The 70,455-nt window shown below is 50.6% G+C and overlaps 3 protein-coding genes across 3 annotated transcripts; all 3 read right to left on the reverse strand.

Moving 5' to 3' along the window:
* Positions 1–3,057: 3,057 nt before the first annotated feature.
* Positions 3,058–3,306, reverse strand: LOC116640584 (60S ribosomal protein L27-like). Its single transcript, XM_032417670.1, has one exon. It carries the CDS (start codon positions 3,304–3,306, stop codon positions 3,058–3,060), a length of 249 nt encoding a protein of 82 aa, XP_032273561.1.
* Positions 3,307–22,700: 19,394 nt separating this feature from the next.
* TINAGL1 (tubulointerstitial nephritis antigen like 1) lies at positions 22,701–39,577 on the reverse strand. Its single transcript, XM_032389332.1, has 14 exons — positions 37,762–39,577; positions 34,911–35,521; positions 32,304–32,511; positions 31,491–31,802; positions 30,468–30,531; positions 26,766–26,858; positions 26,453–26,567; positions 25,232–25,355; positions 24,995–25,145; positions 24,677–24,866; positions 24,522–24,567; positions 24,144–24,267; positions 23,309–23,354; positions 22,701–23,219 (listed from the first exon to the last, which is right to left on the reverse strand). The coding sequence occupies exons 4-14, from the start codon at positions 31,792–31,794 to the stop codon at positions 23,079–23,081; spliced, it is 1,398 nt and encodes a 465-aa protein (XP_032245223.1). The 5' UTR covers positions 31,795–31,802; positions 32,304–32,511; positions 34,911–35,521; positions 37,762–39,577; the 3' UTR covers positions 22,701–23,078.
* A 9,824-nt stretch (positions 39,578–49,401) lies between these two features.
* Positions 49,402–60,543, reverse strand: LOC116638804 (antizyme inhibitor 2-like). The gene is given in 11 exon segments (XM_032414921.1): positions 49,402–52,225; positions 53,122–53,183; positions 53,696–53,913; positions 54,760–54,802; positions 54,804–54,843; positions 56,608–56,755; positions 57,251–57,419; positions 58,348–58,482; positions 59,102–59,274; positions 59,765–59,938; positions 60,457–60,543. Coding segments are annotated over 9 exon segments (1,167 nt in total). The 3' UTR covers positions 49,402–52,225; positions 53,122–53,183; positions 53,696–53,715.
* Positions 60,544–70,455: the final 9,912 nt, after the last annotated feature.

The following is a 70,455-nucleotide window of genomic DNA, read 5'->3' on the forward strand; positions in this document are numbered from 1 at the left end:
GTGGCTCTGCAATCATCGGGAAGCCAGAATTCTGCCCGGGTAGGAGAGTATCACGGTCATGAGCACAGGTCCTAGTGCCAGACTGCCCAGGTTTAAATTATGGGTCTGCCACTTATGAGCAGCTGTGTGACCCTGGGCATGCTACTTAATTTCTTCGTGCTTGAGTTTCACCATCTGTAAAATGGGGCATAATACAGCACCCGAGGGAAGGAGCATAATGTTCCCCCAAAGATGTGCGTGCCCTAATCCCTAGGAATTGTGAATGTTATCTCATATGGCAAAGAAGACTTTGCGGAAGTGATTCAGCGAAGATCCTTGAGAGGGGGATATTATCCTGGACTGCTCCAGTGGGCCCGATGTAATCACAAGGGTCCTTAGAAGAAGGAGGCAGGAGGGGTGCCTGGGTGGCTCGGTCGATTAAGCAATTAAGCGTCTGATTCTTGGTTTCAGCTCAGGTCATGATCTCAGGGTCGTGAGATTGAGCCTGGCATTGGGCTCCTTGCTCAGTGCAGAGTCTGCTTGAGATTTTCTGTCTCTCCCTCTCCATCTGCCCCTCCCCCTGCTCACGTGTTCTCTAAATTAAATAAATAAATAAATAAATAAATAAATAAATAAATAAAATCTCTAAAAAAAAAAAAGAGGCCGGAACTCAAAATAGTAATCAGAGATGTGATGATGGAAGTGAGAGACTGTAGTGACATGGGAAAGGGACCATGAGCCAAGGAATGCAGGTGCCACTGGAAGCTGAAAATACAAGGAAATAAATTCTCTCCTGAGTCTCCAGAAAGAAACAGTCTAGCCGACACATTGATTTTAAACTTCTGAGCTCCAGAACTGTAAGAGAATACATTTGTGTCCTTCCGAGACGCTGAGTTTCTGGTATTTTGTTATAGCTGTCATAGGAAACGAATACACATCCTTGTTAGGTTAAAGGAGCTCATATATGCAAAGCACTTAGAGAATTGCCCGACACAGAGTTAACATATATATGTAAGTGTTAGCTATTATTGTTTATGGTAAAACTCTTGGCCTGGGTCAGAGATGGCCAAGCACGCCCGTATTCCAGCTCGTGGAGAGGCACGCCCGTTCTGTTTGCATCCAGTTGGCCTGAATGGGGTCACCTGATGCCATGTGGCTGCGAGGGAGCCTGGGGAATAGACTGTTTCTCTGGGTAGCCACGTGCCCAGTGAAATGCAAGGGTTCTAGGAATAAGGGAAGGAGGGCAGGTGGGTACTGAGCTAACAATGTCTGGTACCATGCCCAACTATGAAAGATGAGAAGTTTGGCAAAGGTACCATGCCTCCGGAATTTGGTTAGATACCCATTTTCAGCTCTTCTTTCTTGTGCCATCTAATTTTGACTCCTGCTGTGCAAGATGAGACATCCTTTATCACACTTGCCCTCCCTCCTCCTAAATCTTCTTGCTAAACCACTACATATGAATCTAGTTCTGTATCCAGAGTGAAAGTGTTCTGGTTTTGTGTGTTGTCCGTCTCTGAATTTCAAAAATTGAAAATCAATAGTGTTTTTTAAAAATATTATGATTATGTAAACATTAGTCTCTGAAGAGCTAACTAGCATCCAGGGACCCGTAGAGAAGGAACTATGGGGCGCCTGGGTGGCCCAGTCGTTAAGCGTCTGCCTTCGGCTCAGGTCGTGGTCCCAGAGTCCTGGGATCGAGCCCCGCATTGGGCTCCCTGCTCCGTGGGAGGCCTGCTTCTCCCTCTCCCACTCCCCCTGCTTGTGTTCCCTCTCTCGCTGTGTGTCTCTCTGTCAAATAAATAAATAAAATCTTTAAAAAAAAAAAAAAAGAGAAGGAACTATAGTCTTATGATTTAAATGCTGCCTGAAGGGAAATGCTCCAAGCTGCAAGTTCAAATGTATTTTCCCACGCTCCCTCAATATTCGAAGTCATGTTATATTTTAATTCCCTTCATATTTGGACCATGACTTTCTTATACGAGTTTTTGTTCTCCTGGAGTTTCTAATTGCTTTTCTCCCTTTTCTTCTTGAGAAAAGAAACATATGCCTTTTTAATCAGGTCATTAAAATCTCCCAGCTTCTTAATTACATTATTTGTTGAATGAAGCCCATTTTCTTCTTGAAGACACTTTTCTCCAAACCCTCTGACTTCCTGTTCTAATTTCGACTGATGGCTTTATGGACCTCTGGTATTTCTACTCATTACACTTGTGGGTCAGTTCTACTGCTGGGTGAATCTGGTCTCTCTTTCTTGGGGTTTGTCTCTGTTTTCCTGGAGTATATCTTCAAATAACATTTTTAAAGGGGGTGCATGGAAGGAAAGCCTTCCGAATCTTTGCATGTCTGAAAATGTTTTTAATTTGTCCTTACTCTTCCTGAGTGGGAAGATCAATCCGCAGGCTTCATTTTAGGGCATGCGGAAAGGGGGCAGACAGGCAAGAGGGCACCCAGGTTCCCACCCTGGGCCAACATAAGGAGAGATTTACTCTAGACACCAACGCTCTGAGTAGGAATTCTGGTCCTTTTGAAAAAGATCACTGAATTTCTTTAGAAAGTGGTTCTCTCTTACTTTTTTTTTTAATTAGAGAAGGGGAGGGGCAGAGGGAAAGGGAGAGAGAGAATCCCAAGCAGGCTCCACGCCCAGCACAGAGCATGACGTCGGCCTCAATCTCACAACCTTGAGATCATGACCTTGAGATCGTGACCTGAGCCGAAATCATGAGTCAGATGTTTAACTGACTAAGCCACCCAGGTGCCCCCTCTCACTTTTTAATCTCTCCCTTCTCTGTATGTTCCTAATGTGTAGTGGATTTTTTTGCAGGGGATTGTTAGTGGCCAGTGCTGGCTTGTTATTCATTAAACAGGCCTTTCCTTGAATTATTTCCTAACTTTGGTTAGTCTCATACCACCATCTCAATTTTTGCCATATCTTCTTACTACCTGTGTTAATATTTACTTTTTTTTTTTTTGTATTTTTAATGACTGAAACAAAATAGATCTAAAACCGCAGCTTCTGGAAGAATCATTTGTTCTCACCAGTTGGTACCTCTCTTCGAACTTGACCTTGGCCTCTTGTCAGGTCTTGCCTTTAAGAGCAGGGTCTCTGAAGACATCCTTATTGATGACAGTTTTGTCCAAGGGGATGTCCACAGAGTACCTTGTGGGCATGAAGTGACTGTGGTTATAAACTTTCACAAAAGACTTGATCTTTGACCTCCTGATGGTTTTCTTCTTGCCCATGGCAGCTGTCACTTTGTGGGGACAGCGGTCAATTCCAGCCACCAGAGCATGGCTGTAGGGATGGTCTGAGGTGTTATCATCCATGTTCTTTACGATGACCGGGAGTAGGGTCTGGCCAGGACCAGCACCACCTTCCCGGGTTTCATGAACTTGCCCACCTCAAACCTACAGCAGAAAGAATATTTACTTATGGTATTATTTTTATTTAAATTGACTATGCTAGTCCTACACCATCGCTAGCAAACTGCAAGTTTGATGTTATAGTTGTATCTCTTGTTGTTTGTAATTATACAGTTATATTTTCTAATCTATAGACATCATTCTTAAGATAACAGAGGCTTATTTATTTGCCACCAAATAGCATCCACAGCAATGGTGCTTGCGCCATACTTTGCAAAATATTTCTCTAGTTAATTACTGTGTTGATTACTGGCCAATCAATTGCCTGAGCTTTCTGCCACTTTGGGCTTCCAAGGAGGTCTCCTTTCAATAGTCCCTCTCCTCCTTGGCCTGATTCTGATATGCTGGGAATAAAGTAAAACAGTAATTATTATTGATGATGTAAAGTGAAGACTGCAAAGGCCTTGGCTTAGGGTGGGAGCTGCGGGACCTTCTAATTGAACCTCCCTCACTGCCTGCAGGAGCAGATGGTCGGGCCCTCCTCTCACAGGGAGCGGCTCACAGTCTCAGTCCTGCCTCTCCCATCCACTCGGGGTGGCGCGTGGTTATAACAATCAAGTACCTTGGGGCATCTGGGTGGCTCAGATGGTTAAGCGTCTGCCTTCAGCTTGGGTCATGATCCCAGGGTCCTGAAATCGAGCCCCACGTCCGGCTCTTTGCTCAGCGGGGAGCCTGCTTCTCCCTCTCCCTCTGCTTCTCCCCTGCTCATGCTCTCTCTCTCTGTATCTCTGTGTCTCGAATGAATAAATAAAATCTTTAAAAAAAAAACAATCAAGTACCTTGGGCTCAGGTACGTATTCAGAGAGCAAGCAGTCCATATCTTATCCAAATTGCTCCAAAAAGTAGAAAAAGAGGGACAACTACCCATTGCATTTTCTGCGGCTAGTAGAACCTTAATATTCAATTTAGACAAGGAAGTTTGAGACAAGATCTTAGGTCAAGGACACCTGGGTGGCTCAGTCGGTTAAGTGTCTGTCTTCAGCTCAGGTCATGATTCCAGGGTCCTGGGATCGAGTCCTGCATTGGGCTCCCTGATCAGTGGGGAGTCTGTTCCTCCCTCTCCCTCTGTCTGCTGTTCCCCCTGCTTGTGCTCGTGCTCTCTCTCTCTCTCTGTCAAATAAATAAATAAAATCTTAAAAAAAAAAAGAAGATCTTAGGTCAATCTCAATTATGAACATAGATTCAAACATCCTAAATAGAAAGCTACCAAACTAAATACAGCAACATATTTAAAAATGCATAATGACCAAGTTGGATTTATTCCATAAATGCAAGAATATTTCAACATTAGAAAATTATTGTTTTAAGTGTCGGCGCCTGGGTGGCTCAGTCAGTTAAGTGTCAGACTCTTGGTTTCTGCTCAGGTCATGATCTCAGGGTGATGAGGTCAAGCCCAGCGTGGGGCACTCAGTGTGGAGTCTGCTTGAGATTCTTTCCCCTTCTCCCTCTCCCTCCCCCTCTGTTCCTCTCCACTCACCCGTGTTCTCTCGATCTCAAATAAATAAATAAATAAAATCTTTTTTAAAAAAAGAAAATTATTATTATTTTTAAATATTTGTTTATTTTAGAGAAAGAGAAAGCAAGCAGGGGGGGAGGGGCAGAGGAAGAGGGAGACAGAGAATCTCAAGCAGACTCTATGCTGAGCACAGAGCCTGACGTGAGGCTCAATGCAGGGCTGATCCCCCGACCCTGAGAGCATGACCCCAGCAGAAACCAACAGCTGGACCAGCTGTCCAGGTGCCCTTATTATTATTATTTTTTAAAGATGTTATTTATTTATTTGAGAGAAAGAGAGCATGAGAGAGGGGAGGATCAGAGGGAGAAGCAGACTCCCTGCTGAGCAGGGAGCCCGATGTGGGACTCAATCCTGGGACTCCAGGATCATGACCTGAGCCAAAGGCAGTCGCTTAACCAACTGAGCCACCCAGGCGCCCTTCTTATTTTAAGTCTCAACATTAACAGATTAAAAGACACAAAAATCCTATGATCACATAAAACAGATGGAGAAAGTGCATTTGATAAAATTAAGCAGTTTATAAAAATTCTTGGCAAACTAGGACTAGGAGGGAACTTCCTTAATGTGATACTTTGGTAAAGGGTATCTTTCTAGAACCTGCAGTAAAAGTACCACTTAATGATGAAAACTTAAAAGAATTTACTTTAAAGTGAGAAACCTAAAAAGGATATTCACTATCTCTATTTCTGTTCAAAGCTACCCTGGATTCCTTGCCTGTGCAATAAGGGAAACAAAAGGAAATAAATGGTACAAACTTTTGGAAAGGAAGAAAGAAAATGGTCATCATATATTTGTAGATCATGTGATTGTCTACCTAGAAAATCAAAGAGATTCTACAAGCAAGCTGTTAAAATTATTGAGAGAATTCATGTTGAGAGACAATTTTCCATGGGTCAGTTGCATTTCTGGATGCTTTGCAAACAGAGACTCTAACTGACCTTTTGTTTGGGACTATCTTTTTTTTGGCGGGGGCGGGGGGATGGAGACAATCTCTTCAAGGATGTTTATATCAACCATCTTCAGAACATAGAGTAATTATCTCCCTCCGGAACAGAAAGCAGATTTGCTTATTGTCCAGTGTATTGAAGATAATGTCTTCCTCTGCAGCAAAGAGCTCAGTGTTCTTCAGTGAATATGCAAACCTGTTGATTGCATGTGCAGCACCCCTGTGGGACTTGGGGAGCCAGAGGAGTTGCTGGCCCAAACATGAGGCACATGCTTCTTGCTGAGCCATGAGCAATGATGTCCTTTGTCTCTGACCCAGAAGTCTCGTGTCTTCTGCAGCATCCCTGATACTGTGGTAGCTAAGAGTCTGACTGGGGTAAAATCCCAGACCCTTTACATTCTCGATGGTTCAGCCATCTCACTTTTAAATACCAACGACAGACAACACGTGCTATTTATAAAAGGCACAAAAACCCTTAAGTGCCCAAGAATAAATCTAAGAGATGTGCAAGATGTTTATAGAGAAAATTAGAAGGCTTGATTGATGGTCATTCAAGAGACACAGAGAAATAGAGAGGTATAACCTGCTTGTAGAAGGAGGGACTTGACTGTAAAGACATGAATTCTCCCCAAATTAATCTATAAATTTATTTCAATGTCAAAGGGTTAAATAAAGGGGCACCTGGCTGGCTCAGTCGTTGAGTGTCTGCCTTTGGCTCAGGTCATGATCCCAGGGTCACAGGATCGATCGAGCCCCGCATCGGGCTCCCTGCTCGGCAGGAAGCCTGCTTCTCCCTCTCCCACTCCCCCTGCTTGTGTTCCCTCTCTCGCTGAGTCTCTCTCTGTCAAATAAATAAAATCTTTAAAAAAAAAAAAGGTTAAATAAAGTGTTTTTTAAATTAATATTTTTGGAAACATTATCCTAAAGTCATATGAAGGAACAGCCAAGGGTAGCCAAGCAACCTTGAAGAAAATGAACACAGTGAGGAGAATCATCCTTCAGATGTCAGGACTTATCCAACTAAAGTAATTGAGACAGGGAGATATTGGCAGAGGGATGTACAAATAAATAAATGGGGCAGAATGGAGAGCTCAGAGACAGAGGTATGCAGACTGGAGGTTCAACGTAAGTCAGAAGGGGCATTTAAACCAGTTCCTTTATTTTAATCTTTATTTTTTATAAGTAGGCTCCACATCCAGCATGGAGCCCAACACAGGGCTCAAACTCATGGCCCTGAGATCAAGATCTGAGCTGACATCAAGAGTTGGATGCTTAACCAACTGAGTCACCCAGGCGCCCCTAAACCAGTTCCTTTTATGGGGCATCTGGCTGGCTCAGTCAGTAGAGCATACAACTCTTGATCTGAGGGTCATGAGTTCAAGTCCCATGTTGGGTGTAGAGATTACTTAAAAAAAAAAAAGTTAAACCAGTTCCTTCCAATAAATGGTGGTGTGAAAATTGGTTTTCCATGTGGAGAAAAGAGAATTGCACTCCTATATCTCTCTGATCACCAAAGTCAGTGCAGAGGGATACTACATATGAAAAAGAAAACTTTGAAATAAAAACCTTTTCTAGACCTCATGATTGAAGATTTCTTAACCAAGTTTAAGAAGCATAAACAATAAAGAAAATACTGATAGATTTGACCACATTAAAATTCCAAAGTATTGTATAACAAAAATATGATAAACAAAACCCAGGCCACAAGGCTGGGAGAAGATACACATATAATGAACACAATAGACAAAGCATTAGTATCCAGGCTTCATCACGAAGTTCTACAGATCTACAGATTACAAACAACTCAACAGAAAAACATGTATAAGATATAAATAAGTAAACAATACAAATATATGTGAAATGATGTTTAACCTTACTTGTAATTATTGGAATGCCAATTAAAACAACAACAAGATAGAATTTCAGACCTCAAGTTGGTAACACAAACAACATTTCCAGTCCGACTATATTAAGTGTTGAGGAATATGTGAAACAATGGGCCCTCTTGTAAATGCTAAAGAGAGTTTTAATTATAACCACTTTGAAAAGCAATCTGACAAAATCTAGTAAAGTCCAGCATGTGCGTACTCTCCAACCTAGCAATTCAATTCTGGAAATAAATCCCAGCTCTTGACAAGTACAAGAATGTTCATTACAACACCATGTAGAGTGGAAAATTGGAAACAACAGAATAATGTACAAGCCAATCTTGTTAGAGCTACAAAGTAGACAGTTAAGATGAACGCACTGGAGAGATATATATTGATTGATAGGCTGCCCCTAACATTTATGAGGCCCAGGGCGAGGGTAATCTGGCGGCTGAGGACCCTCTTCTATTCTCTTCCCACTCTGGCTCCATCCCACACAGTGAGGAACCTCACGCACACATGCTTGTGGACTCTTCAGTCTATTTGTCCCAACTCTGTCCACGAACCCCACCCCCCCACAACTGTCACCCTGGCCAGCCCTTAGAATTAGGGTGGGTTTGGCTGCGTGGTCACCTCAGGAAGAAAACTCTAGGGAAATTACTGCCCTGGCCTTGGAAAGAGGCTCTGGGCCTTGGGGGCAGAGGAAATCCAGGATTCAGGGTTTAGAAGAAGGAGAGAAGGATTGTGGGTGGGTCTTGACTCCTTAACCCATGGAGGAGGGCCGGGGGCGGGGGGGGGGGGGGGGGGGGGGCCCCCCCCCCCCGGGGGGGGGGGGGGGGGGGGGGGGGGGGGGGGGGTCCAGGGTCCCAGCTGCCCGAGTCTAAGAGAGGTGCTGTGTGTTAACACGGACGACCCTCATGATATTGCACAGAAAAGGCAGAGAGACGTGCAGCATATGATGCATCAGATGAAGATTTAAAACAGGCAAAACAGTACTGTCGACCGCTCAAGGATATGCACAAAAGGAGCAAAGTTATAAAAGCTTGCATGGGGGCGCCAGGGTGGCTCAGTCGGTTAAGCGTCTGCCTTGGGCTCAGGTCATGATGCCAGGGGCCTGGGATCGAGTCCCGCGTCGGGCTCCCCGCTCCGCGGGAAACCTGCTTCTCCGTCTCCCTGCCGCTCCTCCAGCTTGTGCAAGCTCTTTCTCTCTGTCAAATAAATAAATAGAATCTTTAAAACAAACAAAAACCTTAAAAAAAAACAACAACAACAAACAAAATCGTGAGCCGAACACCGAGCTAGGAGGGGTACACATTTCAAGCGGGCATTACCTCAGGCACATGTGGGTTCAGCACCACAACCAGGAGCTGATGCGGCCAGAGCAGGATGGGGAAACCACCGAGGTTCCTCCTTTGCACGGGGACCTTGCAAGGGAGTTCAAATGGTTTCAGGGCCGCCGCTCTCCCCAGCTCTTAGATACAGTAATCTCAAAATTAAAAAAAAATTTTTTTAAATCACCTCTAACAGACCTACATTAAAAGAACTTCCAAAGATGCACTTTGGAATGCAGAAAAATGATCAAAGAAGACCACTGAGAGATGAAGGAATGTTGAGAAAGAGCTGTGATAACTATGTAGGGAAGTCTAAACAAACATATGGCATTTTGAGCATGAAAGCAAATTTGTGGACTGAGAAAAGGACAGACAGAAATGAACGTTGGAAGGGGCAGGTGGAAGGGATGGATATCAGGGTTAGTGTTCCGAGGTGCTCGTACCGTTTGGCAGGACGGTGGGGATACTGAATATAAGCCGGGCTAAGGGTGCAAGGTGAAGTTTAAGGGAGCCACTCAAAGAATAGGAAGAGGATCAATGACTTCCAAACCAGCAGACAGAAAAAGTGGAATAAGAAAACAAACACCTGGGTGGCTCAGTTCGTTAAGCGCCTGCCTTCGGCTCAGGTCATAATCTCGGGGTCCTGGGATCGAGTCCCCCATCAGGCTCCCTGCTCAGCGGGGAGCCTGCTTCTCCCTCTCCCTCTGCCCCTCCCCCTGCTCATGCTCTCTCTCTCTCTCTGTCTCACTTGCTCTAAGTAAATAAATAAATATATATTTATATAAAATTAAAAAAAACAGTCTACTTTTAAAAAGGCAAGGAAGGAAAACGCAATGTAGAGCAAAGGTGAGACAAACAGAAAGCAAAAGGTAATGTGGTAGATACAAGCTATATTTTAGTAGTAATAATAAATTGACAATACACAGTTCTAAGTGGGATAGTTTAAAACACCTCTCTTTATTACTGAGTGCTGTTTCTAATCAGAAAAAAATTAGGAAAGGCATGGAAGGTTTGAACAGCACAGTAAACAAGCTCAACTTACTGACATAAAGAGAAGCCAATGCCCAGCACTCATTCTTCCCAAGCACACGTGGGCCATTTAACAAACACTGAGCCACATTCTAGGCCATAAAGCAAGTCTTACACACCAGTCCCACACACCATTATCTCTGACCAAAATGCTTTTAAGAATTGATAACAAGAAACTATTCCATCATGTTTGGAAATGTAAAAACACACTTCTGGAGACAACCCAAATGTTCATCAGCAGTCGAATGCATGAATAAGTTGTAGTATAAGTTCATACAATGGGATGCTACACCCCAAAACACATCATACACAAGCACATACACACAGCTATTGTAACAGGCGATGACACGGAGGAAGCTCACAGACGGAATGTTGAGTGAAAGAAGCCAGAAAGAGTAAATACTCCATAATTCTATTTGCATGAAACTTAAAAGCAGACAAAATTGGGGCGCCTGGGTGGCTCAGTCGTTAAGCGTCTGCCTTTGGCTCAGGTCTTGATCTCAGAGGCCTGGGATGGAGCCCCGCATCGCATCGGGCTCCCTGCTCAGCGGGGAGTGAGGTTCTCCCTCTGCCTCTCCCCCCAGCTCATGCTCACTCTCTCACTCGCTTGCTCTCTCTCTCTCAAATAAATAAATGAAATCTTTAAAAAAAATTTTTTTAAAAGCAGACAAAATTAATCTACAATGACAAAAGTCAGAATAGTGGTTTTCTCTGGGACAATGGGGGTGATGACTGACAGGGACGCTGAAAAAGTCTATACCTTAAATTAAAAAGAACCAGAGAATAAACCTGATGAAAGCAGGACAAAGAAATGATGAAGATGAGAGCAAAACTTAATAAAACAGAAAACAAAGATACAACTGAGAGGATTAATGAAGCCAAAAGTGAGTTCTTTGAAAAGATTAATAAAACAGTAAAACCTCCGAGGTTGATCTATATATGTATAAAAGGAAAGGCACAAATAAGTAAATACTAAGAATAAAAAGGATATGATCACTACAGATCCAGGAGAGATTTAAAAGAACAATCTGAACAACTATTTCTTTAGTATTATGTTTTATTTCTCATTTCCATTCCTTAAGTCAGTTTTGATTACTTATATTTTGTAGATATTTACCCACTGCATCTTCATTTTCCAATTTATTTGTACAAAGTTTTTCTTATGGTGAAAAAAAATCTTTCTCTAGCTAACTCCCTCTTTTCATTATTTATTTGGGCCTTTTCTCTTTTTTCTTAATCAGTCCTTCTACAAATATATCTTTTTATTAGTCATTTGCTTTATCGATCATCTGTGTTGGTTCTTTGTTTTCTGTTTTATTGATTTTTTTCTCTTATCTTTATTATTTCCTGCTACTGGGGGACGGCATTATTATGTTGTCTTTCTCTCGCGTCCTAAATTGAATGCTCAAGTCACTAATGTGCAGTCTTTATTAAGGCGCAATCTTTAATATAGGCATTTAAAAGGATGCACATCCCCTCAAAGATTGTTTTAGCTGCACTGAAATTTCAAAATGTAATTCTTTCGTTGTCAGCCAGTTCTTATATTTTGTATTTTTCTTTGTCCCATTAAGTATTTGGAGATTTGATTTTAATTTTTTTCTTAATTTTTTAATTTTTTAAAAAGATTTTTATTTATTTATTTGACAGAGAGAGAGAGAGGAAGCACAAGCAGGGGGAGTGGCAGGCAGAGGCAGAGGGAGAAGCAGGCTCCCCGCTGAGCAAGGAGCCCGATGCGGGGCTCGATCCTAGGACCCTGGGATCATGACCTGAGCCAAAGGCAGACACTTAGCAACTGAGCCACCCAGGCGCCTTTCAAACATAAGTTTACCTTTTTGTTACCGTTTTCTCATTTCAGTGGATTATGGTCGTAGAAAATGGTCTATGTGACATCAGTTCACTCCTTGGCAGACTTGCTTCATGACCTAGTATGGGAACAATTTCTGTAAATGTTCTCACACTGGATGAAAAGAATGCCAATTTTTCTGTTTGATCAAGCTTCTTAATTGTGTTATTCAAATATTCTACATATTTACTAATCTTATGGCCACTTGATTTAGTAACTATGGAGAAAGGAAAGATAAGATCCTCAGGAGGATTATGGATCCATCCATGTCTCTTTGAAATTGCCTCAAGTTTCACTTCCTATCAGGAGTCATCAAACTATGTGGTCTGTGAACCAAATTTGGCCCACTCCTTGTTTTTATAAATAAAGTTTTATTGGGCGCCTGGGTGGCTCAGTTGGTTAAGCGACTGCCTTCGGCTCAGGTCATGATCCTGGAGTCCCGGGATCGAGTCCCGCATCGGGCTCCCTGCTCGGCAGGGAGTCTGCTTCTCCCTCTGACCCTCCTCCCTCTCATGCTCTCTGTCTCTCATTCTCTCTCTCAAATAAATAAATAAAATCTTTAAAAAAAAAAAAAAAAAAAAAAGTTTTATTGGAATGCAGCCATGTTCATTTGTTTATGCATTCTCTGTGACTTTTTTCTTGCTACAATGGCAAAGTTGAGTAGTTGAACAGAGGCTGGATGGCCTACAATGTCTAAAATATTTACAATCTGTCCTTTTATAGGAGAAGTTTGCTGACTCTGCTTTATATATTTTTATTTTTTAAATTTTATTTAGATCTTATTTACTTATTTGAGAGAGAGAGAGCACAGAAGGAAAGGGAGAAGCAGACTCTCTGCTGAGCAGAGAGCCTGACGCGGGGCTTGATCCCAGGACCCTGGGATCATAACCTGAGCTGAAGGCAGATGCTTAACTGACTGAGCCACCCAGGTGCCCCAGACTCTGCTTTATATAATCTGTGGGCTAGGCTGTTAGGTTCAAAGAAGTTCAGAAAAATATCTCCCTGGTAACATTTTTCTTGTTAATCATTATGTAAGGACCCTCTTATCCATAATGATGCCTTTTGACTTAAAGTCCATTTCGTCTGCTATTTATAAAGCTACACCAGCTCCCTTTGGCTTGGTATTTGCCTGCTGTGCCTATTAGAAATGCTTTTAGTTGCAAGTAACAAAACCCAACTACAGAGCCTGAAATAAATTGGGCTATGTTTTCTTTAAGTAACAAAAATCCCGAAGTCAGGCCATTGTTGGCATTATCTTAGCTGCTTCATGATGCCATCAGGTACCCAGGCTTGCTCGGTGTCTCCTCTCCATCAGCATTAGCCTGCGGGCCTTGGTGCTCACGGTTATGTCAAGATTGCAAAAAGGGCTGCTGCATGTTGAGGCATTGTGTCCATGCACCAGGCAGAAGGAGAAAGGAAAAAAGCACTTCCCAGATTTCCCTTTACATCCCAGTTTCCAGAACAGGGGCACATGAGCATCTTTTCCCTAATCACCGAACGAAGAGAAAAGAGGTTCTACAATTGGCTTCAACCAAATCGTGATTCATCCTCTGCGGCTCGTACTTTGACATCACGAGAAAATTAACTGGGGCTGGGGGACAGACACTCCTCCTGGACCAACAGATTTCTGCCTAGTCCCTGAAAAGAACTGGGCATCCTCAGTAGCGAAGTGCAAAAGGTTTCAGGCACTTTGTTGGTCAGACAATGGATGGTGTCTTTTTTCATATCTTTGCTTTCAGTATTTCCATAGCTCTGTTTTAGATATGTCTCTCATGAACAGCAAGCATACAGCTCGATTATGGGTTTTCTTTCCCTCTGATAATCTAGCAACTGGTGAAACCAGTTCATTTACATTTGTTGTGATTACCGGCTTTTAAAATTTTATTTCTAAATCCTCTTTTGTGTTTTCCATTTACCACGTGTATCATTACCCCCAAACTGAGCATTTCAAAACAACAAACATTTATTATCTCACCTCATTTCTTAGGGTCAGGAATCTGGGAACCACGTAGCCAGGCGATTCTGGCTCAGGGTGTCTGGGAGGGTGCAGTCAAGCTGTCGGCTGGGCTATAGCCATCTGAAGGGTCTGTTGAGGATCTGCTTCCAAGTTCATTCCCATGGCTAGGGGCAGGAGGCTTCAGTTCCTCGCCCCTTGAACTTCTCCATGCTTGTGACATGGCTTGTGATATGGCCTCCCTTGAGTGAGCGATCCAAGAGATAACACACACACACAGAGCAACCAAAAATGAAAGCCATGGGTCTTTTCTATTAGGGCTGCCAGAGTTAGCCAATAAAAATACAGGATGCCCAGTTAAATTTAAACTTCAGATACTATTTCAATATTTGCACAGGATATATTTATACTAAAAAATTATTCATTGCTTATTCAAAATTTAAATTTAACTGGTCTTCCTGAATTTTATCTGGCAGCCCTATTTATAACCTGATCTTGGAAGCAAAACTGGCTACGTAATTTGTGGGGTCCCTTATTAAAAAATTATTAGGGGAGCATCTGGGTGGCTCAGTCGTTAAGCATCTGCCTTCTGCTCAGGTCATGATCCTGGGGTCCTGGGATTGAGCCCTGCATCGGGCTCCCTGCTCGGCAGGAAGCCTGCTTCTCCCTCTCCCCTACTAGTGTTCCCTCTCTCGCTGTGTCTCTCTCTGTCAAATAAATAAATAAAATCTTTAAAAAAAATAAAATAAAATAAAAAATGATTAGGAATTTCAAGTCAGCAAGAGCAGAGCACTAATCCAAGCATGGAGCCCTTCTGGGGACAGTGCCCTTTGTGAAAGCATGGGTTGTACTCCCAGAAAGCCAGCCCTGCTTGGAAGTGACATACCATCACTTCTGCCATATTCTATGGCACAGGAACAAGTCACTGAGTCCCACCCACACATTATGGGAGGAGACTTCACATGGGCATAGGTCCCAGAAGGCAGGGGTCACTGAGACCATCTTGGAAACTGGCAGCCACACCAAGTTTCTCCTTTGCTTCTTTTATTTATCACTTCCTGCCTGAAGGTAGACGGGTTGGACTGTCTTCAGTCCCTTTGTTTCCTCTCTGCGGGTTTAGAATACATTCTATTTCTGTTCTTTCATTAGTCATGCTCAGATTTTTAACATGCACACTTCAACTTAACAAAGTCTAACGTTAATCAATATCCTCCTCTAGAAAAATCAAGGGCCTTAGAATACTTTTGAACTCTGATCATAGCTTCCTGCCTATAATTTGATTGTTCCCTAGTTTTTAGTCTTACCTTGTTTATTTTATTCCTCAAATCAGTCTGTAAAATTGTTCTTATGAAGTCCATGCTCATTTGAATTTCCCATGCTTAATCTTTTTTTTTTTTTCTCTCCACTTCTTACAAGCTACTTCTTCCTTCTGGGTTCATTTCCTGGGTTTTTCTTATTATCTTCATTTGACATCCTGCCAGAACTGAAGATCCCCATGGTGTTTTTAAGTGATTTTTTAAAAAACCTTGTTTGCATCTCCAGTCCCATCCTTCCTTTTTTGTTCTCGATATTGTGTAGTATGTGTTAATAATTTGTTTATTTTATTGAGGCTTTGAAAAGAATTTACTAACCCTTTTTTAAAAGAGTTCAACTTTTTGTTGGTTTCGATAGCGGTCCTTCCTGCTTTATTATTTCCTTTTTTTGGCTCTCTTCGAGTTTTCTGATGGTCTTGTCCTAAAGTCTCGAGTTAGACACTTATTTCATTGTTGCCAATCCTTCCTGTTTTTATTTTTTATTTTTTTAAAGATTTTATTTATTTATTTGACAGAGAGAGAGAGATAGCAAAAGCAGGAACACAAGCAGGGGGAGTGGGAGAAGGAGAAGCAGTCTTTTCACTGAGCAGGGAGCCCGATGCGGGGCTCGGTCCCAGGACCCCGGGATCATGATCTGAGCCGAAGGCAGATGCTTAACAACTGAGCCACCCAGGCGCCCCAATCCTTCCTGTTTTTAATAAATGCATTTCAGGCTAGAATTTTCCCTCCAAGTTCCACTTTAGCTTTATTGTTATTCAGTTTTAAATATCTTGTAATTTCCATTATGAGGTTCTCCTTATCCGGTGAATTATGCAGAAATGAGCATTTAAGTTACAAAACGTATTGGATTTCCTTGACCAACTTCTTATTGTTGGTTTCTGATTTTATGATATTGGAATTAGAGAACAGGGCAGTGATACTGATTCTTTGAAAAAATCGTCAACTTTCCTTATGCCACCTATGTGGTATTTCTTTAAATGTTCCATTTGAGCCTGAAAACAATGGATATTCTGTGTGGGGGGCTGTGAAGTTTATGTTTACCTAGGAAGGAAGCTCCTTAATTATATTGTTCAAACTTCCGTGTCCTTACTAATGTTTTGCTACTTGAGCCATTGGTTTTACGAAAGTTTAATTAACGCTTCCCACTTTGTTTATCGGCTCATGACTTTCTCCTGACAATTCTGCCAGATTTGCTCTATATGGTTTTACCAAAATAAATATAAGTTCATGAGACACATAAATTCGCAATTATTATATCTTCTTGGCAGAAGTTTTCTTTTATGATTGTTTGGTTAGGGTTGGGCTGATCTTACAAAGACTCTAAAAATGGTGCTTTAAATAAGAGAGAAGTATATTTTTGTTCATTTAAAAGTCCACGGCTGGGGATCCTGTGGGGTTTTGGTAAATGGGGGCCCCAGCAGGGGATGAGACAGAGGGAAGGGGGGGAGTTGAGGTATTTATTCCCCAGCTCTCCCTGAGGGCATCTCTGCTCTGGAAGCTCTTTCCATCTGAGTCCTGGTCACCTCTGACCCTGAAGGTCTAGGGCTAAAAACTCTGCGGCTGCTCCCCCAGGATCTTCCCCTCTCTCCTGTGACTCCCCTACACCCTGCTTTGTCATTAGTCCCTTTGGAAATAAGCTCTGCCCCGATTTCCCTAATTAGAGCATGCCATCTGTTGCCTGTTGGGGCCCTGAGTGATGCAGGTTGGCATCGTGTTTTTAAGTCATCGATTGGGAATACCTTTAGGCAGGTGTGCACTCCCTGACACGTGCTGGCCACAGGCCCCACCTCTCCCTATTCTCCCACTCCTGGCTCACTCTTAGATCTGCCTACTCTCAAAGACGACTGAGGCTGAGACCCTGGGTTCATGGCCCCAGGTTAAGAGAGCCACCACATGCAGGTGTCCAGAGCATCGTCCTGCCGTGGGGAAAGGAACCACTCAAAGCCCATCGGTAACACCTACCTTGACCATTTCAATACATGCCCAGCGTGGCTACCGGTCCAATGGCCAGAGCTGCCTCTCCCTGGACACACTCAGTATCTTGGGGTCATGGGGACTCATGGGGACTCACTTTTGTCTGAGGATGCTTTACTACGTTAGATGGATCAATACTCTCACCTAATGCCCGTGAGCTGCGGCAGGACCGCGTCAGCCTGGCCCTTTAAGGTGACTTTGGACATCTCTGCTCTGATTCATGACATACCAATTTCTTCTGTCCAACCCTCAGTGGGCCCAGCTTGTTTCCCTCATTTCCTCATTCTTAGGGGAAGTCTCAATGTAGGGCTCACAGGGATAGCACAGATCACTGTTCCCATTTTACAGACTGGGAACCTGAGATTCAGAGTGGAAAGTGAACTTCAGGGAGTCCAGGGAAGCTGGAATTTGAGCCTGGGTGTGTCTGGCTCTAAGTTAGAGGCTTTCCAAGGGAGTGTGTGTTGCTGGGGGGAGACAGGACGGCCTGAGTGGAGGCAGGAGGGGAGGATGGTGCCGCAGGTGAGGGAAACCTCAGAGCCAAAGCCTCTCCTGGCCAGGCAGGGGCACAACATCTGGGGGAGAGGTGCGGAAGGCCAACAAGACTGAGATCCATTCCCAGGTCTGCCCCTTCCTTCTCTGTCCCCTTGGGCCAGTCTCCAGTCCTCACAGGGCAGTTATGAGGGAATGTATGTAAAATACACAACACACAACAGCTGCTCAGTTCTGGGAGTCCGCTTGGCTGCCTTCTCTTCATTCTCTCTCTGGGCTGTGGCAGGGCGACCTGTGGATTCGGCCACTAGGGGGCCCTGCTGCCAAGGGCGACCAGGGCCCTGGCCCTGCCCGTGTCCATCCATTCATTCACTGATTCCTCCTCTCTCCGGACCAACAGCTCCTGTGTCTCTTCCGTGCCCAGTAGTGGATGGGCGATACCGAGAGCACAGAGCAGCCTACAGTCAGGAAGGGGTACTGTGCTGGAGAAAGTAGGGTGGGGGTGGGAGCTCAGAGCACCGACCATGACGATGACGATACAGAGTCAGGAAGGCTTCTCAGAGGAGGAGGCTTTTGAACTTGGCTTTCCAGGATGAGCAGTGATTTGGCTCCCACTCTGCAGCCCTGACACCTCCCTGCAGCCCCAGGCCAAGCTGACCTGAGTGTTCATGACCCACTTCACTCCTCCTCCCTCCAGGTGCCCCCTGACCAGTAGCTTCTGTGAGCCCCAAACTTCAGGTCCCGGTCATGTGTCCGGAGCTGGAGGCCACAGAGCTGCTTGGGTACGAGATGAAGAGGGGCTGCGTGTGCACAAGGACAGAGCGTAGGGAAAACCCAGGCTTTGGGGTGTGACAACTGAAGTTCTCTACCACCTCCTAGCAATGTGTCCTTGGGGGAGACACTTCATTTTCCCTCCGCCCCTCCCCCCCCCAGCCTTGGTTTCCTCCCTGTAAATGGGGGTAATAGCAGTCCTTACCTATAGCATATGTCCAGTCTGGCTCACTTGGCACCCGTCTCTCTGATCTATAAAGTGACATATTCTGTTGACCATCTCATTGCGGTGAGATGTGAGCCACGCTGCGCCCCTTGGAACAGGAAGCAGGACTCTGCTCTCCAGGGGCTGCTGGAACTCAGCCTTGCTTCACTTTGGGAAGAGACTGCCTCCCAGGTTAGTGTCACAGAATTTTCATGAAGTGGGTGGAATTCTAGACGTTATCTCCTAGGGCTCAGCAGCGAGAAGCCGGGTGTGTGTGTGGGGGGTAGGAATCCCTCTTTGACTTACAAAGGCATCTCTCTAGCTGGATCTACAAATCCATTGGAAGGCAGTGTGGTCGGTATCCAGCTCACCCACTTCTCCACGGCATGACCTGACCAGTCACCCCCCTCCCTGAGCCTCGACTTCCTTGTCAATCAAATGGCAGTAACAGTAGTCCCTAGCTGTGGTGGACATTGTTCTGCCATCTGCTCGGCTTTGCTCCCTTCCCCTGGTACGGCAGCCCTCTCCTTTTTTGGGGATCTCCTCCTCCTCCAAACACTGTTTCAGCAAGGACAGTCCCTGCTCCTATGATCCTGTCCCCCAACCACAGGTGACTGGCCCACAGGTGGACACCTGCCTCCAGCCAGGCCAATCAGAAGCCTTCCCTGGTCTGCTCTGTTTTGTTATGAATCAGAACTGAGAAAATGCCTCTGGGCCGAAAGGTTCAGGAGTGTCACTGGCCCCATGTCCTTTCCTCATGGCAGTTAGTTTATAGAGAGAAAGGTTGAGGAGAGAGAGGGACAATCAGTCATCCCCGCAGTATTCGGGTCCCTGGTTCTGGCAGCGCTTGGGCCCACTAGCTCTGCTCACAGTCTAGAAGTTCGCCTCTCCCTTAGATTCTGAGAGTCACCTCGGGTTGGCATTGGTTTCCAAAGATACACTTTCTCACAGCGGTGGGCCTAACTTCAGATGAGCTAAAGCTGTGAAGCGCCCAGCCCAAGGCCTGGCCCACTACAGGCTCAGTAAGCATGAATTCCTTTCCCTTAATGGGCACCAGGCAAGGACGGGGCTTTGGCAAGATGCCAGGAAGACGTGAGGCATTAGTGCTCAAGAAGAGATGTAACTCAGCAGCTCCGGGGAGACGACACTCAGGTGCCCTGGGGCCCCACAGAACCCCACAGGAGACCAGAATGAATGCCCGAGCAGAACATTTAGTGGATAGGAAAGGATGGGGCTAAGAAAAAAATGTCCTTGGGGCGCCTGGGTGGCTCAGTCGTTGATCGTCTGCCTTCGGCTCAGGTCATGATCCCAGGGTCCTGGGATCGAGCCCCGCATCGGGCTCCCTGCTCCGCGGGAAGCCTGCTTCTCCCTCTTCCATTCCCCCTGCTTGTGTTCCCTCTCTCGCTGTGCCTCTCTGTCAAATAAATAAAATCTTAAAAAAAAAAAAAAAAAAAAAAGAAATACATTCCTTTAAAAAAAAAAAAAATGTCCTTCCTGCTTCATCCCTTTGTGGGAACAAAGGTTGTCAACAGGTACTCTGTGTCTGCCAAGGATGTATCTTGGAGTCCCTGGTGGGCCAGAAGAGGGGGGCCACGAGAGCCTTTTCAGAGGAGGAATATTTCAGCTGAATTTTAAAGGATGAATGAGTTTTCCAAACAGGGAAAGGACTTGGGAAGGGACATTGGACTATCACTACCAATCACCCACACTACTAATACAAGACGGACTGGTGTGAGGATTCAGACCGCCTGGGTTTGAATCCTGCAACAACCAACGTTCAGACTCTCCTATGCTTCTGTTCCTTACCTGCAAAATAAGGAAATAGGAGTTTGTCCGTTTCTAGGATTAAATGAGATCATGTATGTAAAGCACTCAGAACAATACGCTAGCAGAAGGCTGTGGTTAAGCCCTCAATATTTATTGGGCTCATTATGAAAAGCCTTTGCATTATCAAGTCCAACGCCCTTAAAATGATTACAGCTGTTGCCATTTATTGAGCCCTTAATAGGTTCCAAGCATTGTGCTCTGTGGTTGGCACCCTTTGTCTCCTGTAATCCTCCCAACACCACCAGGATATGAGTACTATCATCCCCACTAAAGAGAAAAACAGGCTCTGGGATGGCAAGATGACTCATGGCCAGTGTAACCAACAGAGCAGGGGTTCAAACCCAGGTCTGTCCAAAGACCCAAGCCCTTGGCCCAGAGAGAGGAAGGGACTACTCTCAGGACACAGAGCAAGGGACCAGGATGCCAGGATTTCTTCATGAACCACCCAAGGGCAGGTGTGGGTTGGGGGCCCTAGAAGTTTGCTTCCCTTGCCTATTCCCAACAGCAGAGATGCAGGGGTGGCTGATGGAGGGTCCTGAGGCACTGGCCCAGCCGTCCCCCGCACCCTCTCCCGCTCCCGCTCCAGGGTGGCCGGGCGGGCCTGGGGCTCCTCGGCGGGCCGCGGGCGGAACTGAGGAAAGGCTGGGCCGACCACCCTGCGCCGGCCGCTCCTCCCGGCAGGGCTGGCAGAGCCTGAGCCTCCTCGGGACGCGGCCGCGCCCCTGGTCCCCTCCCTTCCCCACCCCGCATTGCTTCCGCCAAAGGTCCTTGTAGAAAATTCCAGGCTGGACGGGGGTTTTTCCAGCGGGGTGGGAGCAGCCAGGCGCGTCCCCCCCCGCGGCCGAAGCCGCGCAGGGGGGAGAGGTGGACGGGCGCCCCCGCCGCCCCTGCTCGGGACTCCCCGCGCGCCCTCGTCCCGGGGGGCCGGGAGGGGGGCGCCGGCCTTGGCTCCTTGGGGACGGGCGGGCCGGCCAGGGGAGCCGGCCCGGGACGTCCTGGCAAACAGGAAATGAGACAAAGGCGGCCGCTTATCGGGAGCCCCGCATTCTTTTCAGGTGATGCCGGGAGGCAGCTGGCCCTGAGGGGCTGCCGCCCGGGAGGAGGACCTCCAGCTGCCCCCCACCACGCGGGCTCCCCCTGCCTTTCGGTCCCCTGGGGCTGGGGACGTCAGGGCCGGAGGGCTGGGCTGGGGGGGGGGGTGTCTTGGGAGCCGAGTGGAGGGGGAAGAACAGGGCATATTCACTCACCCGTTCCACAAACTGTAATGCCACCTTATACCAGGTGTGGGTACCGGGAGGGACAAGACCCCTGATGGACCAGACCCAGTCCCTGCCCTCAAGGAACTTCCAGCCCAGAGGAGGAAGCAAGCTCTCAGATAAGGGAAATACTGGGTGAAAGGGCAGGGCCAGATGAGTCCAGGGAGGAGGTGTCCAGGCCATGCTGGGGGGCGGGGGGCGTGGTTTGGGAGAGCACGGGTCCCTTGCACAACACCGGGCACCTCGGCAGCCCCATCGGCTACTGTCTGAATGAAAGAACCTGGAGTTGGCTTTGAAATAGTGGGACAAGTGGCAGATGGAACGGAAGGGCATCTAGAGTGGAGAACAGCAGGTGCAAATGCCCGTCACTCTGCAGGACATGTGGGGGCGGTGAGGACACCGGGGTTGCCTGCACACGGGGGAAAGAAGCTCTGGCGGGGAGGCTGGGGCAGTGGGTCCTGATGGCCTTGAAAGGTGGGCCGAGGACTGGGCTGGCGCTGGGAGCCCAGGGAGGTGGGGTAGGGAGAGGGCTCAGAGAGGCCTGCTGGGGTGGGGGGGGGGGGTGGGGAGGCGGGCTTCGCCTGGGTGGTTTGGAGAGGCTGATCTGCAGAGACAGAGGCTCCGGCCTCTGTGGGGCTGTGCCCCCCTTGCCTGCTGGGCACCGGCGCCAGTTCTGCTGATCGGTGGGTATGGCTTCCCCCACCAGGCAGCGCTGACTCAGCGTCTGAAAGGTGGTTCCCACGGGCCCATGTCTCTCTGGGGGCCAGAGGACAGGCCATCCATGCCCCACCTCCAAGTGGGTCAGCGCCCAGAGCCACTGGCAATTAGGGCCGAATGGAGGCTAAGATTTCTAGTCTACCCACCCCTGCCAACCAGCAAGGCCTTGGGTGGTCCTTTCTGCTGTCTAGCCACCTGCCACACCATCTCCGGCCTGGCTTTCCACTCCCCAAAGTTCCAGGGTACCACAGTGATCAGTACTCTTTTTATTTTTAAAACAGTGAAAAGAAAAATAAATATCTTTGGAGAATAAAAGTACAGGGGTGGGGTGGGATAGGGTGGTGGCGCTGGAGACTTGGCGGTGTCCTGGCTTTAGTGGTCTTGATGGGGTGCCGGGGCCTGGGATCTTCAGGCCCGCTCCTCCCGGGCCAGGCCCTGCCCGATCCCCGCTGGGAGGTCTGGGGGCTCCGCCAGCCTCGCCTGCCCGAGGCTCCCAGGCCGGGCCCTGCGTCAGCGGAACCCGCGCGCGGGGATTAGACCCCAGGCGCCCGCCTGCGCCCTGAGCTGCGTCGGGAGGGGCGGGGCGGGTGCTCCCCAGGGGCTCTTCCGCCGGCCGGCCCGGCTCGGTGCCAGGGCCTCAGCGGTGCCCCATGTCCTCCATGCCCACGCGGCCCCAGACGCCCAGCACGAAGCTCTCGATGTCGCACTCGTTGGCGCCGCGCAGGATGCGAAAGTGGCCCCTCTCGCCCCAGGCTGGGCCCCAGGAGTTGGCCGCCGTCTGGGAATGAGGAGGGGCGGTGAGGGGGGCCGTGCGTGGGGGGAGGGGGAGGAGGCAGCGGTCGCAGGGCACCCCGCGCAGGGACTCACCCAGTATTTGAGCGTCCTTCCATCAGGCAGTGTCTCCTCTCCCCACCTGGCGGGGGGCGGGGGGCAGAGCCATGGAGGGAGAAGGGAGCTGATTCCACCTGCTTTCAGGGGCTAGAACCCCAGGGGCCTTCCCCTTCCAGATCCCTCTCTCTACCTCCCTCAGTCTCCACCTCTGGAAGTCTGTGTACTCACACCCATGTGGGGGAGGGTGCCAAAGGGATAACCGAAGGGGGTGAACAGAAAGGGGGAGAACTTGGGCCTCCCTGCAGGGCTCCACATCCTGGGGACCAGTTCTCTGGGATCTCACACATCTGCCTGCCCTCCCAACTCACTTGGGGAGCCAGGGAGGGGTGGGTGCCAGGAACCACAAGGAAGAGACTCCAAGAACATGGGTACTTTGGAGGCCCCACACTCCCACTGCAAAGGACATTTCATGGTATGGACCACTGAAATCAGTGACTGGAACATCTCTGGGTATATCCGGTGGGGAACCGAAGACTGGGGGTGGGAGTCCGTGGGTCAGGCGGAGTTGGGGTAGGTGCTCAGATGGGGAGAGGCTGAGCCACCCCTGGGATCCGTGTCTGTCTTTCAAGGGAGTTATTTTATCCCCGTGTGTAAGGAAGGAACAGTTCTTAGAAAACCTTAAAAGGCCCCCACCTCTAGGTGTGACCGGGGCAAACCCCTCCTCCTTTTATGTCTTGGTTTCCTCCTCTGCGAAATGGGGCTTCGCACAGAGATGGTAGGGATTCCAGGCTGGCTCGGAGCCCCTGGTGCAAGCCCTGCTCCCCCAGCCCCTCTGTCCCCCCCAGCCCCTCTGCCCCCCCCAGCCCCTCACCCTGTGATCTTGACCGAGTGGGTCCCATGCCGGCGGTACCGCTCTGGCCTCCCAAGGCTCACTGGCGTGTGGCTGTAGATGCCACCCTGGTACAGGAAGAAGTCCTCGTGCACCTCCATGAGAGCTGTGGGCCGAGGTCAGAGTAGGGCCGGCTCAGCCCAGCAGCACAGGTCTGGAGATGCACGCCCAGGCCCATACCAAGACTCTAAGTGCCCCCTACAGGGTGCCGCCCACGTGGAGGGGACCGGGTCCCCCTGACTCCCAGCCCCAGTGGATTTGCTGCTCGGTGCTCCACAGACCACTTGTGCTGCTGTGCTGTGTCCAGTCTCAAGCAGACACAAGCTTCTGGAACCGGGGGGCAGGATGAGGGGCATTTACCTTGGACAGGGCCATTCTCCATCAGCTCCTTCATGATCTCCTTCTCCTGGAAGGTTGGGAGTGGGGAGGAGAGTATCCAGCAGGGGTGAGGCTCTAGCCTCTGGCCAACCTCCCAGCTCCCCCGCCTCTGCCCCCTCAACCAAGCACAAACTTACGTTGGAGCCGAGGCGGTAGGCCGGCGTGACCTGGTAGATGTCATTGGCATGGGCCTGGCTACTGGGACACCGGGCGGTGGCCTGGCGCTTGCCCCGACCCATGGCCCGGCTGTGCATCATACAGCGGGGGGCCGGGCCAGCCTCGTCCTGCTCCCGGCCCACGAACGGGTAGCAGTGGTCAGACACGAGCCTGGAGGAGAAGCAGGAGGGAGCGAGGGCAGTGAGGCTGAGGAGCATGGCCCAGGCCCTTCCTGCGGGTTGCCTTCCTGAGGTCCCGGCCTCCCCTCGCCTCCCCTGCCCGCACCCTCTGCTGCTCACCCTCGACGTCGCAGGAACCACCAGGCACCGTCGAGACGCCCCCCGCGGCAGCCCCTCTGGTTGTGGGTGTCACAAGACAGCAGGTTCTGGGGCGACAGGACAGGAGTCATATGCCCCAGAGAATGGATTGAGACGCGGTCGGACGCCACGGCTGGTGGGGGGAGGCAGAAGGGCCGTCAGGCGGCTCAGGCCTTGGCTGTCCTTTCCCACCGCGCCGGCCTCCGCCCTCGGCTGTACCTGCCGTGGAGAAGGCCCAGGAACCGGCACAGTTGCCCTGGTCTAGAGGCTCATGGATCAGGTTGGGCCACTTCTCAGAGGCCTCGAAGGCTGTGGGCAGCACTTCCCCCGGGCGCAGCACTGTCTGCAAAGCAAGAGTCACTCCGTCTGCCTCCTGCCTCTGGCCTGGCCGACCCCTCAGGGGCCCGTTGCCTTTGAAGGGCCACCGAGAGTCCAGGGCCTTCTGCGGTTTGTTCCTTGAGTATTCCTGCTGCTGAGGGATTCCGGCAATCTCCACCCTGACTCGGTGGAAGACCCAAGCACCATTTAGTGCCTCGCCCACGCCAGGTGGGGGTGACTAGTCCCATTGCACAGATGAAGCCTGCAGGGAAGTGGCCAGGCCAGGGTCACCCACTTTCCATTCTTAACCCCTGCCTCATTCTTCCTCTGTGCCTTCTGATCTGACACTTCCTTCTTCCTACCAGGACCTTGGGCTTCAGGCCCTAAAGGGCAGGGGAGGGAAAAAGGAGTAAGGTCCTGTGACCGGGCAGGCGGCCAAGGCAAAAAGAGGAGGCAGAAAATAGCAGAGGCCCAGGGGAGTGAGGGCAGGGGCAGGGTCTGGTCATCCTAGCCTTGAGCCCAAGTCCCTGTGCAGGGAGGGCTGCTCTGGCCGCCTGCCTCCTCCCTACCCAGCGCTGAGGGACAGATCCTGCAGCCTGTGCCCCCGCCCTGACCCCCTGAAGTTCCCCTTCCTCACCTTCTGACTGTTCCAGGTCTGGTTTCCCTTTCTCCCTGTAGAGGGTCCCACTGGTAGGAAGGGAGAAGCCCCCTCCACCCTCGGGGTTCCACTGAGCTGGTATTTGTTTCCGAGAATTCTGGCTCGCTAGCCAGAGCACTATCTGTCCTTCCCTTCCCAAAATACCAAGGTGACCTCCTGGCCCCTTGGGGCCTGACCCAGCTGTACTGGAAGGAATAGCATTTTTCCCAGGCTGGGGAGGCCACCAAGGGGCTCATGCTGGGACCACAAAACTCAGAATCTGAGCATCAATTCTTCCTGCGCAGCACATCTTGTTATGGGCAGGAACCTAAGACCCAGAGAAGGTGAGTGATTTGTCCAGGAACACACAGCCTATTGGAGGGTGTTAGGCCCAGGCCCTTGAAGGAGCAGGGTGCAACGTGCCAGGGTTCCTGGGGTCCCAAGCGATGGGGAGATGGCAGGATTGTGGGCAAGGATGGACTTACGTGAATCTCATTCATATTGGTGACAGAGGAAGAGGGGCGGATGGTACCCAGGCGGTAGCGAATGCCTTCATCCAGGGTCATGCCCCAGAAGGCACTGTGGTTCCCAGCCCGCCATCTGAAAGAGAAGGGATGAAAGTCACAGCCCTTCCATGGCTGGGGCTCCTGGAGGTACGTGCATGTGGGTGGGAGAGACGCATACTGCCTAAGTGTCCACGTGAATGAGATCTGAGTGAGGGTGTGCCTGGCGGCACAGGCATCTCGGGGGAAGGTATGTGTGTCTGTGCCCAGTGGGGACATGTCCAGGGCCTCTCACCCGTAGTTGCCCTGGTTGATGGCGTTGATCATGTCTTGGTCCACCAGGCATGGCTCCTGGTCACACTCCCACTGCCCTTGCTCCTGGCAGGTGCTAGAAGAGCAGGAGGGAAGGAAGAGGTGAGGGGGGCTGGGCATTCTCTGAAGGGAGGGGGCCTCAGAAGTCACCACAGGCCTGCGATTCTGTGCCAGCGATTATGGAAGAACCCCTAGATGGTCCTGTTCAGACTGGTGGCTCTCAATGTCAACTTCAAGTTCACAGTTCTCAAGTTTATATCTGCTGCCCAGATCTCTCCAGATCCAAGGATCTTGCCACTCTACAGTACCACCACTGGGCTGTCTAACAGCACATCCCGGACCGCATTTCTGATCCCCCACTCCCACGCCTGCTCTCCCTACAGTCCGTGGAAAATGTCCATCCTTCCTGAACCTCAGGCCAAGAGCCTGGGAGTCACCCTTGACTCCTTCCCTCACGTGCTGATTGGCTTCATTGGCAAATCCTGTTGGCTTTGCCTTAAAAACACATTCAGAATCCAAACCACGTCTCATTCGTCCTGCAGCCATCATGGGCCAGTCACCTTTCCCCTGGATTCTGCTGCAGCTTCCCCATTGTTCTCCCCGCTTCTGCCCTGCACCCCCACTTCAGTATATTTTTAACACGGCTGCTGGATGACCCTGTTCAACCCAAGTCATATCATGCCATCCCCTTGCCCAAAACCCTCCCTTGGCTTCCCATCACAGACTAAGAGCCAAAGTCCCTGCCCTACTAACAAGATTGTCCCTGCACGATCTGTCCTCCTGTCCCCTTGGTGACCCCCCTCCTCCAAGTCCTGGCTCCTGAGGCCCCAGCCAGACCGCTCCCCTGACTGTTCACAACAGCTGTGCTCCCTGCCCCAGGACCTTTGAGCTGCTCTTCTCCCCACATCCCCGAGGCTCACCCTTACTTCGTTCAAGTCTTCAATCAGAAATCACCTTCTCAGAGGGGCCTGCCCTGGCCACCTTCCTCTCCTGCTTTCCTGTTTTCTTTTCTCCTTAGCATGTCGTTGTTACCTGACACACTATATATTTAGCTATTTGCCCTCTTTATACCCGCTTCCTCATAGACACTAAGGTCCCGGTGGGCAGGGTTTGTTTGGTATCTTCGGTGCCTAGAAAACTAAACCCAGCCCATAGTAGGCACCCACGAAATATCTATTGGATGCATGAGTGACTGAGGCAGTGTCGTGAAATGACTAAGAGCACGAATCCTGAAATTCAATTCCCGGGCTCTGGCCCTCGCTTGAGAGTCATGTGACCTCAGGTGAGTTATTCGAAGTCTCTCCCTCCCTCCAAGTTCTTGTCTGTAAAATGAGGACATGAATCATCCCCCCCTTCCAGAGATTTAATGGCAGCCTTTTGTAAAGCCATTAGCACAGGGCCTGGCCCATCTTGGGTGTCGAGAATCATTATCTGCTCTTAGTGTTCCCATTCCAGGAGCCCCCCGGACTCCCCATCTCTTGAATTTCAGATTCCTATCCACTGGGTGTATCGCAAACTTAAAATGGCCCAGACTGCCTCCCCCGCCAAAGCTGCTCCTCCCCGAACATCCACAACTCAGGACACAGCGCCTTATCCACCCTGGGGGTTCAAACCAGAACTCCAGGTGTGTGGCGTACCCCCATTCCCGCGCCCGCCATCAGCAGATCCTGGGATGACACATCATGAAAGGTTCTGGATTCACTTGCCTCTCACCGCTCCACGGCCATCACCCTCCTCCAGTCCCTTATCACCTGTCACCTGGACCACGGCAATGGCTTCCTACCCAGGCTCCCTTCCTCTCTACACCCCGCTGCATACCCCGCAGTCCATCCCCAGAGAGATCTCTCAATGACATCTATCAGATTGTCTGCCTCTGTGTGGCTCCAGCACGGCTTACAAGACCCACGGACGTGGCCTGCCCCTCCTCAGGGCTTCTGTCCCCAGGTCACAGCTCCAGCTGCAATGAGATCTGTCCCACCTCCCAGCCTGCCCACGAGCTGCTCCCCCTGGTCCTTCTCTTCTTGTCTGATACCTCCCTGGTATCAGCATAACCATCTCCCTTCCTGAGTGGCCTTCCCTTGCCCCCACTGCACTCTAAACCTGGATCCCCCATTATTCCCTTTCACCGTCACATCTGTCACAGGTTGTAAGATGTTTATTTGTGTGGGGGCTCCTTCGTCATTAAACCAGAAGCTCCACTGCAAGGACAAGGACCGTCTGCCCCATCTGGCTGCGTCCACCTGGTCCAGCACAGTGCCTGGCACATAGTAGGTCTTTAATAAATAGGTGTCGACAAACAGGGAATTCTGTGAATTCTACGATGCTTTTACAAGCTCATAACTCTGCTATTAGAAGATGCTAAACTGCCTTCTTCCCTTGTTGCCTTTTAAGGAGCCTCAAGGGGAACAAACCCAGTATGGCTGGGCTCTTCAGTCCCAGGAGTGGGCGGGGGCACTTTCAGGGAGGGCTGGAGAAGGGCTGGAGGAGACTGCGTGGGAGGGGAGGCTCTCCTCATGTTCCCCTTCCTTCTCTTACTCTCTCGAAGCATTCCTCGAGGTCTCACCACGCATCCTGGATGGCCCACAGGCATTGCCCCACACCCTCACTCAGGTGTCAAGTGCAGGGAACCGGGCCACCCAGTGCGGGCAGTGGGCTGGTCACTCTTTTCCTGCCACCTCCCCCTTTGCCCTCAGGGCTGCCCAAGCAGGTCTAGACTGGGCTGGTGGCAGCAGGTTCCAACATTCCAGAGGGGCCCAGGGTGGCCAGGCCCCAGGGATAGGAGTGGGAAAGAGGTTAACCCATCAATGCCCAGAGGCATCCTAATCAGGAGCAGCGGGATCATGTAGGCAAGCTCAGTCTTTCTGAACACACACACATGATTCACACACACTCACACCACACACACACACACACACACACACACGTTCTCTCAGCCAGATGCACGCTGAACCTCACGAGTCCCCACTCTCACTGTGACCCAGCACCCCTCACACGGGTGAGGCAATGGAAACAGCTTATGTGTAATACATTCCAAAAAGTTTCCTCCTCCCTGGGGCCTCTCAGTCCCAGACAAAGAGGCCATGGGGTGGAGTGGGTGCAGGGCCGCCTCCTCAAAGCCACAGGGTCCCCATTATTTCGATCAGGCATTCAAGGCTTCCTACCCAACCCCTCTCCGCTTCCCATCTCAGGACCCAGACTAGAGTAGGGAGGCCCCCCTGACCCTTCATCCTCCCACTAGAATGGTGGGGAGGGGAGGAAAAGGGCCACATTCCAGGGAAGGCCCTGCTGCAGGTTGGCCGGCCTCCAGCTCAGCCAGCCCTGACCCTCATCCCGACCAGGGCAGTGGACGCTGCAGTCACAGCTTTCCTTCCTGGCGCCCCCTTCTCCGGATTCTCCTGTGACACCGAGAAAGGTTGGGAGGGGCAGTAGCCCAGCCAGAGCCAGAAGGGACAGGGAACCTCTCCCAGCTCAGGGGCCACACCTGGGGCCAGGCATCCGTGGCTGACCGCTCCTGGGGAATGCTGTTAGAGTGTCGTTTCATTAGCTGACACGGGCAGGGTAAAAATCCCCGTGTTACAGACAAGGAAACAGGCTCAGCAAATAAGTGACAGGGATAGAACTGGAACCAAGATTGTGGGCCACAGGGTCCACAAGGCAAGCCCCGCTCCAAGACGCAAACACTCACCAACGGTTACAGTTGTCCCAGTAGGTTCCCAAGACTGGATAGATGCGACTCCCATGCGTACATCCTGGGGGCAGGGAAGAGGAGAAGAGAAATGGAACCAGGACCAGAGACGATGGGCTGAGAGGGCCAGGTCCTCAGAAGTCAGGTGTCCCGAATCCTCCAAACACACACACACACACGCACACGCGCGCACAAGCACGGCCGAACCCTCACTGAAACTGGTCAAACTATAACTTCTTAAGACCTCTCCTGCAGGGTCACATACCAATTGCTACCTGGGAAGTTCTTCAGTGACCCCAGCTTGGATCCCTCTTGCTTCACTTGGATGCCAGCCACAACATTCCTTGGAGCCTTTGCCATTTAAATGACTTGAAAGTTGGAGATGGGGAGTGGGAGTGGCATGGGGAAGCCGAGGCCCAGAGAAGGCAAGTGACTCCCCTAAGATAACACAGCACTTTGGGATGACAACCGAGGCCTTCGGTCTCTCACCCACAGGCCCGCAGAACTGGGGGAAGGGATTCAAATGATTCCTCTATGGGACAGGGACAAGGGCAGGGGAAAGGATGGTGACACGAGCTGAAAGCAGGAACGGATTCGCCCCCACCTCCCAGGTGTGACCAGCCACCTCAGGTAAGAAGAGAATCGTGAGCAAAGGCAGAGGAATGGCTAAGATGAGCCTGACCAACCCCTGAGGGCTGTATCAGCCTGGGGTGAGTCAGCGGGCGGGGCCAGCACCTTCCCGGTCTGGCATGGAGACAGGACTGGGAGAAAGGGCAGGAGGCTGCCTTTCTCCTGGGCCAGCTGGGAATCCCACTGACCAAGGATCTTCTCTTTTTCAGTCTTGCTGGAAAGATTCAAGTTAGACCAGAGCGGGACTTCCCAGAGGCACGGACAGTGGGGCGGGGTCTCTCCCAGATTCTACAAAGCCTCCCCTGGAAACGTCAGTGCATCAGCCTTGCTCCTGAGCCCCGCTGGGTCTGGGGCTGACAAAGCGACCCACCCTCCTGGCCGTCTGGTGCCCACCTTGGATGGGGGGGAAGGGGGGTGGCACGCCGAGGCAGAAGTCCCAGAAGTCAGGGCAGCAGTCGGAGACGGTGCGGTTGCAGAAGAGGTCACAGTAACAGGTAGCACCCAGGTAGGGCAGGGCGCAGTCGTCGGCCCGGCCGCGGCAGCACAGGTCCTGCTCCTGGCAGTACCGGCCGCCCGCATCCCGGATGCCCCGCAGGTGCAGGCCCGGCGCTAGCTCGCGGCGCCCACGACCCCGCTGGGCACCCAGGGCCGACTCGCCAGCCAGCAGCAGCAGCAGCCCCAGTGGACATGGCCACATGGCGCCTCCTGGGCCCAGGGAGCGCAGATGTCAGGGGTCAGAGGTGGTCAGAGGCAGCGGACACTCCCTGGCACCCCGGGGGGACTGATCTCCCAGCTCCCTGGGGCTGCGAGTCCAAGGGGGCTCAGCAAGGGTTCGGCAGGGTCCGAGACCCTGATTCCTGCGACCCGGGGCAGGAAGCGGATTGAGCAAGAAACGGAGCCCCTCCCTGACCAGCCTGGGGATCTTCAAGGACAGGAGGTGGGGATTGTGGGGTTCTCGGTGCCCCAGCTCAACACCCCTCAACACTCGGACTGACGTCTTCTCTCCTATCTGGGTCCCTCTGCCCCTCTTTCAACCTCCATTCCTGACACGGGTGTCCCCCCCCCCCCCCCTTGTGTTCCTCCGTGTCCCTCTGCCCCCCTCCACTCTCCCTCTCTGCCAGGACTCCCTGCTCCCTCCGCCTGCCCTCTCCTCTCTGTTCCTTCTGAATACACCCCCTCCCCTCTGCGCGGGGGGAGCGTCCCTACCTGGTGACGGGCTGTGCCCAGGCTGCCCGCGTGCGCCTCCGCCTCCCGGCTCCTGCGACCACGGGACACTCAAAAGTCAAGCGAGGAGTGCGGGGCGGGACCGCCTTTTGCACCGCCCTGCCTGCGGCGCCGCCCCGGCCGCCAGGCTGCAGGAGGAGGGGCCCGCTGGCTCACACCTGGAGTCGCCCTGTCACTCAGGAGCTGGGACCTGTGAGAGGGACAGTGAGCACGTGGTTGTCCTCGCCGGGTCTCTGCTGACAGCCGTTCCCTTAGGGGGCGGAACTCCAACTGAAGCTGAAAGGATTGTGGTCGGACACAGGTGAGGACTTCCCAGTGGCCTTCACCGCAGGGCTGAGGGGCTCCAGCGGAGAAGGGGAGATTGGGGGCGGCGGAGCTCCGAGTTTTGGAGTTAAGTTTGGCAGCCGATGGGGAGAGTGTGGGCAGCAAAAATCTCTAAGAACCTCTCCAACCCCTCAGTAATAAAAACAGTCGTGCACACCCCCATCCCCCGTCACAGTACCCCCCCCCCCAGGCTTGGGGCCGCCCCAAGCCGCCTCCGTTCCCAGGAATGACTGGAATCTGGAGGATAGTTGAGGACCCTGCCTTGGCGGCTCATCCTTCGAGGGGGTGGGGTGGGTGTGCTGTGGGGGTCACCTCCCTGCCCCGTAACTCTTCTTTGGGTCTGCCCTGCCCAGGCACCTTGCCAAGCACTGCCAAGCACTGCCAAGCACTGCCCCCTTTATCCACCCCGAGGGCGTCCTGCTTGGCCCCTCTCTCCCTCCAGGGCCCAAGGGCAAGAGCCCTGGCAGCTGGTGCCCCCCGCAGAGCCCCCCTTCCTGCCCGGGGCATAAACCCTTCCTTTCCCTGGGCTGGCCTGGGCCCCAAACAATGGGTCTTCTGTCCCGCCCGGCCCCGCCTTCACCTTTTACCTCTCCGTTGCACAATCCCCTCTTCTAGCAGGTTGGTCCTTGGCTCTGGGACTCTAAGGGCAGGGAGGATGAAAGGTGACACCTGGACAGACTCCCCGATCCCCAGGCCTGCACCTCATATCCGCCCACTGAGGGGAAGCATCAGGCATGGGGATTCCCTTTGCCCTTTCTCTGACCATTCCACACCCCTCCCCCAGCCTAGGGATGTCCTCAGCTGGCTAGCTCCTGGGGGTGGGGAGGGGACCAGGACAACGGGCATCTGTGACTGGGTTACCCCCTGCCAGGGGCACTGGGCAGGGAGTCACCCTGCTGCAGGGCATGGGGTGGTTGGGGGGGGCTCAGCACTAGCAGGGACACCCCAGGAGCTGGCCCATCTGCTCCTTGCAGGGACCTGGGAGGACCAAGACTAGTGGGAACCCACGGCTCAGGGGAACAGACTTTTGCCCGTCACCAGCCAGAATGCAGGCTCCCTACCTGCCACCACTTGGCTTCTTTCCCTCCAGCCACCCTTAGTCACCCACTACAGGTCTGGACACACTCCTAGCTGGGAAGTCCCTGGTTGCGTCTAACCTCCATTCATCTGGCAGCAAGGCGGGCCCCTCGGTATTGGTTGATGTCACATCCTCGGGGTGGGAGATGGAGGCTGCCCTGAGAAGAGCGCATACTCAGAGCGCCCACTTCCATGGGTCAGTTTCAGTTGGGGTCTGGGGCAGGGGGCTGGGGTGCGGCCCTGGACATCTGGCTCGTCCTTTGCCCCAAGTCACTCCCTGTGGGCCACCCGTGTGAGTCTTTGTTGTGTGTGTGTGTGTGCGCACGCGTGTATCTGAATCGTTGTGTTTGTGGGGTGTGTCTGTTGCATCTGCTTGTCTCTCTGTTACGTGTGTGCCCTGCGCCTGTGTGTCTGTCTGCATGTTGCCTCTGTGTCGTTCATGCGTCTGGGTATTTGTTGGCAGCACGTTCTTTGCCAGTATGTGTGTGCTTGGGGCTTGTGTGTCCGCATGTATAGTTGTGTGACTGTCATTGTCTCTGCCCGCCTATCTACTCGGTGTCTGTCTCGCTAACGGTCTGGGTACCTGTGTGGGTGTCTGTTTGTGTCTGTTTGGGGGTTTGGGCGCTCTGCCCGCTCTTGCCTGTCTGTGCACAGGAGGAAGGAACACAGAGCAAGGGAAGATTGCAGAGCCAAGAGCATGGCTGGGGGGCAGGTGTCCCTTGTCATCACTGATTTTGGCACTAAGCCCACCCCAGTGGAATCTCATGACTCATTGGGTGCCTTGGCCAGAGAGGAGAGGAAAAGGGCAGGGCTGGGTGGGTGCTATAGCCCCACTTTCCTTTTCCACAGCCCCTCTCCTTCCTGGTGCCTTATTCTCTGCCTTATTCTGCTGCAAGGGCCTGGGGGCAGAGCAACAGGTGAGGAGTCAAGCAGGACCCTCTGAGTCCTTCTGCCTTCTGGGAGGCAGGTGACCTGGGCTTGGTGGCAACTCTGTCCTCCTTCACTTGTGACCTTGGGCAGACACTGTTCCTCTCTGGGCCTTGGTACCCGGATGCTCCTTAGAGGCCCTTTCATGCTCTTCTCTTTCTACAAAGGGAGGTGCAAGCAAAAAGGGACAGTGACATGCCTAAGGTCACACAGCAGAGCAGAGGCCCAGGCCTCCTCGCCTCTCCGCAGTCCAGTGCTTACCCATCTCCCCCAATGTTGCCACCACCACACAGCTGCTCCGGGTGCTCAGAATGGGCCATTCTCCTCCGGAGGCTGAGCGGGGCCTTCTGGGAAGACAAAGGCCCATTATGCTCCGATGAACACAGGTCTGCGGCCAAGGGCCCACCACTTGGGGCCTGGGGCTCAGTTGCTTGGGTCCCAAATGACACTCTGGCCGAGGCTGGGGATCCCTTGTGGCCGGCTGGGGTCAGCCGGACGTGTCCAGAGCTGAGAGCGGTGACACCCGGGCGATCCAAGCGAGGCCTTGTGCTGTGCGTGTCGGGCCATGTCGCGACATGTCGGCCTTCCCGGGGCCCCTTGGACTGTGTGACGGAAAGCACTGCCCCTGGGGCTGTGTGACAGGCAGAAGGGCGTGCTGCCACAGCATGCTAGAGCTCTGGCAGAGAAAGTTCCGGGCTGTGTGGGAATGTGTGGTACCACACCGTGCCATGCCTTCCCGTCGGATTTTCTCCTTCACTCAGTGAGTGTTTCTTGGTCATTTACTACGTGCTGGTCATTTACTCTGGGGCCAGTGTGGGGCGATCAGGGTGGAGCCGAACAGACACAGGCCCTTCTGCGGTGAAGTCTTCAATCTGTGGGAAGATGGACACATAAACAAGCAAACAAATATCTCCGAGTGAAGCGCTCTCTACATACACACACAGCATAGGACCCTGGAGTCATGTGGTGGCCCCCAGGGCCTTGGGGAGGAGATGACAGGTGAACTGAGACCTGAAGGACAGGAAGGAGCCTGGGGGGAGGGGGGTGTCCCAGGAAGCCAAGGGGTGCGAGCCAAGAGTCCTGAAGCCTGGCACAGGGGGGTCTGTTCGAGACACAGAAGGAAGCCCAGCGGGGCTGCATGGCAGCGACGGAGGAGGGCTGAGGGGTGAGCCGAGGCGGGGAGGGCCCCCAGGCTGGAGCGAGGAGCTTGCATTGTCTTCTGACCACCGGGAAGATGTCACTGTGGGAGTGAAATAATGTGATGCACACGAGCAAAGCCCACTCGGGCCCCTCTGGTGAGAACAGCGGACCTCGAGTCAGGGAAGGGTTCAGAGGGACCAGGCAGGAGGCAATGGTGGGACCAGGTGAGAGGCGCTGGGGCTTGAACGAGGCTGGTGGCCGTGGAGACAAGAGAAGTGGACCTATTTGAGACCTATTCTGGTGGGGCTGGGGGCGATGGTGGTGTTGACAGGACTCACTGAAGGAGCAGCAGATGGAAGGGGTGGGAGACAGGAGGAAACGAGCAAGACTTCTGGGTTTCTAGCCCCGGGGGTTGAAGATGGCCACAAATGCTCTGCTCCTACGATGAGAGTCGATGAGAGTCGTTGAGAGTCGGAGACTGTTCCCCTCCCCCGAGTTTAGGCAGCCTCAGGGACATTTGGACCTCTAGGCTACCACGTGACTTATACTGTTTCCAGCTCCAACTGGATAAGAGGGAAGGGACTGAGCCAGGGATGCTCCCATATCAGAAGCTGGACAGAGGGAGGAATGGTACAGTAGACTGAGTAGGTGTGGCCAGGGAGGGAGGAGGAAAGCCAGGTAGGAGAGGTCAGGCAGCCAATAGGAGAGAGTCTTTCAAGACAGAAGGAGAGTTGACCTGGGTGTAATGCCACCCAACGGTCGAATGAGCTGAGCACAGAGAAACATCCACTAGATTTGGCAACAGGGACCTGGGGCGACCTTGCTGAGAGCAGTCTTAGTGGAACAGGGAGGCCGGAAGCTGGACTGGAATGGGTGGGACCGCACATGGGAGCCAGTGAATTGGAGAGAACGATCATAGGCAACTTTTCAGAAAGTTTTAGTGCAAAGGGAAGCGGAGAACGGGAGTGTTGGAAGGGAATGCGAGGGTCATGGGAAGGTTTCGTCCAACTATGGAGGCTACAAAACCGAGTCTGTGCTGATGGTACTGACCACTAGGCCAGGACCTGGTGATACAGAGCAAAGGAATTACCCCCGAGCAAAGTCCCTGATAAAGTAAGGGAGGGGGACCTAGAGCACAAAAGACAGAGCTGCTTGGGGAGGCGCGACCCTAGAGGCCGAAGAGAAGGGGAGATGGGTTTGTAGATTTCCCCATACAACGACCAGGGGGGCTCCTCTGATGGTTTCCATTTTTCCAGGGGAGTGGGAGCAAGTGACTGCCAAAGCGAGATCGGCACAGAGGAACGGGTGGAGGACCAAGGGTTAGGTGTGAAATCATTTTCACAACCAAGGCCACCGGAGAAACAGAGTAGGATTTCCAGCCGCGCAGAGCGACCATTCAGAATTACTGCCCATGAACTTGTGATGACCCTGGCCCGCCAGTCTGTTCTCTGTCAGATGTGGCAGGTGCCAAGCATAAGCCTTTCCCCCAGGTAATCCAATTATCTCAATTTACAGATGGGAAAGTCAAGACTCAGAAAGACTTTCTGGCTCCCCCACACAGCTGTTGGGGGCCGAACAGAACCTCAAGCCCAGGCCCTGAACGCCCGGACACACGCCTCTGCCCAGGCCAAATTTGTGCAAGGGCTAACTTGACTCCCATACCTGGTAGTGTTTGTGGTCTTCAGTGGTCAGTGCAAGTGGGAAAATGCCGAACAGAGAAACACAGCTTTCTCTTTTGTGTAATATTTCTGCATCACTGGTGTTGGGGCCAGTTGGATATAAAAGGCCCCTGGCTGCTGCTTCCTTGCAAAGTCTGTGCACTGAGTAATGACCCACTGTGCCATCTTCACCGACATCTAAATTGTTAGCTTCCTGCCAACCCGAGCCAGGAGTACTGGGAGATTCGGGGTTAACAGCTCCCCCTCATCTATCCTCCTTCAGTTCAGCATCACTTTCAGTAAAGAAGGCTCACCTGGGCATAGGAAGCTTGGTGAGACCACCAGCGAACATCTCAGAAGGCTGGTCCGAGCTTGGAATGCCTGTTTACAGAAACATGTCCACACTTCACTTGATGTTTCCGGGAAGTCCTGATCTTCTCACCTGGGAATGTTAATAAAACTGGTCTTGAAAAGTACAAGAGGCTCTCCCATGGCTGCCCACACATTTTACACTTGGCCTTTCCATCCCCGAGCAGAAAGTGATAAAACCCCTACAGATGGGTGAATTCCAATCCAGTGGGAAGAGTCATTTTTAAGAGCTGGGTCCCTAAGGGGAAATACTGCGATGTGACCTCAGTGGTCATGATGGGTTGGATGAGGCCCCGAGAAAGATATGTCCATGTCCTAATCCCTGGGGCTGATGAATCTTACTTTATTTGGAAAAAGAGTCCTTGCAGATGCAATTATCTTGAAATGAGATCACCCTTGATAACGGGGTGGACCCTAAATCCACTGGCCAGTGTCCCTATGGGAGACACACGGGGGACACAGAAGACGAGGGAGGCCATGTGACCACAGATGCAGAGATCGGAGCACTCTGACCAAGGAACACCTGGGGCCACCAGAAGCTGGAGGAGGCCAGAAGCAGCTTCTCCCAACAGCCTACAGAGGGAGAATGCACCTGTCCACATCTCCAGAACTGTCAGAAAATAAGTTTCTCTTGTTTTCAAAGCTGTGGCGGTTTGTTACAGTAGCCCTAGAAAACGAATATGGTGGTCTTCCATTTCAAGGGGCTACGGGGTCTGAGATCTGTGCGTCCACTGGAATGTGCCAGATTCAGGACTGGATGCAGATCGAACCAGAACAAAGCAGCTTCTAGCGGCAACAACAACTGGCTCAGATCAAATCGACTCCTCTTGAAGTGGTTCAAATCCTCATCTGTAGTGTTAAGAGCCTGACCCCAAGCTTCAGAGCTCACTCAGGAGCCAGAAGGAAGAGGTTCAAACCCTGCCTCTGCCCCTCCGTAACCATGAAACCTGGGGCCAGTGTCTTAAGCTCTCTGTGCCTCAGTTTCTCCATGTGTAAAATGAGGACACAGTCTCTACCTGTGGGGCAGGTATGAGGATTATGTGACTTACTGTATGTAAAGCACTTGGAATCCACAATGCTGACATGTCACCGGTGTAAGATCAGGGTCTGTTACTATTAAACGGTAAAGGAGTTCAGAATAGCCAAGGAGACACAAACGCACTTAAACTGACTTAAGTGAGTCAAATCAGTTAAAACTAGGTGACACTAGTGTAAACCCGCTCAAACCTCTTGGGCAGACCTGTACTAACCAGATTACACCAGTCTCACGGGGCTAGAACAGGTCTGGACCCCGAACACAAGCACTTGCTCACACAGTAGGTCTCTGCTCTCTGTGTGCATCAGTCTGGACAGGAACAAACGGCCCCACGCATCTCCCAGGAGCAAGTGACATACGGGCAGAGGGCCATGGAAGTGAGTCCACACCTGAGACGGACCATGACAGGCTCTCCAGCCAGGAACACAGTCAACATCTCCTAAAATGAACACCTTTCTTACGTCAGGTCAAGGCTCAACTATCAGGAACCTATCTCACACTAATTAGACAAGAGACGGATATCTTGTTCCAGGATCCTGGGGAATCTCCTGGAACCCAGGGACAAGAAGTGCAGCAGAAGCCCCTGGGGATCTGGAAGGGTGCCAGAACGCAACACCCCGTCTGTCCCTGGGCAGGGAGGGCAGCAACATCCTCAAGTCCATGCCTCTCATCTGCAACTGCAGAAACGAGATCTCTTGGGGCGCCTGGGTGGCTCAGTCGTTAAGCGTTTGCCTTTAGCTCAGGTCATGATCTCAGGGTCCTGGGATCGAGCCCCGCATCTGGCTCCCTGCTCAGCGGGAAGCCTGCTTCTCCCTCTCCCACTCCCCCTGCTTGTGTTCCCTGTCTCGCTGTCTCTCTGTCAAAGAAATAAATAAAATCTTAAAAAAGAAAAAAAAAAGAAACGAGATCTCTTGCTCCAGGATCCTGAGGCATCTCATAGCAAAGAGGAAGAATCCGGCCACAGTCACACAGTAAGCGTGTGCGAAGTGAAGGGCGCTATCATTTCTTCTCCATCTAGTGTATACTTGATAAACTGCCTCTGCAGGGAGGGATCCTTCCTATATTCCAGCCAGCGCGGATGCCGTGAGTACCTGCCATGGGCCGGGCACCCATTTGAATGATCTCACTGAACCGCCCACCAACGCTCTGAGCTATCATCCCCATTTCACAGACGGGAAAACTGAATTCCAGAGAGATGACTTGCTCAGACACAGCTATTTGAATTCTTGCCTCTAGTTCTCCTGAGGCAAAAGGGAGAATGAGGAGGAAATGCCAGAGGTCAAGAGTCCCATGGAGGACATTCCCCTGGATCAACTTGTAGGGGCAAGGCGAGGGAGCAGGATGAGGCCCAGAGAGAAGCTGGGAGGACTGTGCCCCATTGATTCATTTTAGATTTTTAAAGATTTTATAGATTTATTCGAGAGAGAGCAATAGAGAGAGCATGAGAGGGGGAGAGGGGCCCAGGGAGAGGGAGAAGCAGACTCCCCGCTGAGCAGGGAGCCTGACGTGTGGCTCAGCTCAATCCCAGGACCCCAGGATCGTGACCTGAGGTGAAGGCAGATGCTTAACCGACTGAGCCATTCAGGTGCCCCTCATTTTAGATTTTTAAAAAAGATCTATTTATTATTTTAGAGGAGGGAGGGGCAGAAAGAGAGGGAGAGAAAATCTCAAGCAGACTCCCCACTGAGTGCAGAGCCCAACATGGGGCTTGATCTCATGACCCTGCGATCACGACCTGAGTGGAAACCAAGAGTCAGGTGCCGGAACCACCCAGGCGCCCCCGACATTGATTTATTTGAAAACAATTAGCTTTGATTTTTTTCATTCGTTAATGCATGTTCAAGGTTCAAAAACATATTTAAAAAGCATGAAGTAAAAAGTCTCACCGTGACCCATGAGCCTCATTTGCCCTATTCTGACTCCTCGCTCCCACTCTCTATAGGTCCCCACTTTTTATTAGCACCTCATACCTTTCAGAGTTTCTTTCTGCAAGTCTAAAAATGAGTATATGTTTATAATGCCCTTTTTACAGAAAAGGCAACAAACTACATACACTGTGCTGGATTTTTCTTTTTTTTTACTTGTCACCCATCTTGGAGAATTCTATCAGCAAATAGTCTCCTCGTTCTTTCATAACACTGCACATGATGCTACTGTAGAGACTGAAACAATTCATTTCACCAATTCCCTATTGATGGACATTTGAGTTGTTTCTAGGGTTTTTTGTTTTTTGTGGTTTTTTTGGTTTTTTTGGTTTTTTTGGTGTAACAACAATGCTGTGATAATCACATAGGTACTTTGTTTCATATGTATGCATGTACAGGTGAATAGATTTCCCAAAATGGATTGCTGGCGTGTGGGTATTGTATTAGTTTTCTATGGCTTCCTAGCAAATTACCACAAACTCAGCAGCTTAAAACAACACCTCTTTATCAGCTCACGGTCTGTTGGTCAGAAGTCCAGCCCAGTGTGGTGAGGTGCTCTGCTCAGGGTAAAATCAAGGGGTTGGCAAGGCTTAGTTCTTGTCTGGAGGCTCTGGGGGAAACCTGTTTCCAAGCTCGTTGCTGTCATTTGCAGAGTTTGGTTCCTGGTGGTTGTAGAACTAAGATCTCTGGGTTTCTGGGGGCCATCAGCTGGGGGCCTCCCTCAGCTCTTAGATGACACCTATGTTCTTTGCCATGTGGCTTCCCCCAAATAGCATGATGAATTCTTCTCAAGCTTCAAGTCTCTGACTTCTCCTTCTGAGACCAGCCAGGGAAAATTCTCTGCCTTTAAAGGGCTCCCCTGATCTGATCCAGCCCACTCAGTGTAATCTCTACCTTAAAATCAACAGATAGAGGACCTTACTTACATCTGCAAAAATCTCTTTGCCATATAATGAAACATAATTCTCAAGTTCACATTTTCTCATATTCACAGCTTCCGCCCATGTTGCAAGAGATCACACAAAGGTGAAAGCCAATGAGAGTCACCTTAGAATTCTGCCTAACACAGATGTATTTGTAATTTTTATAGATATTGCCTTTTTGTCCCCCACAGGGGTTGTGCTGAGAGATCTCCCCTCCCCCAGCAATGATGAGCTGACTTTCTTTTCCAGTGTCACCTAAAGGATGTTATTCAACTTTTGGCTTTCTGCCAATATGATAAGTGAAAAATGGAACCTACATGTACTCTAAATTTGTAGTTATCTTCTTATGAATAAGGCTGAGGATTTCTTCAAAAGCTTAAAAGCCATTGATAGTTCTTTTTCAGTATAGCTTCTGGTTTTGAGTCCTAGAAATGTCTTTCTAACTGTAAAGTCAATCAGAAACCCTCCTATGTTTTCTTCTGATGCTTTTATGGTTTCATTTTTTGATCCACTGCTTCTTGGAACTGGCAGATTATCTCTCGTCATTTCCTCAGCAGCGAGTACAAAGCTGGACCCCAAAGGGATTGCGGATTGGGGTGGACAAAGGAGCTGCCATGGTGGAGCCCTCTAAGTGCTGGGCTCAGTCAGCTCTGCCAGAAATCCCAGCCACCAGAGCCTCCGCCTTCCCTTCCTCCAGCACTCATTGTGTCCTAGGGTTGGCACAGGGGACCCAGAGTTAAGGGGGACCCAGCCCTGCCTGGAGAGCTTCCAGTCTGGAGAGTGAGACAAGCGCTCTCTTGACGGGGGTATTTGGGATGCTCCAGGGAGGAATTGGCCTCTGACCAGAGCCTTAAGAAGGAGGGGAAATGTAACGATGGTGATGGGGGAGGGGCACAGCAGGAGCAAAGACAGGGAGGTGGGAAAATCCGCTTGAAGTGTAGGCCAGAGAGAAGGATTTAGTGAACCATGAGGTCCTTAAGGGTAAGGACAGGGTATAACTTATCTCCATGCATCAGCCAGAGTTTGATAAATGAAATGAAGGAGAAGGGACACGGGTCTTTGAATCCCAGGCTTAATCATTTTCCCTTTACTCCGACAGCGACAAGCAAAGACCTCCAAGAAGAAGCCCTTGGCTTTGCCCTCATCTCAGAACCTGGGCAATCTTTGCACACCACTGCCCCCTTGTGGCAGATCTGGGAATTCTCCATGACTAGCCTCAGGTGTCAGGTGGAGGCAGAGGGAATCTGGGAACTGAAGGTGGGAGGAAGCTGAGTGGCATCTCAGAGGTTTGAAAACCCATGAAATCCTAGTCTGAGAATGTCTGAGTCCAACAGGCCCTCAGAGGCCATGTGGCCTGACTTCATTACGTATGGGGAAACCAAGTCTCGATAAGTGTGCTGCCAGGGAGTAGAGAGCACCAGACTTGGTGTAAGATTCAAAAAGCCCAGCAAATCCCAAGCAGGATAAATTTTTAAAACTTTACACCTAGAAAGGCTATATAGTGCATGATTCCAACTCTAAGACATTCTGCAAAGGCAAAACCACAAAAACGATCAGTGGTTGCCAGGGTGCTGGGGGGAGGGAGGAGATTGAGGTGGAGCACGGGGAATTTTTGGGCAGTGAAATGATTTTGTGGGTATTATAATGTTGTATACATGTCATTATACATTTGTCAAAACCTAAAGAATGGATAATACAGAGTGAACCCTAATGTAAACTATGGACTTTGGTTGATAATGATGTGTCAGTGTTGATTCATTGTTACAAAAGCACTACACGATGTTAATGGTGGAGGAGGCTGTGTGTGGTGGCAGAAGGAAGGGACATGTGGGGAATGCTCTGTATCTTTCATTTAATTTTGCTATGAACCTAAAGCTGCTCTTTAAAAAAATCTATTAATTCAGGGGCGCCTGCGTGGCTCAGATGGTTAAGCGTCTGCCTTCAACTCAGGTAATGATTCTGGGGTCATGGGATTGAGTCCCGCATCGGGCTCCCCGCTCCTTGGGGAGCCTGCTTCTCCCTCTGCCTCTCTCTCTCTCTCTGTCTCTCATGAATAAATAAATAAAATCTTTAAAAATAAAATAAAATAAAATAAAAAACCTATTAATTCAAAAACATGTTTACACCTAACATATTATGGTGAAACAGCAGAATGCCAAAGATAAAGATAAAACCTAATAAGCTGCCAGGAAAAAAAGATAGATTATCTTCAAAGGACCAAGGGAGACTGAGAGCTGACTTCTCAAGATCAACAGTGGACGAGAGAAGACAGCAGAAGGATCATCTTCAATATATGAAAAGAAAACAGCAGACAGCCTAGGATTCCATACCCAGGGAAAACCCATTTTATGAATGACAATGAAATCAAGACCCTTTCAGACAAAGAGAAACTGAGAAATTATGCCACCAGCAGGCTTATGTAGAAAGAAAAAGCCCAGATAAGAGAGAAAAAATGCAAGAAAGAACGAAGAGTAATGAAATGGCAAATAGGCAGATCTAAATGAACCATGACTGTATAAAACAATGATAATGTCTTGTGGTGTTTAAAACAGAAATCATTATAGAATTAAAATACACGAGGGGCACCTGGGTGGCTCAACTGGTTAAGCATCCGCCTTCGACTCAGGTCATGAGTCCCAGGATTGAGCCCAGCATCAGGTTCCTTGCCCAGCGAGAGTCTGCCTCTCTGTCTCCCTCTGTCCTCACCCTGCTTGTGCGCATGCTCTCTCTCTCTCAAATAAAAAATCTTTTAAAAAAGAATTAAAATACATGACAAAAATGATAAATAAGTCAGGAGGTGGGTAAATGTAATTAAATTTTTTAAAGGTTTTTGTATTGTCTTAGAGTAAATGTGTTGATTAACTCTAGCCTTGAATAGGTGAAGTGTGCAGCTTATAACCTCTAAGATAACCAGTAAAACAATAAAAACAGTGTAATTTCCAAATTAGGTAAGGGAAGCAGAAGTCTCTTCTGGGTGAGGTCTACTAATGAAATGCACATATATATTAATATCAGACAAAGTGGATTTAAAGCATGAACTGTCAGGAGTAGAGAGGACAGCTGTATAATGATAAATGAATCAAGTCATCAGGAACATATATCAATTAATATACACCTACAAATCAATAAGAAAAATACAACCTAATTAAATGATGGTTAGAATACTGAAACAGGCACTTTACAAAAGAGGAAAACCAAATGACCAATAAACATATGAAAAAGTGCTCAACCTCACTGGCAATCAGAGAAATGCAAATTAAGACCACAATAAGATGTCACTACACATTCATCATATTGGGATAATTTACAATTTGAACAATGTCAATGTATTGGAGATTACTAGACACACAAACAGGCAGGAAAACACGACTGGTGGTGAAGAGGAAAAATAGACAATAGTGTCAGAACCACATGATCCACATATTGGAGTTAGTAGACAAGAACTTTATGTTAAAGAACATAAAAGGAAAGATTGACAAAGTGGATAAAAAATAGAGATTGTTGGGGCACCTGGATGGCTCAGTCGTTAAGTGTCTGCCTTCGGCTCAGGTCATGATCCCAGGGTCCTGGGATCGAGCCCCGCGTCTGGCTCCCTGCTCTGCGGGAAGCCTGCTTCTCCCTCTCCCACTCCCCCTTCTTTTTTTTTTTTTTTTTTTTAAAAGATTTTATTTATTTATTTGAGACAGAGAGAATGAGAGAGAGAGAGAGAGCACATGAGATGGGGGAGGGTCAGAGGGAGAAGCAGGCTCCCTGCCGAGCAGGGAGCCTGATGCGGGACTCGATCCAGGGACTCCAGGATCATGACCTGAGCCGAAGGCAGTCGCTCAACCAACTGAGCCACCCAGGCGCCCTCCCACTCCCCCTTCTTGTGTTCCCTCTCTCGCTGAGTCTCTCTCTGTCAAATAAATAAAAAAATTTTAAAAATTTTAAAAAATAGAGATTGTCAATAAAGAAGTGGAAGATATTTTTTAAAATAATCAAATATTCTAAAACTGAGAAATACAACACCTGAAATTAAGAACTTATTGGATATGCTTAACAGAAGACAGAGTACAGCAAGATAAAAGATGGGATTAGCAAACTTGAAGACAGTTCAACAGAAAATACCCATGCTGAAACACAGGGGGCAAAAAGGCAAATATGCAGGACACAGTCAGAAGGTCTAACACTTGCATAACTGGAATCTTAGAAGGGGAGAAAAGACAACTGGGGCAGAAGCATTATTTGAAGTGATATAACTTATAATTTTCCAAAAATGTTGAAAGATATCAACCCACAAATTCAAGAAGCCTAGTGAAACCCGAGCGGGATAAAGACAAAGAAAACCACACCTAGGTGTATCATTGCCTACAGCTGAAAATGGAGGCAAAGAGAAAATCTTAAAAGCTAGGTAAAAGAAGACACAACAATAAGATTGAGGTGCACATTTCAACAGAAACTATGAATCCAGAAGATAATGTCATGACATTTTTAAAGCTCAGGAAAAAAAAAAAAAAAAAGGCAAAATGCTGCTAATCTAGAATTCTATGCCAGGGGTAGGGGGAAATTCTTTAAGAATTAAGATGAAACAAATATATTTTTGTACACAGAAAAGGCTGGGAAAATGCATTGCTGGCAGACCTGTACTACAAGAAATATTAAAGGAAATTCTTCAGACTGGGGTACAATGATCTCAGATGAAAGCACAGATCTTTAGGAGTAATAAAGGGCACTGGAAAAAAACAAATAGGTGGGTAAATCTAAAATAATTGTCTATAGGGGCGCCTGGGTGGCTCAGTCGTTAAGCGTCTGCCTTCGGCTCAGATCATGATCCCAGGGTCCTTGGATGGAGCCCCACATCAGGCTCTCTGCTCAGCAGGAAGCCTGCTTCTCCCTCTCCCACTCCCCCTGCTTGTGTTCCCTCTCTCACTGTCTCTCTGTCGAGTAAATAAAATCTTCAAAAAATAAAATAAAATAAAATAAAATAATTGTCTATAAAACAATAATAGAAACGTCCTATCGGGTTAATAACATATGTAGAAGTGAAATATACCATAGCACAATGGGTAGAAGGCTGTAAATAGAGTTGAACTTGATGTGTTAAATGTGCAGAGATCCCTAGGCTTCATCTCCCAGAAATTCTGATTCATTGTGCCTGAATGAGGCCCCGCCACATTTAAGAAACTCCCAGATGTTTTTATATAGTCATCCCCGGATGCATTTTAAGAAACACTGGCGACGGTGTTGGGGAGCCAGGGAAGGATTTTACAGAGAAAGGACAGGCCTTTTTCACTTTGGAAAGACCCTTCCAAGGACCGTGGAGGGTGAGTTAGAGGAGCCTGGGGGCTGACTCATAAGGGCAGAGAGACGACACAGGTCGGGCCATTGGAGCAGTGGCCTTGAGATGGGATGGTGTGCAGAGACGAGAGATGTTAGAACATTGAAAAGCCTTTCCAAATTCCCAACAGATATGAATCTTTGGGATTTGGGCATGAGATATCAGAATCCCAGGAAAATTTCAGAAATTCCTTAAATCATACATTATGTCGTATTTTTCCTAACACTTTATGTGTTTTGAAAAATAATGATTGACCATAATAATAATCGGTGAACATTTTTCTGTAAGAGGGCTATACCAAACATTTCAGAGTTTTGTTGTTTAAAAATGATGTGTTTAAACAGTTTAAACTATGTGTTTATTATTATAATGAGCCAATATAATATGACAAGATGCTATATTTCAATAACATGTAAAAACGATCTCTACCTTATATAGACATTTGACAATAAACACATTAAAAAGGGGAACGTTAAACTGAGGGTTGCTGGAGTGGGGGTGGGGTGGGAGGGATGGGGTGACGGGTGATGGACACTGGGGAGGGTATGTGTTCTGGTGAGCACTGTGAATTGTGCAAGACTGTTGAATCTCAGATCTGTACCTCTGAAACAAATAATGCAATATATGTTAAGAAAGAAGAAAAGAAGAAGAAGAATGTAGCAGGAGGGGCAGAATGAAGGGGGGGAAATCGGAGGGGGAGAAGAACCATGAGAGACGATGGACTCTGAAAAACAAACTGAGGGTTCTAGAGGGGAGGGGGGTGGGAGGATGGGTTAGCCTGGTGATGGGTATTGAGGAGGGCACGTTCTGCATGGAGCACTGGGTGTTATGCACAAACAATGAATCATGGAACACTATATCTAAAACTAATGATGTAATGTATGGGGATTAACATAACAATAAAAAAATTAAAAATAAAAAAAATAAAAATAAAAAAATAAAAAGGGGAATGTTAACTCAAAGCAAATGCCAAATAAAAATTATTTTTAAAATGGAATGATAATATCATGAATGTTTACTTTTTAAAAGTGCCTCTTAAAATGAAAATTTAAAACACATGTTGCCCTTGAGCTTTGTTTTTATGATAAATATTTCAGAAGTAGAGACACTTATTTCATTTTGCATTGATGCTGGTTGAATTCAGTGTGTGTCCAAACACAGCTTCAAGTTGGGTATTAGGGTACACGTTGCTTCATACAACTTTCCTTTCTTTTAATGATGGAATATTTTGCTTGACAAAGAACTGGAGCCTATAGCAAATATTCAAACCCTGGAGAATGCCAGCTAACACGATTGGGTTCGTGTTTAAGTAACATATTGAAATTGCCACTTTAGGGACTTATTTTGCTTCCAAAAATTTATTATTTCTTGGAACACCACTGATAGGATCTGAAGAATGCATGCTCATGCTATGTATACAAACTTGTAAATATTCATTTTAAACAAGTTTAAAAACTTAACCATTTAATACATTTGCAAGAGTGGCTCACCATTAGCTGCAGACAGGGTCACAAACACACAGAATTCGGCAGCAGCTACAAACAAGGCTGAATACACCTCCACCAACTCTCTCCTGCATGCTCCTATCCCAGGTCCCGGAAATGTCAATTTTGACCTTGGACTCCACATGCCAGTATTTCCTGCTCTCGTTTTAGACAGGTCAGTGAGTTCCTTCAAATCAGAAAACTCTAGATGTGGAAGGTTAAGCCTTAATTGTCACAGGAGAATAATCTTAGCTTTTCCTGCCGCTGGAGGTTGGTTTCACACATGCCAAGGGAGGAGGAGCTCCAAGAATGGAGTGGTCAGCTGTGTGAGTAAGGTCGGGGCCGAGAGGCTGTGGACTCACTGAGAGCAGGTCAATGGCATGACCCTCCTGACAATGTTCAGCTCTGACCGCTGCACTTCTCATGGGCTGGGCGACACAGGGCTCCACTGGATCTGGAACCTGCCCAAATCTTGCAGAGCCTCAGGGCCTTTGCAGTGCTGTTCCCTCTTCCTGCAGGATCTTTACTGACCTTCTCGGCCATCAGGTCTCTCCTCAAATGTCATCTCCCAAAAATCCTCTGCAGCCACTCTCTCTTTTAATTTGTTCACAGCACCCATCACCATTTCTCATTTGGTTTGTTTACTTCTTTAGTGTCTGCCCTCCCCCCCAAAACGGCTGCTCTACCAGAGCAATGCTCTCTCCTGCCTTACTTCCTGCTGAATCCCAGCGCCTAAAACGCTGTCTTCCATGAATACTTACTCAATGAATCAACATCTGAGCAGAGTAGAGTCCGCAAGTGCAGATGGGATTTTAAAGTCACCTCTCTTGATTTCCGTTTTCTCATTTGTTAAAGCTGGGGGGCGGGGGAGGGGGGGAAGCGGGGCGGGGGGCGGGGTGAGACCTCCTACCTGATCCTTACAACAAGGCATTGTTGGACCCAGACAGTAAATCCCTGGTCGGCGAAGCAAATCCTGCGCGGTAGGTCTGGGTGCAACACCGCCAGTGGCCAGTGGGTGGCAGCAAGTCACTACAGTTGAACGTGACAACACCTGGGCCTCCCAAGGCACGGAACACCTGAGGTTTAATCCCCCAACTGCCAACCTTGTTTATTTTCACCCTCTGGGATGCAAGATTTTCTTAAACAAATCATGCACACCCCTGCTGCCCTGAAGGGAGAACACCGATCAGGTGTGTGAATTCAAATACCAGCTCTGCCCCTTCCCCCTGGTGCCCCAGGTTCCTTCGCTTCTCTGAAGTGGGCGTCATTGTGAGCTCACCCGGTCGTTCTGAGTCTCCAGCAGATATGGCTGTGGAAGGACAGTATGTGGAGTCATGAAAGGGCTTTGAGGACTGCAGGGGCTTTGGGGTAGCCAGCTGGAGCCTGGACCTGCAGAGACCCCCATGAGCACCTCATTCTCCAGCCCATCTATGTCCACGGCCACCATGGTGCACCTGCTCCCATGCAGCTGAACATGGCTGAAGACCGACACATCAGATGGCCTACCTCGCTCTAGATTGGCCCCCACAAACCTTGGGTGGTCCCCTGTGCTGGCAATCGAACCCTATTTCACTGGCCCATTCACTCTCCCGCTCTTGGGACTTCCCCATCTCTGCCCCTCTCCTCAAAACACCAAGACCCCCTCCTGCCCCCTCCCTCACAGCCCTGACCTTATTTCTTTTTTCACTGAGAAAAGAGAACCAGTCAGAAGAGAACTCCACTTTCTCCCAAGGACCTGCGGTGCCCACAGTGTGCCCGGCCTCCCTCCCTGGGATGCACTGTCCCAGCTCCCACCCGCCCAAGGTTTGGCTCTTGCAACTGTCTCCTCTCTTCTGCATCTTAATTATCATCCCCGCTAGCGAGCATCCCCGGGAGCCTACAAACAAACTGTAACAGGTCTCATCTTAAAATAAACCTCCTGGTCTGGCCTGCTCTTCTTCCAGCCACCCCCCCCCATCCCGCTGCTGCCAGTTCTAGCACAACTCCCTGGAGGGGGGTGGCCCACACCCACACTCTCTGGACCCCACTTCCACCAACCTCCTTCCCTTGCACCAAGCCTCTGGTTAAGATCACCAGTGACCTCTTCCCAATCCCACCTTTGGCCCTCACCACACCCACCTCTGGCCCTCACCGCACCCACCTCTGGGCGGTATTTGACGGTTGGGCATTTCCTCTTAGAAATGCTTCTCTCGTTTCTGTGCCTTGTGTCTTCTCTGGCTACGCTCACTTCCTGGTTGGCCTGGGAGGCCCCAGGGATGTCAAGTCCTTGGGGTGCCGACACTGCCCATGTTCGTACCCCCCGTACTGAGCCCTGGCCCTGAACCCAGGGCTTGTGTGTGTGTGACTCCATTTGGAGGTTGAATAGACCGCTCCAGCCTTACTTGTCAAAGCTGAGCTCTCGATTTTCACCCCTCCTAATCTGCTTCTCCTACCCAGCGTCCCCGTTCATGTATCAGCTGCTCCGGCCAAATGCCCTGGGGTCATCCTTGACTCCTCTCCTTGCCCCAGGTACCCCAGCTGGTCCCTCAGCAGATCCTCTTGACTCAACCTGTCCACCCTGTCCTGAACTGGCCACTTCTCACCACCAACACCCTGACCGCCCATCATTTTCCCAAACTGGCAGGAGCCCCCTCAGATTCTCTCTGCATTCCCGCTGCATGGATCTGCTCAAACCCTCCAGGGCCTTGCCTCCAGCTCACAACAAAGTCAAAGCCCTGCCTTACCATGAGGCCTGACAAATCACCCCCCAGGCCTCCCCCTGCCTCCTCTCCCAGCACCTCCCCTCACTCACTCTGCTCACCCACACGCAGCCCCTTGCCTTTTTTTTTTTTTTTTTTTTGGTTTAACAGTCTCCATCCCTGGCATTGGACTTGGCGGTTTGCAATGCCTGGGACTCTGATCTAGCAACCACATGGCCTCTCACTCTCTGCCCTCAGGTCTCTGCTCCTGTGCTCCCCCCGGCCCCCCGGACTAGCTGCCCCTGGTCCTTCTGCCTAAAATAGCATATCTTCCTTTATTCACTATCCTCTGACTCTGCTTTATTTTTCCTCACAGCGTGTACTTTGTTATATATGTATGTGCTTGTTTATGCTGTGTCTTTTCCCAACTGGAAGGTAAGCTCCACGAGCCTGGATTTTCATTGTGTGTTACCTGGGCCTAGAACAGTGCCAGGCACACACTAGGCCCTCAGATTTCTGCTGAGTGAATGGATAGAGGGGTGGATGGATGGAGGGATGGGTGGATGGATGGAGGGATGGAGGGATCAGCGGATATGGATAGATGAATGGATGGACAACCACAGTTACAGCATCAGAGGGCAAAACACAGAACACAAAACACACCAACATCTCTTTATATCTTCCCAAAAGCCCACTTATGTTTGTGCTTCCAGATACTTTGGGGGGCGGGGCGGTTGGGGTAGATGTTTCCACCCCCAATTTTCAGGCACTGGGAAGAGGTGAATTGGGAACAGGCTGCAGGCTGTCTGAGACCTCTGGGGTGGCCCCCAGAGCCCAACCCTTCTCACGTATCTGGGGGACAATTCTCCTTAGTCCTGGGGTGCTGGGAGAGTCCTCCGGTGTTAGCTGAGCTGAGGAGGCAGCAGCAAGGCGCATGGGGCTGACTCTGGCGGACGGGGAGGACCATCGCAGAGGCTGGGGGTCAGCGAACGGAGAGGCTTAACAAGGACACAGGAGGTGGGCGGCTTCGGCCTCTGGACCCTCACCTGCCGAAGGAATGTGGGTAGTCATCCTGACATGTCCCTGCTCTCGCCTCTGCCAACTTCCTTCGCTGTAGGGCTGTTTTCTTTTCGAGCTCAGAGCTCCCCAAATACTGTTTTTGAAGTTTTAGCATGCCTATGGAGGACACACAGTAGCGTCCATCCTATTTTGGACTTGGCTGTTTTCACACTTGTCCTTCCAACCTCCCAGCCTGGAGGCTTCTAAGACTGAGGTCAGGTCGGTGCACCCCCAGGGCTGGCCCATTAGCTGTGTGGCCAGAGGCCATGTCTGCTCCCTGAGGACCCCCAGACCCTGGGGCAGTGTGGGGGGGGGTCTCTGAGTGGGCCAGGCCTGGGACCAGGGGCAGCCGGAGGCAGGGCCCTGGACGTGAACTGACCTTGCTTGAGGATTTGCATTATTGGACTTACTCCTCTCAACAACCCAGTGAGGGGGATACTAATACCCGAGGGGAAACCGAGGCACTGACGCCCCTGTGGGCGTGTGGGGGAGCCTGGAGTCACTCCCGGCCCGTCTGAGCCAGTATTCTCACCGCGAGAGTGGGCGCCGTAGCTCACGCAGACCTTCCTGCATCGGCACGGGGGTCACTAACTGAACGAAAGGAAGGTACCGGTCCGTGCAGGCCGCCTCATGTCCGGGACATAGGCTTCGGGGGGCACAGGCTGTCAGGGCATAAGGCTATCAGCCCTCCCCGACCAGGGTCTGGGGGGTAAGGAGCAGGGAGCGTGGGGGCGGCTGCCTGAGAAGCTAACCTAGACTTCAGTGAGGCCCACTTTGGGAGAAAACGTTTTGAACCTTGGAAGTTGCCCCATCACACTCAGAAGCACTCAAACCTCTGCCTGCCCCCCCCCCCCCCGACCCTGCGTTTCCCCACGTGGCATACCAAGGCGTCTGGAGCACTCCCACGGTCGCCTCCCAACCTAAGGTGCTGTCCCCAGCAAGCTCCTGTGGAAAGGATGTGCCAGTAAAGAAAGGTTCTAGAGCCCCCCCCCCCCCCCCCCACCTCGGGGACAGAGCCCTAGGCTGGGCAGAGAGGAGACCCTGGGGCCGAGCCTGTGAGAGACCCTGAAGCTGGTAGGGAGGGGACATCTGAGAAGGAAACTGGGGAGCAGTGGCAAACACAGCAGAGTGGGGGCCTGGCCAAGGGGCTGAGGGTCAGCCGGGGCCACAGGGCTGCCTGATTCTGTCCTCAAAGGCGTGCACACCTCAGAGCTGGCAGAGCCACCCAGGGGGGCTACCTTGGACTTACCCAGGGAGCAGCTATGACAGGGTCAGCACCAAAGGCAGAGGCCAGTGTTAAAGGTCGGTCAGACACTTTGGGCTTTGCTGGGGCCGGTGGGGGGAGCAGGCTATTTCTTGGGCCTGGGGCTGCAGAGCTTAGCCACATTCTCCTTGCCAAACTCAGATCCTGCTGCGATCCCCTCCATGCCCTGCCCCTTGTCTCCCCCTGCGGACACCTGAGCCCGGGCTCCATGGCCTAGCAGACGGAGGCGGGCAGGAAGCCATTGAAGGTGGAGCTCATGGTGGAGGTGTAAGTGTCCATGGAGGGAAAGACAAGCCAGTCGCCCACATCCAGCTCGGGCATCCGCAACTCCCGTAGGAAGAGCTTGTCAAAGGCATCACGTGTGGGACCGTAGAGGGTACAGGGGAAGAGGGGCGGCTCTGAGCCGAACTCCTGCAGGGAGCAAAGAGCAGGGACTCAGAGAAGGAAGAGCCCCAGTGGGTCCCCCCAGCCCACTCCCCGGGGCCAGCCGGGCACGCCCGCAGGGCCCCAGCAGGAAAGGCACCCACACGGACACTTAACAGCCACCCACGGTGACCAAGGAGCGAGCGGTCCGTATGCGCCGGGCACTGTTCTCAACCCTGCCCTCATGGGGTTTACAGTCTAGTGACATAGCCCCGCCCTGCCCGTTCACAAGTGCGGGCACAGATGGGGTCTCGGTTTTCCCCTACACAATGGGAGGATTTTATTCAACTGTCACTCAACATACCTGCCTCACACTTGGCGGCCCATCGGGATCACCTGGGGAGTTTTCACAAAGGCCTGAGGCCAGGCTTTCAACCCACTTGGGATTCCGATTTCAGCGGTCTGGGGCATCACCTGGGCATTAGGGACTCTTAAAGCTCCCCAGGTGATCTAAGGTGGAGCCAAGTTTGAGAATCTCTCCTTCCTAAGTCTCCCGCACCGCGAGCATTCAAGGACTCTGGAAACACAACGCGTGCGTGCAGAGATGCACATGGAAACACACAGAGCCGAACAGATGCGCACGCACGCCTACAGACTCACGTACTTGTACACCCACCTACCTGGACGTCAGCCGCCCCCCCCCCACAGAAGCGCACATGCAGGTACACAGGGCACCCGTGTGCGCGTCCCCGAACACGCATGTGGTGTGGCGATCTTCAAAGCCATCGACAGTCGGAGCTCCTTCACCTCCCCGCCTGCCACGGCGATCCCCACCTCTCGGGACTGGGGGGCCTCAGAGACTAGGAGTACCTGAGCCACATGGGGCCCCCTTACCTTCACCACAAGGGGCATCCTGGGGACAGCCTCCCTGAGGAAGATGGCCCTCACTGAGGTAGTACACCAGCTTCCGGTGGCCTCCTGGGAGCGGGGAGAGGGCAGCACTGAGGTGCGCGTGGCCAGTCTCAGCACCGACCCACCAAGCCCAAGCGTGGAACCCTCCGGAGGGGCCCCAATCCGTGGCCCAGTGCCGGAGAACTCCTGCTCTCTGCTGCAGGAGTCTTCCTGATCCCATACCAGGTTGGGGCCTGTCCTCTGGGGTCCCGCTGTTCCCTCTGCCCAGCCAGCTTACCTACCTCACCCCTTCCTGCCCTCGAAAACCACACTGGAGTCTCTCACCCTGGCTTTTTGCTCGATCCTTCTGCCCCTGCCCCACCTGCCTGCTTCCCCCCGGGCCCCGCGAGGCACGCCAGGTCCCCTGTTTCTAGGGAACTGTGAGTAAAAACTTCTCCCTTTGGGACAGTGCCCATGTCCTACTACCAAGCCAGTTCCTTCGCAACCACTTAGTCTGCAGAATATTGCTTTCTTGAATCTAAACTCAGGGTTATACACAGGCATTCCAGCTACCACTTAGATACTCACATCTTTCTGAATATTGTTTTTTTCCCCCCTCTGGGTCTTCTCCCCACTGACTTCTCCCTGGTGTCAGTCACCTCATCTCCTCCCCTCCCCCACAGCTGCCATTACCGATCCTGTCTCCAGGGACCCCGGACCCAGGTGTCCTAAGCCACTTTGCCATGACATCCTCAAGGCCGAGAGCTCAGCGAGTGACCAGCGTTTCAGCCAGGCAAATGGGGGGCCCTGCTACACCCCAACTCACCGTGCTGTGTGGACAAATTCCTTCCTCTCCCTGAGCCTCAGTATTCCCACCTGTAACATGGGAATGACCCAAAACTACCCCCTAGGATTGCTGAGAGAAATGAGACAAAATAGGTATTTCCCAAAGAATACTTAATTATTAGCAGCTCTTATTATTGTGGAAATAAAAATAATAAGCCCCAAATACTTATAACTTGGACTTCCGTTAAATGGATGGCTAAAATCCTGTGCTGCATATCCCAATATTCTTTAACCACACACTTTGTGGGGAAATGAAATCAGTTGACACAAGCACCTTTGGGATTAAAAGCTGTGTGGACCAGCATGTGTCACAAGGATAAGGGAGGAGATTACCGGGATTTATAAATATTTTTATGTCAGTTATCACAAAGCCACAGAATAGAGTGGTGAGATCTATTCGTACTCTCTATCCCATCATGAAATCGAGTTTCTGGTTAGTTCACTGTGTAAGAACAGCCACCCCACCCCACTCCTGCTGCAAAAATAACAATCTAATAACTCTCCCATGATGGTCAACTTCAGTTGTCAAAAGGTTTCCTGTTACCCTCTAGATGTCACCCTTAACCTTTAGGCCACAACAACGACAATGTTGCCTTCCTATATTGGTTGTAAGAATTTGTATTGACTCAGTGTATATTTCATTATAAGAATCTGCACCTGTTAGAAAGCACTTTCTGGAAGAATTTCAAATGCACGTCGGGAGCACAGTGGTGTCTGTGGCCTCATGAGCCGTATTCTGTGACTTTGCCTCCATAAATGTGATCTAAATTCATGGGCGGCTCAGGAAGGGTAAGGACTTTGTCTTGGCTCTCTCTGCCTCCCAGTGTACTTGAGAACGACACAATAGTGATACTAACAGTTCATTCTTATTCCCGATTCACAGCTTGCCTCTCACTAATTAGGCACCGGGGGAGGAGCCCAGACCCTCCGTCTATCCTCTTCCCCAGGGCCCGGCGACGTCTGCACAGTGCCCTCCCCCCTTCCCCCCAGTGCTGGTCCACTCACCAGACTCCAGCACAGCCTTCTTGGCAATGAGGTTGACAGCCGCCATGCAGACAGACCCCGCGAAGAAGCGTCCGGGCTCCGCGATGATCTCCACACCGCTCCCCACGGGGAAGTCCTGGGCCAGGACAGCATTGATCACCCTCGCCATCTGCAGGGACAGACCCAGACCCTGATATGACCAGTCCCTATGTCGGGGCTTTACCTGCACCATCCCCCTTCGTTCCCATAATAGCACAGTGGGGAGGTGTTATCATCCCCACTTTACTAGGGAGGAAACAGAAACTGTGGCCCAGAGAGGGGAAGTCACTTGCCCAAGGACACACAGCAGGTGTACCGGCTGCAGCACCCTGAGATGTCTGAATTCCCAGCCACTGAAACCAATACATGGTCAGCAAAGATGGGATGGTCCCCGGATGGGGGGCAGAGGGAGCTTCTACCTGACTGCAGCTCAGGGACAGCAAGTAACATGTCTAAAGACAGACATGGAGCCAGACGTTGACACATGCTCGCATGTGCCCACAGGCCATGGGCACTGAGTCAGACAAAGACCTCACAACAAAGACACATCCCAGCTACATGCATGCACCTGACTCAGTTACAAGAGCTCCCCCTACATGCAAGCACGTGCACACCGTCCCCGAACCCAGCCCAGGCTCCCCCTGGTCCTCCTCTCTGACCTCTTAGGCTCGCAGCCCTCCTCTCCCAGGAAGCCCCCTCCGATGTCCAGGAGGCCCATCTCGAACACGCGCCGGCAGTCAGCCAGGGCCTGGGTGAAGGCGCGCACCGTCTGGCAGTTCGAGCCCACGAGGAAGCTGGACGCGGGTCACGTGACGCGTGGAGAAACACACGGGAACGTAAGGGTCAGTAAGAAGGGGGACATTCCGAAATGCCAACACGGGTAAAATGTGGAGACCAGTACGGATACACACACCGGGTCACACGTGACTACGGCGGCCCGCACAAACACGCACCCCTGGATATACGTGTGGGGGTCCGCGGAGACGCACACATCGCCCGTGACCGGCCTTGAGTTGGGGTGCTCACGGTCGTACAGCAGTCACTTCTCTGGGCTGCCGCCTCCCAGTGCCTCGGTTGCAGGGTTCCCCTTCCCCTCCTCAGAGGGCGTGCGATCAGAACCCCAAATCCCAGCCCCGCCCCCGCCACTCCCGCAAGTAGGCGGGCTGAGGAACCAATCCGGGCCATGTAGCGGGGGGCAGGGGAGGCCCTCGGCTCAGGTGCAAAATTTTAAGGGGGTGACAAAATACTGAGCCATCAAGATAAATAGCATTTAATGCAATATTTTTAAGAAGCAAAATTGATGCAAAAACATCCCCAACGAATGAAACACAGAAATTTTAAATAAAGGCAAAATTGGTAACAGTGATTGGACTTCAGGACAAAAGGAAAAGTCAGGAATTCCAATCCTGTCTTAATTTAAAATTTTGGTATTTTCCTCATCATGGGTTTTTGCATTAATCTTGAGTTTTAATTTAAAATATTGTATTAAGATGTTACTTATCTAGAGTACTAAGTTTTTTGGCATCCCCTTACATTTTTCACCCAAGGTGGGTGCCTTGCTTGCCCTGCCCTAGTCCCAGATAACACCCAGCTTCTTTGCTGAGGACAAATGGAGTATCTTGAGGCCCAGAGGGGCCACGGCTGACCAGAGGGCAAAGACTGGAGATTGGCAGTGAACACCAGGACCCGTGCTTCCCGGGCAGGGAAAACCAGCACTCTCACCTGGCTCTAACCACCGCCAACCCCAGGGCCCTGGCTGACTTGAGCAGATGTTCACACACCTCCAGGGTGGCCCCGAACTTGGCGCTCAGGGGGAACGTGCTCTCGCTGTCCTGGGCCCACAGCTGGAGGACCAGCCTGGGAGAGGGTGCGAAAGATGCCAGGGGTTTTTAGACACGTGAGCCCCGAGGCCTGGATGCTTCACCCGCCCCCCTCTCCCCAATCTTTCTCCACCTTCCCACCTGTCCCTGCCTAGTTCCTCCAGCTGCTGAGTCCAAAAGGAACGAAAACACTCACCACTTAGAGACTTCTGCCCAGGCAAGAAAAAGCAGGAAAATGGTAAAATTATACATACACCTTCTGAAGGCCTCCAGGTTACAGGATCAGCGATGTTAAATAACTTTCCCAAGACCACACAGCATGTGCTCATGAATCTGAAACATGAACCCTGGTCTACCTGACTCCAATGTGAGTGCTTTTTCTGTGAGGTCGCCTGACCCTAGACCTCCTAATGCCAGGTTCCGCCCAGTGTCTATGCAGATATAAGCAGTATTTCTTCGGCACCAATGTGCACCAGAGAAGGCATTGGGCCCACTGACCCAAATGCTTGTACTCTGCTCCCTGAACCTCTCCCAGGTCACCCCATGGGACCACCTTCATCTGGTTGCAGAGACCCAACTCCACTGGCAGAGGCCCCAGGTTTGCTGTCCCTCGGCCCATCTGTTTGCACCTGCCTGCCCCACCCCGCTGGTCTCACCTGGCCTCGGGGTGGTGCTGGGCCACCTTGCTCAGCTCCTCCTCACTGTCGAAGGTCAGGAGCCGCACCCCGTGGCGGGCAGCGTACTGGATGTGGGAGACAGGCTTGCAGGGGTTGGCATCGATGATACGCGAGGGGGCGACGCCCAGGCGCAGCCCCTGCTCCAGCTCCACCTGGCATGGGGGGGACTGCGTCAGGGGCTTGCTCCCCACCCCAGCCCTCCGGGGCCAAAAACCTGGGGCGTGAGCACAAAGGGCTGCCCTTGGCTGAATCCCTCCTCTGCACCTCGCATTGCGCTGGGCACATCTGCGCCACTTAGGCTTCTAGATGACTCTCAGGAAAGCAGAGTTGGCCCCATTTTAAAGAGGAAGAACCTGCGGTGTGTGTGAAATGACTGTGCCGGGACAGGAACGGGGCCTGTGGCTCAAAGCCTGTGCCCTTCCACTCACTGGCTCCCGTTGCCTGCCCCAGTCACGCGGCCCAGCGGCAAGTCGACCCCCCATAGTTCATTCATTTCTTCCTTCAAAATCAAGTGAGTATTTCCTGTCTCGGCCACTGTCCTAGGTGTCGTGGGCCCCACTCCAAGATCCCCGGCGGCTGGCCTCCTGCCCCCAGGAAGTGTCAGGCCCGCGAATAGGCCCCCGGCAGCGGGCACAGGCTCACCTGACTGGCACAGTCAAAGCCAGTGCCCAGGGTGGCCAGGACGCGCAGCACCCAGGTGCTGTTGCTGCACTTCACGGCGTAGAAGGGTGAGACCCGCGGCAGGGCGCGGCAGAAGGCCTGATGGTGGCTGGCCAGCACGCCCAGGCTGGCGACCATGAAGGGCTCTCGGTGGTCCTGCCAGGGCCGGGAAAGAGGGAGGGGAGGCTGGGTGGTGGGTGCCTCACTTAGTCTTCACAATGACCTTGTGCAGTTAGTACTAGTGCTAGTGCCATTTTATAGATGGGACAACAAGGGCTCAGAAATAGGAAGTCACTGGCTCAAGGTCATGCAGCGAGTACGTGGCAAAGACAGGATCTGACCCCAGATCTTCTAACTCTTTAAACAGGGAGATGTAAGGGCAACAATGATCTTTGTAGATCAAAGCGGGGACAAGATGGCTCCAACCCTCCGCTACACAGCCTGGCACCAGGCAATTACAATTCCACGGGGTGATGGGAGGTATGAGAAGGGGTCAGAGAAACCATTCCATGACCCCCAGCAGAACTGAGCCTTGGAATAAGACCTAGTAAACGGAGCTATAGAACCACGAAACAGAAAGTCTTATTTCTTGTCCACCAAAGTAGGGACTGAGACTCACCCTCTCTGCTCCCTACTCCCTTCCACCCCCACCCTCCCTCCCTCTCCCTCTGTACTGAATCAGAGAGCTCCTGGATCTTCTTCAGGACCACGTGCCAGGCAGATTCCCCAGGCCCCAGCGTGATGAGCTCCTCTGGCCACATGCTTCCAAGGGTGCCTTGATTCCCCTTTGGGTTCCCAAGGGGGATGCTCATCCCTGACACTCCAACAGATCCCTCCAGCAGGCACGGTTCCAGTGTCCTGGAAAGGTTTTGCTCTAAGGATCTGGCCTCCTCCTTTCTCCCAGCTCCCTGCAAGTCCCAAGGGCCAGAGTTCCCCGGGAGCCTGCCAGTCCTCAGCTCTCCCATTCACCCAGAGAGCTCCATGGAGCCCTAGTGAGTTTTCCCATCTGTAGGATGGGCCACTGGCCTGGTCCAGCCTACTTCAGAGACATGGAGGGAGACCAAGCAAGATGTACACACCGTGCATATGGAGTAGAGGGTTGGCATCCTTTTCTAGGCTCCTTCACACACATGTCCCCATTCACAAGTGAGAAAGTAGACGCACAGAAAGGATAATCAAGGAGTTCAAGATCTTCAGATTATGAGACTTACAGTTAGGGCCTAGGACATGATCTAGTCCAGCATCCCCATCTTACACACAGGGACAGGAGGCTCAGAGAAGGGAGGAGACTTGCCCAAGTTCACCAAGTGGTCAGTGGCTGGGCTAGGACTTGCGCTTGAGCTCCCTAGAGCAGCCATGGGACCCACTGTTGGCCACACACCCCTGAGACCGAAGTGAGGGAAGCCTGCAGCCAGAGTCTGTCTATCTGTTTCAGCAGTTAGGGTGGCACCCATGGTCCCCACTCCACACCCAGACTCACCTGGCGTCCATCACGACCTGCTTCTTCAGGCACAGCGCAGGGGACTGGGATCTGTGGTGTCCTGGACTTCAGGTAAATCCCTGCAGGAAGATCAGAGTTCAGCCCGGAGCTCAGGGGCTCTCCCTCCCAACCTCAACCTCTCAGGTCTGGAGAACAAGCCCTACTAGGTCACCCACACGGCAGCACGCAGGGTGAGGTCAGACTCCTGTTATAAGTGAATATCAGCGAGGATCAGAGTAGAGGGACCCTGCAAAACCTGTCATCCACCATTCCCACTTCACAGATGGGAAACCGTGGGACCCAAAGATCTTCAGATGACTCAGTAGACCTGGAGTGGGAAACGGGAGCAAACCAGGACCTCCGACTTCAATCAGGAGCTGGTTCCAACTGCCTCAGACCATGAGCTGGTCTCTCCCAGTGCTGCGTCTCTGCTCTCCACCACACATTTAAATGTCTCACTGGAAGTTTCTCTGAATGGAAAGGTGAGGCCGTCTGCGTCACTTGGTGTCCAGGCACATCCTTTCCCCTACTATCTCCCCACCCTCCCTCTCTATGTAGCCTTCTGAGGTCTCACCAGGTCACCTGCTGACCCTCCCAGGCTGAAGCCACCACCTTGGAGCTTCCCCACCTCTGGGATGTCAGCTCTTGCCTCCTGCTTACACCCCACCTCCGTGCTGTGACCCAAAAGGAAGGCCAGCGGGGAGCCCGCTACTGCCCGACTTCTCTGCCTGCCCTGCCCCACGTTCTTGTTGCCTGAGACCTCCCCCCTTGCCCACCTCCCAGCGGGGAGCCAGTGCTCCAACCCTTACCCCATCTCTCCCAGGCTCTGGGGGCTTAAGAATCTAGGAAGGGACAACAGGAAGAGCCTGGATTTGAGGAGGTCGGGGAGCTAATCCCATAACCTCTAGAGGCCTCGTGAATTCCATAAAATGGTGGGTGTCGGGGGAGATCTGTGATTCCAAACAAGATGGTAAAGTCCATGGCTTTTTTAGAGACCCCTGCCCACTCCCGCCCCAGACTGATTCGGGGTAGAAGCAACTTCCAGCTCAGCTTCTTACACGCTCTATGACTGGGTAGGTGGCCTCCCCTCTAGAACCTCAAGTTCATCATCTGCAAGATGGGGGGTGACAGCCACCTCTGCGTCACAGCGTGAGCATGAGGATGAAATGAGAGGACACCTACGAAGAGTTTAGCAAAGGGCCAGCACATTCTAGGAATCCTGAGGACAACCCAGCAACAGCCAAGAGTACTAAGCCCTGAATAAATTATGTGACATACTTAATGTGGGTGATTCATAACAGCTCATGAGGCGGCTTCTCCCCAGCTACATACTTGTGGGACATGGGACAACAGGAATCTACCCCAGGCAGGCAATCCCTGAGGGAATGCAACCTTAACCCCAGGACAAGCTCTGTACCTGGATTAAGATGGACGAGATGCTCCGGTAGTCACCTGCCCGATGTCAGCCTGGGGCAGGAACAGCTTGCCCTGCTACAGGGCCACCTGTCTGACCCCAACTTGTTGGCTCCAGGTAAATCCGTACAGAGAGAGCTGACCTTCCCAGACTGCCATGAAACAGGGGAGCCCAACGAGGAACACCTCCCTACGTCCCACCAGCCAGGGTAACTCACCTACCAAGGCCAGCTCAAAATAACAGGCCCACAGGTACTGCTCAGACTCCTGCTGATGGGGGGACCATCAGAGCCCCATCAGAACCAGAAAGAACTGGGAAGAAGGACCCCTCGGTCTTTCTACCTGCAGGGCAGCTCGAGGAGAAAGTCTCTGTGTCCCTTGAATTCAACAAGAATTCGGGGGGTACAATTTAGCTTGGGAGAGATATCGGTTAGGGTCTAACCAGGAAAAGAAAGACCACTTCAACTATTTACAAGATAATTGAATGCAGAGAATGGTTTCCACAGGTGAAGAAGATGCTGAGGGCCAGACAGGGGAGAGTGACGCAAGCGGATCTTGGCAGGAAGTTGTCTCCAAAGGAAGAAGGGGTGCCCCCCAAACCAGGGCCGGGGGTCACTGTATGGAAGCTGGAACTGCAGACATGAAGCTGCTACCTAGGAAGCTACCTGGGACAGAGGGGAGGGGGAAACATACCCTGGCTCTTCCCATGGCCTCCCAGTCTCCTGCCAGGGCCCCCAGTGGCTGATCTCTGCTGGAAGCCAGTCCCCTAGGAGACAAAACGGAGAGGGGGAGGGACAGAGAAGGGGTCTGGAGGCCAGGAGGCCCAGGATGAGCACAGGGGGTCAGAGGCTTCTGAGAGGTAGAGACATTTAACCGAACCCTCGAGGATGAGTAGGTGCTAGCCAGGCCAAGCACCAGGGAAGAACATTCCAGACGTAGGTGGCAGCTAGTGCAAAGGCTCAGAGAGGGGAACAAGTCTGGCCCCTGGAGGGATAGAAAGGAGTGCAGCTGACAGAAGGAGGGAGACAGGAATTTCCCTGGGCTCCAAAGCTGATACATGTCAAGTATTAGCCTGCTATTACAGCCGTGAATATGGAGGGGCAGAGTGTGGCATCCAGAGCCCAAAGAGCCCCTCTAATAAGATGATCACCCAATCCAGACCCGATCTAGACCCAGCTAGACGCTTGGAGAAGGAAAGTCATTCCATTCCGTTCCTTTGCCAGCCTCCCTTTCCCTACCACGTACACAGCCCTGAAGGAGGCTCCTTGTCCATCTCCTTGTCTCTCCAGCTACAGACACCACCCAGGTTGTCCCTGACCCTCTCTCCAAAGCTGCAACGACTTGCTCTCTTGGGCACAGGTGCTCCCTTTGCCAGAAACACCCTTCTATCACCCTGGAGGATGTTGAAATCATGCTTCCTGTTGCTTCCAAGAATCATTTGGTCAGGGTCAGATTCAAGGGTGGACCAACCAGCTCAGCTGCTGAGGTACCACAACACCGGAAAATGAGAGGAGAGAGAGAAAGCTGGAGAAGAAAACTGAGTCTTACCAAACCTCAGTATGAGACTGGAAATCACACTTTGGTAGATCATTTGGAGTGAGGTTATAATCATGTAGTCACTTCTTGTGATCAACCTGGCTTCAGAAGAGGCTGGGTCTGCTGAACCGTGGGCTTTTGCTTTGCTGAAGAAAGGCTGCAAGTCTGGGCAGAACTGAACTGCTTAGGACAAGAGAGGTGGGATGCTGTCACCAAAAGGCCCACACTTACCCTCCCTCCATAAAAATCCGCTCTAAATGGATGTTGAACAAATATTTGAGGAATATTTATTTAATGATGGAACAACTGGACATCCACACGTAAAAGAATGAAGTGAACCCAGACCTCACACCATATGTAAAAGTTAATTCAACATGGATGAAAGATCTAATAAATATAAGAGCAAAAACTATAAAACTCTCAGAAGACAAGGTGAGAGTATATTCATGACCTTGGGTTAGGCAAGATTTCTTAGACAGGACACCAAATGAAATGGGGAGTGACTCAGTGAGTACAGGATTTCTTTATGAGTGACAAAAACATTCATACCTTCGATTGTGGTGATGGTTGCACCACTCAGTGAAGATACTAAAACCAGTCAAATTGCACACTTTAAATGGATGAAATGTATGGTATGTGAATTATATTATATTATTCCCATCTGACTTCCATTTGTTGAGCCCTGTGGTTTTTCCAATGCAGAAACAAAGGCCCAGAGAGATTCACCACATGTAACATGGTGAGTTAGAGGACACACGGTGAGTGAGTGGCCCAGCACATATCTACCCCAAGCTCCTCTGACAGACAGCAGAATGTGGATCCCCAGGGTTAGCACGGGGTCTTCCCTGGGGCTCTGAGTTCTGTGTCTTGCCTCCTAGCCTAGGGATGAGTGCAGGATTTATCAAAGAGACATGACAAACACAGCATCCAGCCCCAAGGACAGCTCACCAACACTATTCCCCGCCTCCCGGTAGGGCTTGCATCCTGGGTCCTTCCGAGATTGGAATGGTTGGAATGAATCACCAGTACCCAACAATTATGATAGTCCCTGGAAGAGCAGAAAGATGGGTAAAATAGGCTCTCTTTCCTCAAGTAATCCCCGGTGTTGTGAGAGCAATAGATATATAGACAACCAGAGAGCACGGAGGAAGACTTAGTATTCCCATTCTATTCAAGGAGACTCAAGGAGATGAAGAGATTCACCCAAGGTCATACAGTGACCAACATACAGAAAGCAGAAATTTGAACCCAGTTCTGTTGACCTCATAGCCTCTGTTCCTAGGAATTAAAAGGCAGCATAGGGGCACCTGGGTGGCTCAGTTGGTTAAGCATCTGACTCTTGGCTTTGCCTCAGGTCATGATCTCAGGGTTGTGAGATCAAGCCTCGGGTCAGGCTCTGCACTCAGCAGTGGAGTCTGCTTGTCTTTCTCCCTCTGCTCCCCACCACCACTAAATAAATAAATAAATAAATAAATAAATAAATAAATAAATAAAAGGGAGCATAACTCAGGGACTACACACATAGAATTTAATGTGCCAAATGGAGATAATGGTGGTGGTGAAGATCATGTCATTATTTATCAAGTGCTTACTCATGACCAAGCCCCTTGCTGGGCAGCAAATCACCAAATACTCACAAAACCTTATGGATGGGGGCGCCTGGGTGGCTCAGTTGGTTAAGCAACTGCCTTCGGCTCAGGTCATGATCCTGGAGTCCTGGGATCGAGTCCCACATCGGGCTCCCTGCTCAGCGGGGAGTCTGCTTCTCCCTCTGATCCTCCCCCTCTCATGCTCTCTGCCTCCCATTCTCTCTCTCAGATAAATAAATAAAATCTTTAAAAAAAAAACAAAAAAAAAACCTTATGGATGTGGTTATGGTTATTATCCCCATTTTACAGGCAATGAAACCAAGGCACAGAGAGGCAGCATAGTAATAGAATCCACTTAATAGGCTCATGGAGAGTAATGAGATAATGCATATAAAGCCCACAGCCTAGTGCCTTCATGACGCTGGTTAAGAACTCACTAAACTACTTAATGATAATGATAATGTTGGCATTATAAGGACCTTAGAGATCATCTAAACCAGGGATTCTAAAACTTTTTGTCTTAAAAACTAAAATGTGGGCCCTATAGTGGATGTTTGTTATGCCTGGTGGATGCCTAGCATCTTTGAACACCTGTGCCACGTGAAAGCAAGAAATGGACTTTCCCAGACTCCCTTGCAGCCAGGATGTGTGAGTATGACCCAGGCTCTATCAGGCTGATCTGAAGGCAATAAGAACTAGCTAAAATTATAAAAGTGACTCCAGTAGCCATGGTGTGTAGTGGTGAGACAGTCGTTAATTAAGTTATTACCTGTAGTCAATTGGAATGAAGTTTCTTGAAAGTAAGGGACCCAATGTTCCCTGATATGGAATGGCACAAAAGGCATGAGGAACACGAGTATTAAGGGTGGAGTAACTTCTAATAATGGTCCTAGAGAATTTAGAGAAATAAAATGGCAAGCTCAGAGTCATAATTTGTTGGCACAAGACATGGCCAGAGTCAGAACTTTCTGTGACTAAACTATAAAGAATCTCTCATCTCTTGCAGCCAAAGAGATGAAGGAGCCAATATTTAAAATAAAAGTTTGCGCATACAAGTTACTATATTACAATGCGGGCCAAACGTACAGCCTTACCTCACACACGCGCGTGCGTGCACACACGCATACACACGTGAACGGTATCCAAATGACCAACAAGCGTATGAAAAGTGCTCAACACCAGTAGTGACCAAAGAAATGAAAATTGAAACCACATGAGATTCTACTCCTCCTCCCTAGTGTGGCTAAAATTAAAAAGGCTGGCAATGCCAAGTGTTTTTGAAGATGTTGAAAAGCTGGAATTCCCATTCTTTCTGGTGGGGGTGTAACTGGTAAAATCACTTGGAAAAACTATTTGGCAGTCTTTACTAAAGCTAAACATATACCTACCCTATGACTCAGCAATTCCCCTTCTGAGTATGCGTCCAACAGAAATAAGAAATACCCAACAGAACTGTGTCCACCAAAAGACGTGCCTGGTTGGCTAAGTCAGTGGAGCATGTGGCTCTTGATCTTGGGGTCATGAGTTCAAGCCCCATGTTGGGCATAGAGCTTACTTTTAAAAAAATGTAAAAAATATTCATAGAAGTTTCTTTACCGTAGGCCCAAACTGGGAACATTCCAAAAGTCCATCAACCATAGAAATAATAAACAAATTCATGTCTATGCTGTGGAACACTACACAGCAATGAAAAAGAGCAAACTAATGCTAAATATAGAAACATGACTGACTCTCACAGATGTAATGTTGAGCAAAAGAAGCCAGACCCAAAATAATACTACATGCATACTTTATGATTCCATTTATGTGAAGTTCAAAAACAAGCAAAATTAATCAATGCTGATAGGAGAATCATTACTTCTGGGCAGGAGACTATTACCTGAGAGGGGGTGTGAGGGAGCCTTCTGGGGTGCTGGAAATGTTCTATCTTAGATCTTGTTCTGGGCCGGAGAAATGCAGAACACACACACACACACACACACACACACACAGATATCCCCTGCTTTTTGAGAGTTTGCCTTCTACCACTTCGCTTTTGTGGAAGACCTGCATTAGCAGCTGTTTTCGCTAACCAAAATAAATCCAAAGGGGATTTTGCTTTTATGGAAAAGAAGGCATTTTTTGGTCAGTGTTTGTTTTGCGGGGGACATTAGTTACAGAGGCAGACCTCACCTGGAGCAGTCCCGCCAAGCTCCTTCCCCGAGCTACACCGAGCATCTCAGCATCACGCCTCCGTAGCTTGGAGCTGTGTCTGGGAGCATCTGGGCTTGATCTCAATTCAGTGTGTGCATCTGTCAGCAAGATGTGTCCTAAGGTATCAGGAAAGCCTCAGAAAGGTTATTTTTTTAGATCTGGGAATGCTCAAAAAGTTTTCCATATAAATGAACAGTAATTGCTTCTTTGATTTACACCATTTTAGCTTACAAAAGTTTTCATAGGAACGCTCTGCTTCCTACTTTCAGATAGCGAGGCAAACCTGTATGTTCATTTTTTTTATATGTACATATCTTCCTACATGCATACAGGCATATGTATTTTTGTATATATTCTGTGTGTATATATGCATAGTATATATATATATATATATATTCATTTATTCAGCTGTACACTTAAGATAAAAATTTTATAGTCATGGTCTCTTATTTGAAAGTCGAAGAATTGATTTGGAGAGAGTGCATCCTAAGAATTGTAATAAAGACATATGGGACGATTTAGATATCTCAGACAACCTCAAGCCCACAGAATATACCACGCCTCCCTTGTCAGCATAACAAACCCTTTTCTCCTGGACTGATAAGGCTGTTTCTGTCTAAAGATCCCTGCTATAAATTTGTCCAAGGTTATAAAACAAGAGCCAAAGTCTACACTGCCCCCCACTGCTTCTTTTTTTTTTTTTTTTTAAGATTTTATTTATTTATTTGACAGTGAGACAGCGAAAGAGGGAACACAAGCAGGGGGGAGTGGGAGAGGGAGAAGCAGGCTTCCCACTGAGCAGGGAGCCCGATGTGGGACTCGATCCCAGGACCCTGGGATCATGACCTGAGCAGAAGGCAGACACTGAGCCACCCAGGCGCCCCCCATCCCCGCACTGCTTCTTCAACAGCACACCCAACAGGGCTGTGAGTTCCCTTGGGGTGTGACTTGGTTCCACAGGATGACCCTGCAGGGAGGCTGGAGAGAGAGCCATCCCAGAGGGATCATCCCATGCTCACTCCTGCCTGAGGGCACCCCAGAGGAGCAGAGCCCGCCTGCCTAGCCCCACCCTAAGCAGAACTTCTGTCCTGGGTTTCTGGGGCAGGTTCCTACATAATTTAATGTTAGCAAAGAGGTACTTTGAAGAACCCAGACAGTTGAGGAAGAAGGAAGTTCCCACTTTGTGGATGAGGAAATTGAAATTAAAAGAGGATAAAAGGATTGCTTAAGACACATTGTGCTGATACAGTACAGATTTGGACCCGGGCCTGACCCCAGGGCCTGGGTTCCTAGGTCACTGGTGTAAAGCACAGGGACCCGGGTTTGAACCCGTGGGCCATGTGGCCACAGTTTCCCTGGGCTATTGTGAAGGTCGAATGAGGTGTGAACACACAGAACCCTGGGCACTGTTCCTGGCACGTCATAAATGCCTCACCCATTTTCCCTCCTGATGGGGATGCTGATGTCAGAGCTGTGAGGTCTGGAAAGATGCTCCACGGCAGGGCTCCAGGTTTGACCTGTTGAGTCTCCTTTTAGTTTGAAATTCTTGAAAATTGGAAGTTTAAAAAAAAATCATAAATGTCGCACAGCGCTATGTTCTCTAATGAACGCAGCTAATGAAAGCTAATGACCTTTCGGAAGGAAGTGTCAAGACAATGTTTTGCACACGAAGAGCCCCTAAGGTGCTCCAGCACCTTCGATTTTCATAGATGGGGCAATGAGGGCTCTGGCTGATATTTTCCAGGTCTCTTTTCTGACTTGAATAGGTCTTCTCCTGCAGAGATGCCAAAGCAGGGGTCTGGAGCTCGCAACTCAACGGCTGCCTTCCCTTGGAAAGCAAAAAGACCTCCGGTTGCCTTCTGGAAAAGAGAGCAGATGCCTATCTCCTCCGTGGCCTCCCTGGACACAGTAAGATAGATCTCTGGCAGCCCCAGGGGGAGCACGGAATAAGTTGGAGCTCGATCTGTCCTGAGGCAGGGCCATACTTGCCATATTTGCACTTCTCTCTGTATTGGTCATCTAGGTCAGTAGTTTGTCCTCGGGGCTGCCCTCCAAACCGCTCTGCACTGCAATCAGAGAGCCCTCTTCTAAGAGGAGATACGATCATGGTCCATTCCCTCTGAAAATCTGCCCAGCGATTTGGGATTCTCCACGTGGCTGACAAGGTCCTGCTTAATCTTGTCCAGTCACCGGCTGTCTTGCCTCAATGTGTGTCCTGGTTCTCTCATTATCTCCTCTCCAGTCTTCTTTCCACTAGATGTATTTTCCACGCTCCCTCTCATCTCATTATCTTCGTACACATTCTTCCTGCTCTCTTTCCAAGTCAGGTTTTCTTCCCCTCTTTGCCCGGATGACGCTTCTCATCATTCATCTTCTGAGATAGCAAATCACAAGAGGGGCTAAAATCTGGGAAAATAAAGAAAATGTTGGGGGCGCCTGGCTGGCTCAGTCAGCAGAGCATG

Source organism: Phoca vitulina, unplaced genomic scaffold (assembly GCF_004348235.1).
Source record: "Phoca vitulina isolate PV1807 unplaced genomic scaffold, GSC_HSeal_1.0 scaffold2, whole genome shotgun sequence".
Lineage (NCBI taxonomy): Eukaryota > Metazoa > Chordata > Mammalia > Carnivora > Phocidae > Phoca > Phoca vitulina.

Bases quoted from the DNA above. Each gene is read 5' to 3' on its own strand.
- LOC116640584 (XM_032417670.1), bottom strand. From the start codon at position 3,306: ATGGATGATAACACCTCAGACCATCCCTACAGCCATGCTCTGGTGGCT.
- TINAGL1 (XM_032389332.1), bottom strand. From the start codon at position 31,794: ATGTGGCCATGTCCACTGGGGCTGCTGCTGCTGCTGGCTGGCGAGTCG. The intron at 25,356-26,452 runs GTAAGTCCATCC...CTTGCTTTGCAG, and splicing joins CCAATATGAATGAGATTCAC to ACAGTGCTGCGCCCGGGGGA. The intron at 24,867-24,994 runs GTGAGCAGCAGA...CTTCTCCTCCAG, and splicing joins TGGTTCCTGCGACGTCGAGG to GCTCGTGTCTGACCACTGCT.